The 66,927-nt window shown below is 41.0% G+C and overlaps 1 protein-coding gene across 2 annotated transcripts; it reads right to left on the reverse strand.

Moving 5' to 3' along the window:
• Window positions 1-18,013: 18,013 nt before the first annotated feature.
• On the reverse strand, window positions 18,014-59,681 carry tafa5l (TAFA chemokine like family member 5, like). 2 transcript variants are annotated; one of them, XM_029436659.1, is made up of 5 exons: window positions 58,511-59,681; window positions 46,052-46,201; window positions 32,453-32,580; window positions 21,974-22,020; window positions 18,014-19,856 (listed from the first exon to the last, which is right to left on the reverse strand). In XM_029436659.1, exons 1-4 carry the CDS (start codon window positions 58,605-58,607, stop codon window positions 21,997-21,999), a joined length of 399 nt encoding a protein of 132 aa, XP_029292519.1. In that variant the 5' UTR covers window positions 58,608-59,681; the 3' UTR covers window positions 18,014-19,856; window positions 21,974-21,996. The 2 variants fall into 2 exon arrangements, with proteins under 2 accessions (XP_029292519.1, XP_029292518.1); XM_029436658.1 differs by having other exon boundaries at window positions 21,978-22,020; window positions 58,511-59,680.
• Window positions 59,682-66,927: the final 7,246 nt, after the last annotated feature.

The raw sequence follows: 66,927 nt of genomic DNA on the forward strand, positions 1-66,927 counted from the left end.
ATATCGTATCATGCGGCCTCTGGTGATTCCCACACTTACAGTGTAATGGAGCAAAACGTACAATATTTGCCTTTAAAATATAAAAGAAGTGTGTATGAGCTTACATAACGTGGTAGAAGTACATCAAAACGTTACTTAAATATAGTATGTCACTAAATGTATTCCACCACTGTGTAAATTTGACAGTAAACTTAGTTGTAACTTAGTTACACGTTGCAACTCATCAAAGCACAGATCTGACTTTCATGCCAAGTGTCTTTGAGGCCTTCCTACCCTGAAACATTACTAGTCCCAGTAAATACCCAGACACCCTGCTGGCTCTGAAGCAGGGGGGAGAGAGCGAGAGAGAGCGAGAGAGCAAGAGCGAGAGCTGGCATTAGTCAACATTCTCATTGAGATTTCTCCCCACTGATGCACCACCCACTCCCATGAATGTCAAACAGTTCCTTTATTATCTCTGCATTTACATGATTTTAGGGCGCAGTATACGCTTTATTCCCCCCTTCCCTCTCCACCATCTCCCTTCTCTCCCCCTTTCCTTTCCCCCCTCCTTCTGCCTTCCCCCTTCTGCTCTGTCAAAGTGCTGTATCATTATTCTTGGCATAATCCTGATCCCCCCAACTCCTCCCTCCTCCTTCAAGTCTTGAGCCTCACCCTTCAAATTCTTCTGTTTTACAGGGTGTTTAGAGTGGGGTGGAGGACGTGGAGGCGAGGGGAGGTTGAGGGCTTGGGATGTCTTTTTTTCCTGTGCTACTGCAAAATGATGAAACCATATGGATGCTAGCTGTGGTGGGGTTTGCAAGGGGGGTTGGGGGGGGGCAAAGGGAGATGGGGGGAGGGGGGGTTATACACGGCGGCATAAATGACTTCTTAGCAGTGCAGCGAGATGTGAAGGACAGACTGACGTGAGACGGTGTGGTGAGCAAACTAATGAGCTACACATTTCACGCCGAGAAAGAAAAGGAAAGGAGAAGAGTAGGGGAGGGGAGGGAGGAGAGATGGAGCGGGAAGGGGCCAGATGATGACAGCGATAGAGAGATGAGGAGGAGGAAGAGAGGAGAAGAGGAGGCATGATGGAGGGAAAATGAGAGATGGTGAAGCCTTACATTTACAAAGTTGGGAAAGAGACAGGAAAGTAGGAAAAGAGGGGGCAAGAAGAATGAAATGAAAAATGACCCCTCTTTCCCAGCTATCCTTGCCATGACAATGAACAATAAAGTGAGCTTCGATGAGATATTACATGGGTACACAATCACACAGGCTGCTCCTGCCTCTCATCTTTTTTAATATAACCTTCAAAGATTTCTATTCATTTGACTGTGAAGGAAATACATATTTAATGCAAAAAGAAAGTTCCAATAGGATGGACAGTGTTAGTGTGGAGCTGATTCACGGCTCCCAGACGGACTGAAGAATGAATCACCACATATCAGTCACTGCACTCCACATCTGATATGATAAATTTAGTTTGATCACATATTCATTGTGGAATTAATCAATACAACACTTGTTGCATATTAAGCCCACTGTCACAGAGACGTTTTCTTTTTAGCATGAATGAAATTCTGCTGAAAAGACACTGAATTACTTTTTTGGTATGAGGATCAAGCAATCAAACTTTATTTATAACTACACTTCAAGTGCTTTACAAGCGATTGACAAAATTAGGATGTTAAAAATAATAAAATGTTAATAAAATAAATCACAAGGACAGAAAAATGTTGATAAAACAAAAGAGTAAATAAATAATGATAGATGGGTTTTTTAGAGAGATAGACGAATAGATGGATAGAACTTTGTTTATCCCGAGGGAAACTGTTGCAATACCCAGTAAGAAACGGTATAAGATTTACAAAACAAAAAATTACTAATAGTGCAAAATGTTTTATACAATATATATCTATAGAAAAATTAAAATGAGATGAGATGGGGTAAGGTGCAGTCTTTTATATATAGTAACAACATAAAATAACATAGAATCAAGCTCCACCCCCAGGACAGAGCCCGCCTTCCTGATGATCTTATTGTCCTCAACCTGCTTCCCCAGCACACGACCGCAAAGAATATGGCACTTGCTACCACAGACTGGTAGAACATCCACAGCATGATACTGCAGACATTGAAAGACCGGAGCCTCTGCAGGAAGTAGAGTCAGCTCCGGCCCTTCTTCTACACAGCTGTATTTCCAGTTTCTCTAGCCGTTTTGATTGACAAAATCCTAATTTTCCAAAATACGAGTGACAGCCTACATAACAGAATCCACATTGGTTAGATCAGGGGTGTCAAACTAATTTTAGTTCAGGGGCCACATGCAGCACAATTTGATGTCAAGTTGGCCGGACCAGTAACATCACAGCATAATAACCTATAAATAACCACAACTCCAAATGTTTCCCTTAGTTATAGTGCAAAAAAGTACAATAAAAAGTACATACTGAAGATATTCAAACTTAATCTTTTTACAAAACATTATGAACAATTTCAACAATAGTATTAGTTTATCATTTACACGTGTGTTACAACTTACTGATCACAGTGTGTCTACAAAGGCTTTTATTTTATGATCAAAACAACTAATTTTTATACTTTGCAAAGTCATCCCTTGGGCCGGATTGGTGCCTCTGGCGGGCCGGTTTTGGCCCGCGAGCCGCATGTTTGACTAGTATAAATATAACAATATATATAAAGTTTCTATTATCCACAAGCTGTACAATACTTCTCAACTATATTGTTTAATAGAATCAGATTGCATATGAGAAATATTGTGGCCTATGCTGTACCAGTAAATGTACTTAAAGATTCTCCTCATTAATACCCACACAGAGTTTTTAATAAACAACAATCTCCACAGCTCATCACCTGCAACTTCACAGTTTTCAAAGTGACACAAGTAGCAGCATGCTGCAGCTACATTTAGTTATTTTTGGCCTCACAGCCAGGACAAAACTTCCTCCTCTCATCCCTCCTCCCTGGCTTCCTGCAGCGCGAGCCTTTCAATACCTGGTGTGATGGTGTTGGAGGACGCCTGTGGTTCTCGGCTTGTTACAGAATTCAGGCTGCCATCCAACTCATCTGAGTCACTTCCAGTGCTTGTTCTGGTCCCACCCGCCCACCACTCCACAGTCCTCCAACACATCAAAATTTAAAGCACAACACACTGATCAAATGAAAAGAAAATACAGTGCTTTGCCTTCGAGAGTTAAGACAAGTTAGAGGGAAGTATCCCTACAATTTAAAATTAATAGCTCAACAAGTATTGATGGATTTCCATGAAGTTTCACACTGACACTCACTGACTCCTCTTGTTCCAGTAGGAGGTGAAATGTGAGGTTTCAAGTGAATTGTCTCAACTATTGGATGGATTGCCATGAAATCTGTTACCCATTCATGTCCTCCGGAGGATGAATTGTAATAACTTTGGTGATCGATCCTTTGACTTTTCATCTAGCGCCATCATGAGGTCAAACCTGCATAACTAACACAATTCCCATCAGCCTCAGCTGTACTTTGTCCTGCTTACACTGAACAAAAACATAAACGCAGCACTTTTGCTTCTGCACAGCATGATTATGACACAGGTGTGTCTTGGGATGGTCACAATTAAAAGCCGCTCTAAAATGTGCAGTTTTATCCTGAAAAGAGAAATGTATTAGGCACTGTAAACTGTGGATTTCACATGACTAGGGCTATAGATATGCATTTTATGTCACAAGAGATTCTTACGTGAAGGTAACACTTCTCAAAAGTGTTAGATGCCACTCAAGTCGTTCACAGCGATGGACTACAGTCAGGTCAAGACCCTGGTGAGGAACACGAGCACACAGATGAGCTTACCTGAGACGGTTTCTGACAGTTTGTGTGCAGAAATTCTTTAGATGTGTAAACCAACTGTAAATAGTAAATGGACTGCTTTTATATAGTGCTTTTCAATCACTCAAAGCGCTTTACAATGTCAGCATTCACCCATTCACACACACTCATACAGAGTCAGAGGCTACCAGCTCGTCAGTAGTGATAACCATTCACACACACACACACTCACTCACCGTTGTTCCAGGCCATCAGCAGCAATTTGGGGTTCAGTACATTTGACACTTTGACATTTAATAAAATATACATACATACATACATAAAGGACATTTCAACATGCTGACTGCAGGGGCCGGGATCTTCCGACTGGTGAATGACACTCTAGCTCCAGTTTTATTGTGAGCAGCCCAAGACACACCGGCGTGATAATCATGCCATTTGATCAGCATCTTGATATGCCAAACCTGTCAGCTGGATGGATTGTCTTGGCAAAGAAGTGCTCACTCACACGGATTTGAACTAATTTGAGAGAAATAATAATTTTGTGTGTATAGATTAAGGATTTTACTTGAACTCAAGTAAAATTGGAACGAAAACAAAAACAAAGGTGTGGCACTGGTACACACATTACCTGTCAGCATGTTAGCATTTTCATTGTAAGCATATTAGCATCCGGATGTTAGCTGTATGCCTCACCATTGTACCCACCAAGATAACAGCACAGAACTGTGACACCGTTAAGATAAAAGTTGTTATAATTTAAAATCTTTCTTCAAAGTTGAAACATATTGCACTCAAATGTAAAATCGGGAACCATTAATAATACATTTGAAAAGGTGACAGAGCACCCAGGGGTGTCCTCGATGTAGGCCAGTGCATGTTTTGATTCAGCAGTTGGTGACTTGTTAACATATTCTGTGGTTTGAATAAAATCTGACTCACATTTATCATCAGTGGAGCAGCTCTTCAATTGTCATAACATCACTTTTGCCCCATATAATAATATGTTTGACATCTTAAACATATATCATTTATTGTCAATGTAATAAAGAAATGTAATGTAAACATATTACTATAGGTGTTTATGCAGTGTAATTGCTTTATTCTTACCAGAGGTTAAAAAGGGCTAACGTGTGAATAATCAGCCTTTCCTCTCTCGCTGTCCCTATTTATCTCTCTCTCTCTCCCCCTCTGCGCTATGCTGATATATTATGCTATTTAAGTCTCCCTCTTTTCCTTTTTTAGTTGAGATAAGAGTTAATTTCCACTGCCTCTTCTGCTTCTCTCATTATTGCAAAAGTCCTTCTTTTCATGCCAAGGAGCCTGGCAATGAAGCAAATTGCTTGTCCTGCAAATACTTTATTAGAGGCTACTGGTGCGCACGTACTCCTTCAAACTCAGTCGGACTCACTCATTCTCTCAATCAATCACACGCACTCCCCTCAGCTCGCCTTATCTGGTGTAGAATGCACACACAGACACAAAATCACACACTGAGTGAAAACATGCAGCAAATACAGCCATCTTATCATGCAATTAAATATTTAATCTTGAAATGGCATTTTCTTCAACTGGCAATATGCAAGTTTGTCTTCATTCTAAAAAGCTCTTATTCCATTGATTACACTGTACTCTTTCTTTTCTTCTTTGCGTGAACCTGCAATCAGAGCCGCTGCATGGTGGTTGGTATTAGGTAACACCATAAAAACACTGCATTGCATATTAGCTGTTACTATCACCTCATCACTCAGGCTCGTTTAGGTACGTCCTTCCCGAGCAGCTCCCTGAGGTTTTGGCGGCACAGTTGCTGCTGAATTCTGGCAGCTGCATTCAGGGGGCCGTGACCTTCGCGTCTTGTTGAGCTAGAGAGAGATGGGTCACTTTGCGAGCTGTGTTTACAAGTTACACACTGCAGAAAATCCCCTCAGTAAGCATTGAAAACAAGAAACATGCCAACAAGATTTTTTCTACTGTGTTAAATGCTGAGACAAGGGTGTAAAAGAAACCACAATGACACGGAGTATACTGGTAGTATTGACAAAATGTGACATTCAAGGACATTTTTGAATGTTATAACACATTACGGAAAAAAGTGTTATGAAAAATGTAAAAGTGTATAACACATTACAGTCTGAAATTCGGGAGGGGGAATAGGCTTCTGGTACATCCAAAGCTGATGTATTTAAATGTTGTCTTGTATACTTCTCACAAGCTCAGAGAAGTTGCTGTGCACTGCTCTTTATTCATTTTGTTCAAGTAACTTTCCCAACCCTGATCGACAAACAGTATACACAGACTTCAATAGACTAACTTTTGTGCTCACACCTGAACATCTTGAATTACACACGCACATCACATAACCTCGTGTAGACACAAATACAGAGCAATAGGAAGCTTGTCTGAGTCTGGAGGAAGAGGAGGACCTGCCATGACTGCTGGAGGCTTTAACTAGCGTCTGACAGGAGGAGGTGAAGCAGCTCGTCTAATTGACTGTAGAGAGCGTCTCTGCATTCAGGGCTGCTGCTGCGGCCTCCAACACGCAGCATTGATCTGATGGAGAACATTGTCTGTCTCAAACTTGCCCTCTTTCTTCATCCATCTGTCCTCTATTTCTCTTGCTTAATTTCCCTTTCTCTCTCTTTCATCCAGTGCCCCTCCTCCTTCCCTCCTTTCACTCTGCTAATCACTCCTTCCTTCCATCTCCCTTGCTGCCATTCTTTTTCTTCCTCATCAACATATTCCACTACGAGGGATCCGAGCCAAGCCTTTAAGACAGATGGATGATGATGAATGGTGAGGCAAACCAGATCTCTCTCGCTCTCTGTCTTTTTCTTTCTCTCTTTCTTCCTTTCTTTCACATGCTCTTGACTTTGTTTTCTTTGATGCACTTTTGAAGCTAATGAGAATGCGCCTCCGGGACGGAGATTACGTGCTTTCAAATGATTAAGGCCAAAAGCTACTTCCTTAGCCATTGGACATCAATAGAACAAAGCCAGTTGGACGCAAACATGGTTGAGATTGAAAAAAGAAAAAAAACGTTCTACTCATAAGTCGGTTAGAACCCTCTTGTGAAAAACCAATGAAGGGCCGTCACCAACTTGTTAGAGCCTCCACCCCTCAAGTCTTCTTTACTTCCCTATGATGATGATGTGATCCTACTTGTATCTCTATTGGATTCAAGGGGTTGAGAAGGATAAAGATCTGTGAGCAGAGTGACATGTGGCTTTTGCCTTTGAAGAAGCCCCCCCGGACCCAAGATGGACTCCCTTTGGTCTCAATTATACCAGCCTCTGCTTGGTACTACAGCATTCCCTCTCTATAGTCTCTATCTCTCTCTGCATGACTGCCTTATGTTTCTTGTAGCACCGCAGGACAGTGCTGTCCTTCACCTTTTGATCCAGACCAGATCAAACACTAGCTGCTCTTTGATGATAGTGGAAATGGTGGTCGTGCCAAGGATCCCAGGGCACAGATCCTCTTAGGTTTATCTCTGGAAAACCCAAACAACCTGTAGCAGCATGCCTGCAGTTATGCTGTTGACAGCTCGTAGCGGGAGGCAACATAAATAATGACCGTCTAGCTGTGGTGATGCAAGACGTGGGTGTGCATTTTGCAGGCTGTTACACTTCCAGGGGTGTTTGAGGAGCTGCTCTGCCGGGGATCACTGTGATGTAGGTGGCGGAGTCAAGCAGTTCATGATTCATAATAAGTGACAGAGGTTTGGGCCAACCCACAAAGGCTCTCACAGTGAAGATCAGGCTAATGCAGCACTTCTGAAAAGTCCTGTCTGACAATTACTTCCATACACATGTACTCAATTGATGGTGTGATTTGTGTTTTAGTCTAATGGATTACAATGGAGAGAAGGGAGAGATTCTGAAGATAGCTGCAACTAACAATCATTTTCATTATCGTATATATATTTATGCATGGGTTTTGTTTTTAGCCACACTAGTGGCACATGGCTCAATGGATGGCAATGTTGGTTGGTCTGTTGACTAACTGCTTCGGTCCAGAGTTACATATTTAAACAACTTAAATGGATTGACAAGAAATTTGGTACAACAATCATGGTACCCATTGGATGAATCTGTATGACTTTGGTGATCCCCTTTGGTGAACAGCAGGTAAAATATTCACTTATCCAGTGAAATATCTCAACATCTACTAAATGTTGGACATTGATGGTTCCCAGATGCTATACCATAATGCATTTTGTGTTCCTCTCATTTTTGAGATACAGTAGGAGATCTTGAGTGAAATGTCTCAACAACTATTGGATTGATCGCCATGAAATTGGATACATACGTTCATGTCCTCCACACGATGAATTGTAATAATTTAATATGAATTAACAATAATTGTAATAATCATTTCTGCACTAGTTCAGAGAGGAGACTATAGCATGGAAATTCATTCAGAAATATCAGAAACATAGAGAGTTTAGTCATAGGTTTCAAAATTAAAGAAAGTGTTTTGCATGAAAATAGTAACAACAATCTAATTTTGTCGGTTCTTTGGGACCCCCATCTGATTAATAGCTGTCAAGTGAAATCACAATTACTTATATAGCCAATTACTGAATGGGCCATACAGGCAAATACAAACACAGCAATTTCTGACAAAAAAAGAAAGAGAAAATAACAGAAATGCACCACATCTAGAAAAAAAGTTTCTCTATTTTTGTTGGTAAAACGTTTGTGGATCCCGTATATAAAACATTTTTTAACCTCTAGACTATGAGAATCTTAGCAGGATGTATAATTTCCTTCCTTCTTTTCTCTCATTGTACTTTATCCATACCTGTACAATATTAAATCTTCTAGTTTAACTAGAAGTGATATTTTATATGCCTATATCTCCTTTAATACAGTTGAAAACTAACCATTAATCATCCAAATTACAGTATATTAAAGCCACGGACAAATTGAGAAAAAGATTAGAATGAGCAGTGCGGCTTTCTAACACAACACATTGGGAGATTTATGACTATTATCGCCACCTCATTCAGATCTTTCATCATCTCAGGTGCTTCCCTTCTGAAGTCCTGACTAATACAGCTCTGGACGGTGATATAAAATGATTACGGCTGATATGGACACTTACGGTGCCCACATTCATACACAGAAGAGACACAGTTACCTGAAGGTCAAGTGGAAGAAGGGGGGGGGGGGGGGGGGGCAGTCAATTTCAAAAGACCTTTTGTCAAATCCTTATTGAAATTCATCAATAAAAATGGGCTGCCCTAAGCCTTTTCAGAAATAAAATTGTCATGCTAATTCATTTTGATTGCCACATTGGAATGGCTAAACAAAATGAATGGCGGGGGCCAGATGCGCCTGCCGAAGTGTGACTGGATATTTCATAGTGAATTACCCTTGATCGACTTGCGCCGTGGATCTTGGTGCAAATTCCGATCAAACGCCCACATGTGTGGAATTCCAATCACTGCTTTGCTAACTCATCGATTTGCATGCCAAAGAGGTACGCATTAGAAACCCCAATGAAAAGCGGCAATGCTGACTGGGACTTTTTCTTTTTCAAATCGAAGAACGGAGAATATTTAAATTTGTGTGCACATCCTGAAAATTATTCAGCCATTTGTGAACCAAACGATAAATATTCCCTCTTATCATTTGCAGAGACTGGCAAACACTTGCACAGAGTAATATGTTTCATTAAGTTTTTATTAGGCCCGAGGTTTGTGCTCAAACATAAAATGTCACTTATCAACACACCAAAAGGAGCAGGGACTTAAAAATACAGAGACGGACACAAGTTCAAAGCAAAGTGCATCACATAGATTACGGACCACAGACCACAGTATGGAGGAACAGAGAGGAATAACATTCCCTCTGTCTTGCATGAGAGACATGACTCTTGTGGATGAGGGGGAGGATACTTTCCAATGAGCCATCTGGACACGGGCCCCCAGGGGACATAGAGCAAAAACATGCTTGATATGTCTGCCTCTCTCTCTCTACATCTATCTATCTATATCTATCTATCTATCTATCTATCTATCTATCTATCTATCTATCTATCTATCTATCTATCTATCTATCTATCTATCTATCATCCATCCATCCATCCAAACATTTATCTCAAGCCATTATGCACTAATTATTGTGTCATCCTATTTTATATGAACTTTTTTAAATCTTCAGTAGCTGTAGCACGGACTGACATTATTATGTTTGCACATATTGTCTAATATTTGTCCTAAATACCATTCAAACTGACTCTACATTGTTTTTTTTACAGATTGGTTGCTAACGTGTCTGTCTGCTGTTTGGTGCTAAGCAGGTAGTGTACAGCCCGTTTTTAGAGCTTTTGAGCTGTAAACAGTCCACCTGCTGACTCTTTATTCTGGCAAATTTGATCTGTTGTCTATTTCTGCATATATCTGTCTGCATTGTGTCTGTATTGTTTCTGCATTTGGATTCTATCCACCAGTCCAAGCAGAGTTGTGTTCAGATAAAATGGCTGATGAGCATTTTCCTGTAATTCATGTTGTACATGTGTTGCATTCTTCAGGTACAAATGATGGCATAGTATTTGGCATTCAGAAAATGACGCAAGTCAAATGTTAGGACATGAATGAGACACTTTTGCTGCAATGTGAACATAGCCTTGGACAAAATGCTCGTATCCATCAAGTCATTTCTCCATCACACTCTCTTTGTCTCCCCTTCTCCCCCTTTCTCAGTCACCCTTTGGTGTGTATGTCTCTCTCTGTGTCGTTCAGTTGCAGGGAGTGGAGGCCCTCAGGGTATTGATTGGGCTCTACTTAATGCTGTCAGACTGATGGTAGACATGTGATTCACAGACAAGAACTTGGCCCGGGTACACTCAGCCTCCAACCACACACACGCTCACATACATATAAGCAATAGCATGCACACACACTTGCAGTTTGTGGACACCAAGCATGTACACACAAATGAACACACGTTAGATCATGCACTGATACACAAAAGCAATGCATGTACACACACTTAAATGGGGATCGCACACATGCACAAGTGGGCAGACTCCCCCACAAGCACACACTCTTGGGAGTCCCTCCTGACACCCTCAATCTGTCACAGCTGAAACCCAGAGGACCTCGTCTTGGAGTCAGGAGGGCTGGGACAGGACAATGAGCTCAGCAGAGTTTGAGCTAATCAAGACTGACAATGACAGACTGCCTGCAATGACAGACATTTGTTTTCTTCACTTTTACATATTTCACAGTTGAGGATATCTGTTTTTCTTTGGTTGGAGGCATGGAAACGGGAGTTTTGTCCTGCTGGGTAAATATGGATCGTGTTTAATCACCCGTCATGGGTCTGAGGCGCAAGTGTGAATGGGTAGACAGCTTCAGGTTAATCAGCCATATTTACTGACAATAATTACATGAACAATAAATACTTTTTTAAATTAATTGCATTCAATCTGGTTCACAGAAAATATGTTATTCTCACAGCAGGTCAACGCTGTGAGCTATAATGGTTATTTAATGGTGGAAATGACTTATATAAAGTTCAGGAGGGTAAAGAACAGCAGGATGGAGGCCAAGCATAATATATTCAGAAAAGCATGATGACTCCTTGAGCTGGTACCGGGACACAACTGTGGTGTAGTTACAAAAAGCTGAGATGGAAGATGATCTATTTATAGAAGATACGCATGTTATAGGAAAACATCGATCGTCAGCTTTCAGAATCCGTAAACCAGCTGTATGTTTTCTAAACTACGTCTTATTACGAAGTATTTTAATAATAAAGTTGTAAATATAAGAGCAAGTTGTTATAATTGTATCATCATAACATGTTTGGTAATTGCTACACCTTGACTTGTAACACACAGCGCCCGTTAAATAACATTTTACTGTCGCACTGACTTAAATCTATGATCTTCTCAAAAATATTTTCGCCAAAAACAGAAGATTTCAATTCCTTACTCATTTTACTGTATTTTTTCAAATAAAATTTTCAGTCCATGGGATCTTGGTTATAATGGTGATATTAAAGAATAAAGATCTTATTTTTTCCTTTATTGCCTATATTACTCCACTGCTTTTTCCGCCCCTCTTACATGGGACTGAACTGAATATCTTTGAAAAGTTGTTCAGACAAAACAATAGTCGACTGATTAATAAAGAAGATAATCAGCAGTTGTAGCTCTATATGCAATCACAACGCTGCAGAAGTGTCTGGAATGGTAATAGAAATAGCTTCATTTACAATGGAATAATATTCCTTAACTACATACTGACGTTCCTACACTGTCTGCCATTTCTTACTGACATAAATCTTATAAAGAACAGGAACATAAATAGTTAAATTCCTTATATGATCAATTAATTGTTCAAGTTTTTTTTAGCCTTCCACTTATTCAATTAATAACACAATTACATAATCAATGACGTATCTCCAGTGCTGTTTTTTTCCTCATTCATAATACACCAATTGTGTTTAATGTATTCTAAAGAAATACATTTGATTGAATGCTGAGTGTTCTGTGTTTTCCGACATTTAATGAGGCTTTGCACTTGACTTGGAGCCTGTTATGTCTCTCTGTTGTTGCCCTAATAAAACGTACATTTGTCCTTTTCCTTACCCAGTACCCAGCGTCCTCTGTGACATCTGGATGTCCTAGTGTGGGTACCAGAGATGGGTAGTCGCTGTTGAGTCCAAAGGCAATAAGCATTCAAATAAACAACAGAGTGCTCAGCAGTGGGCCTGTTAATTGTTTGCATGCAGTGCTGGGGATCAGTGAGACAGATGTGGCAGGAAGCAATAATGTGATGAATTAACCCCGGTGTTAAATTGTGCCACTCAACCTTTTAAATTTGATAAACAAGTCAGTAGTCCTGCGTGGAGATCCATACCCTCATCACAGTGAATTTCCTGCTGCGTAAATGGATCAATGGAAAAGTGTGACCCCTGACTTTGCTTTTTCAGGACGGTATTGTCACTTAAAGACAATAAACCATTAGCTTTTGCCAGCTGCCCGAGTAACACCAATTCTTTCTCCAGTATGAAATTGAAAAATTAGCAACGTACATTGTTTAAAAACTAAATCCTTATCTTATAGTTGTGTTCGTCATTATTCTTTAAAAAATTGCACGAAAGGTAACTTTTGCGTTGCATTTACAGAGCTGTGAGGCTGTACTAAGACACAGCTGAGCTTTGACCTAAATGCTAACATCAACATGCTAGCATGCTCACAATAACAATGCTAACATGCTGAAGTAAAGCAGGTTATAATGTTGACTATGTTTACCATCTAAGTTTAGCCTGTTAGCATGCCGACATTTGCTAATTAGCACTAAACATAAAGTACAGCTGAGGTTGAATGTCATTACTTAAGGCCCTGTCACACATATTCATATGACAGAAACGTATGCTGGCGCATATGAAACATCGGCAATAGGTAGATATAAATTAAGGGTAAATTGTGATCGTTTGAAGGATGCAGACGACACGCCAGACACGCCAGACATACGGCCCTGTCACACAGTTCCGTATGACAGAAACATGTTGTATATGAAAATTAACTCAAAATTTGTCAGAGTCCAAATACGTCCAACTTTTCCACAGTGGTGTTGTAGCTGACGTATACATAACGAATTATTATACATATGTCAAACATTGATTGAAAACCAGCGTGTTGCCGATATTTTGTATATGCCATATTTTTGTATATGTTATGCGTCGTTGGACATTCGTCTGATACATTTTGTATTAGGAAGTGATGCGCTATCAATAGGTTAGACATGCGTATCTGTATATGTTCACTGATGAAAAGTTGGACGTATTTGGACTCTGACAAATTTATGTATGCACCGGCATACGTTTCTGCCATACGGATATGTGTGACAGGGCCTTCAAATCAAAGTTTTGGACAAATTGAACATTTTGACCTGATGACGGAAGTTAAAGGTTTGAAAAGGTTTTTACAGTTCATCCTGAGGGGGACATGGATGTCTGTACCAAGGTTCATGCCAATCCATTGTCGACTAAGAGCCAAAGGTTTCAATATCATGGTGGCTCTAGAGACAAAGTCAAGGGATCACCAAAGTCATGAAATGACAGTCTGTACAATATTTCTAGGCCTTTCATGCAGTTGTTTTTGAGATGGATGACAATGTCATTCAATGTCAATATCAGTTGGCATGGCTAAAAACAACAAGAGTAATAGTGCGTCAGATTTAGCCTAATTCTGATCATTCTAAGACAGTATATAGTGCTACATGTTACTGGTGGAAGATTACTTCTTCTGAGTAATTAGTATTATCTAGCATGCACAATCTGATAGTGCAGCATGGATCTTTAGAAAACATGTGAATAACCCCCGTAACCTATCCAATACCTTCAATATTTCACCTCACCGTATGCTATTAGTGTTAAAATGATGACTCCATTGGTTAAATTTGGCTCCGGCCCCTCTCTCCTTGACTCACTAAATGAGCCGAGTGAAGGATGTTGTGCTCTTCTGCATAAACGCTAGCAGCAAAATAGAGTTTATTAAGACCCATAAAAAGCAACATTAAAATTCACAACCAGGGGAGCGTCGCCTGACCCCTGGAGAATGATAAATTAGCTTGTGTTGCTCTAGCAAAACGACCATTTTATACCTTCATCTTACCCCCCGGAGCTGACTCCCCTTCAGTGTGGAAGCACTGCAAAGGGGCCATGGACTGAAAGCGTTTGGAAGCCAGGAAACATTTTCAGATGACACCGATATCATTCTGCCTGCTTCGCTCCTCATAGGAAATCACTCAGTGGTGTGAATTACATTTAATTTAGCTGCATGTCTGCTCTTCACATTCATCGGTGTCAAGTGGGTATGGCGTGGTGCCGCACTGCACATACCTTCACCTAAGCAGGTCTGAATTTGACATTGAAGTGTCTGTTGTAAAAATAGAGAGCAAGCGGCAAGAAAATAAAAGTGAGAAATCTCTCCAGAAATCTCTCGGTCGATACAAGCTGCTACTTAGGGCTAAGTCCATTGATACTTTTGATTGTATTCTACCTTTCACTTACCATGGATGAAGTGTTTTCTGCAGCCAGTGCTGCTCTGCTTATCTGGGGCGGCTTGTAATTGTTGAGTGCAGCCACCTCCTCATTGTTAGTTTGAAGGATAGAACAACAGATTTCATGTGACAGCAGCGCTTCCATTTCCCACAAGGCAAACATGCAGGTGTCCGGGCTGAATATGAGAAGAGATGAAAGAAAATGTAAAAACGTATAATTGAAAACAGAGGGGTTAATACCGAGGCCATGCACTCTTTACATGGAAGAAGCTGTTGCCCTGTAAGTGTCTACATTTAATCACGATCCGCTTGCTAACCAAAGTCCCTTGCGAGTCATCACCAGCAACTCATTAGCACTATGCTAAGCTAATGGATCAGTAAATGGATTTTTATGTGGGCATAAATGCTAATTCACTACACTGCGATGCTGTTCCACAACGCTGTGTTTAGCAAGCCATGCTGAGCCTCGGGGGCGTGTTTGTGTCCCATTAGGCTCGGCCAGGGATCTACTGTGGATGTGGAGGACTCAGTGGCAGAACAGATATACAATGACGAAGGCCTACAGTGCGGAAACACTTGTCCATCCTGCACCTGAAGGTTTTATTGAACAGGGGAAATATATCCCACAGGTGCAGACAGACACAATTACTTTTCAACAGTTACTTGAAAACAGAAGAGCAGCCTGTAAGACCGGAGCCGATCGAGTGTCAGGTGTTGTTATGTTGCATGATGGTAGCTACTATCCGGGATTGACACTAACACCAAGTGATACAACTGAGAATGTGTGTAGCTCAGAAATAAAGCTCTCATACAGACTTGGTAACTTTTAGTCACTCTGCTCCCACACCACCATTTACTGTATGTCTGTCCACAACGCAAGTACATATCCGCACACTTTTTACTGGACATGTTCCTAATTGAAAATGCTAATTGTTGATAGCTATATTTTCTCCTTTAGTTCTCTGGGCATAATCTGTAGTATGTGGACTATGGCTTTGAAGCCTTAAATTTTGCTTTTGGCCGTCGCTATCTTGTTTTTTTGGAACCAGATGTGACACGAGAAAGGATAATTTTCTCATAGACATCTATACAATCGGACTTTCCTTTTTGCAACTAGTGGAGTCGCCCTCTGTTGGAGATTAGAGAGAATGCAGGTTTAGGGCACTTCTGCATTGGCTTCAACTTTCAGAGCCAGAAGTTCCCGCTTGGTAGGGACATCATTTTCTGTAAAAGCATTATAATATGAAGTCCATATCTACAATTTCAGATACCTACACCCAAATAGATTATAACATGTATAATACATCACAAGACTTTCTATAAGCCTTTATATCTTAGTGCCTTAAGGTCTTAAGGCATTAAGAATGATCATAACAATAATGTCAAGTATCGTGACTGCTCATGCTAAATCACTGTGTTTGCATTAGAGGTAAGAAAAGAATATTATGCTTCGTCCTGAGTACAGAAAGTGTGGTTATCGCTTGCCATAACAGCTTCATGACAGCTCAGCTTTTTTAGCTCACACCACCTTCGTAACATTTGTTGATCCTGACAGCAGCCCACACTCAAAACCCTGAGACAGCAAGACAGACATTCGAAATGAAAGGGAGCAGCAGCTGGGTCTCGTAGAAAGAACATCTCTAGCTGAGTGGGAGTTGAGTGGGAATACTGACCCGGCAGCAACCACAGAAACCGCACGTCTCTGAGTTTCTACAGCCATGGATGCTACATGTTGGGGTATTACCCATTTAATTCACAGGTCTTTTGTTTCCTAAAAAAATCTTTAAGCTTCCCTGGAAAGAACTCTGTAACTTGGCACTAAATGCAGGAGAAAAGAGTTCTGAGAGTTTACAGTTGTGCTGCTTGTGGTAATCATCTGTTGTTAGTTTCTAGAGGGATTTCTTTGAAAGCTGATTCATTTAAAACCAAAGTACAAATGTATTCGGCCTGCTGTGCTCTGGGTAAAAGACTCAAGGCTATGCTAACTTAGAATTTAATTAGGATTCATTCATTAAAAGTGTTTCAATTAAACACTGTCTCTATTTCACCAGTGCTTTTAAATCAATAAAAACTTCCCAGAAAATCACAGACCTCTAAAATAAAGCATCAGAGAAAGCATGTTCATAAAACTTAAAAGTTTCAAGTGGGTCGATGTCCAATATTAAATAATCATAACACATTTTTTTAAATGGCATCAGACAACATTTAGGTCTAATTGGCTTGAGGGTGTATATTCATTTCTTATGACTGCCCAAGTCTGATGTAGCATGCTCATCACTTTTTTAAATAATGACTTATAGCTGGTGGGTTGCTGGTTTCAGTGATTACTACACACTGGCTTCTACTTCTTGTTGTAGCAGAATAACGTTTACTCCAAGATTATTTCAAGGTTGACCAAGATTGTGGCAATACTGTATATTTCTGTAAAGTTATATTTCCTTTCCCGGACTTTGTGTGTTCAATAACCGCACACCACATTGTGGATTATCCCTCACATGAAGGCATGTGGCAACTTTTTGCAATGTAATATGCTTCTGTTATAATACATTATGCAGTAGTCTACATTATAATAAATCATACACAGGGGCTTCACAGGAAGTGTTACCCAGTCTTATTTTAGTCTTCACAAGAAAACTTTGTGCTTTTGTTTTGTCTCTGATACTGTTGCTGTGTCCCTATTTGGGAAATAATTGGCCTGTGGAATTGTAGTTCTCAAGCAAAGCCTCTTTCAAAACAAGGACAATGTGAAATAAAAGGATAAAATATTTATATATAGCCATTTGAGGACCACAAAAGGCATTTATTGTCCTGACACTCCCTCAGCTTGGGGCCCTACATAGTCCCTCCACGCCGTGCACCAGAGCTTCAGACCCAGCAGCTCAGTGCTAGAACTTGCAGGACTTAGTTTGATGATACGTGCGGGTATAAATGGCCACCCGCTGTCAGATGCTGACTTTCTTTAAGACCACAAAGTAGAGGTCCAGATATTTGCTGCCCCGCTGAATGCAGCAGAAAGTTACTGTATTGACGTGACTCAAATCAAAGGGACAATTTATTTACGGTGAGTGCAAACCAGAGAAGCAATGAATAAAGACCACATTGGAAATTGGTATTTTCTTACTACACAGACCACTGTTGACCTGGAAAACACTCACACACACCAAATACACACACTGCAGCTCCCAGGAGCGGACGCTCTCTTTATATCCTTAAATGCATACATTAAGATGGAGATGTACAGGATTTTTTTAGTACAAAGAAATTAAAATAAATCATAGACAGAGACACATTAACAGGAACACCTGTACAATATAATGCATTCTATTGTAATGTGCAACAAACTGAAGGTCATTTTTTTTAGACTTTTGGCTGTTGTACTCATCTTCCAGACTTATTACGTTGTGGTATTTGGATTTATGTTGAAATATCTTACAGTGTTCGTGTTATTGTCTCCACCTCTTGCAGAAGAATGCCTCTTGTGCTCCTGGGATTAGACCCACAAAACATAAAATACATTAATTGAATATATATGTATATATATATACATATATATATGTATATATATATTTATATTTATATACAAAACACACACATCATTTCAAATATATCTAACATCTGAAATCAGCAAATAGCACATCCAGCTGGCCAAAACATTTCATATCAAAATATAGTCAATTTAGACAAGGATTCTGAATACATTTAATCACGCATGAATTAATTTTAATTACAGAATTCAACTTATGTGACAGCTCTGTCCCCAGTTTTAATAATATTTTCCCCTCCATTATAAATATCTCTATGTACTAAAGAAAACACACAAAATAAAATAAAAAAGGCAAACCCAGGATTCATCCGTCAACATTCAAATGAGATCCAACATCTGTAAAATCACACATTATTCTCTTGCCAGATGGTGAGCTCTGGACTGGGCGTGTCCCGAAAATATACATATAAGTACAAGAGTATGAATAATGCATTGGATATGACTTATTTCACAGTGTATTTCTAGGTGTGCATGCACACTCTCTCTCACACACACACACACACACACACACACACACACACACACACACACACACACACACGCACGCACGCACGCACACACACACACACACACACACACACACACATACACACACACCCACACACACACTCAAAAGTTTAGACCATTAAAATAAGCCAGGGGTCCACATCTGCTAAATGATCCCGTTGGTGTGTGTCTAAGATGTGTGAGTTTCATTGACAAAAACTACTCTTCTAGTCTATGTTGACACCACATAAAAAAACATAAGTTATAAGCTAAAGTCGTCTAAATTGTCCACATTTGGCTCGAATGACCGTCAGTAATTGAGTAAAGATAGTCAACTCATCTCTGTCGTCTCTTCTGGGACATTCCAATAGACTTTCATGCTTTTTCCACAATGTTCCGTCCTGTGTGTGTATGCGGTGTAAAGGTTCACGCAGCCAAATGAGAGAAAGAATCCAGAGCACAATACAGCCCGGCTCAATAATTAGTAAAGTCATGACTCTTCAGCAGCGAGCTGTCATTGAGGAAACTTGGCTGGAATATAACACTGGACGGCTTCATAGCGGGAATAGTGAAGAAGATGAAGGGGCCGACTTCTGAAAGACCTTCTGACAAGTTTAAATCACGGCAGAAAGGTACGAAAAACTTTCAAGGAGCCATCCCTGCAGATCTCACGTTGGATAACAAGGGCAAAAAAAAAAAAGGTAATGTACTTCAATGATTATTCCACTGCCCTGTTGATAAAGTTCCTCACAGGGGTTTTGTTCTATGATGTGTCCACAAATTTGTCTGCGGTAAAGATTCAATGCCGATGGTGTACTCTGCAGATCACTTGAGACTTTTTAGAGTTCTCAGAAATGTCTGCAGTTTTTTTTTTTTTTTTTTACTGGTAGGTCAAACCTGTTGTAAAGTTTGAGAGTCTCATTGGTGAATGGACACAATGTTCTGGTGTAGAGATTGGCCTCAGTTCATTTTGCAGCATGGATGCCAATGAACCTGCAGAGGAATGGAGACAAAAAAAAAAGGAATGAGATCAAAATTGTTTTATGAGCCTCTTTCAGACACACAACTTGTTATTTCTTTTGTAACTCTGAATTGAAAACCACCACATTGCTGTAACATGAAGGCCACTGCAACACAAAACAAGGTTAACTATGCACAGAGATCAAATGCACGATAGAAATCTAATACATTTATTAAATCATTTTATCAGCATTTCTTATACACAAAGAAAATAAACTCTATAATAAATGCTTTTCATGTGTTGTTTGGTAGACATGATTGCCTACTTATACACCTCTTTTGTTTTTGAAATCAAAAACAATTCAGTTAATAAACAACAAAACAATGAATGAGCCAATTTAAACTGTTGAGGATATTTTTTTTTTTTACCCTCACGGTGCAGGACAAGAAAAAAACAACATCAACGCAGTAATAATGAGAACAACCCCCCCTCCACCCCCCTTTTATTTTCATCTGAGCCAGCTCCAGCTAAACTCTGTACAGACACCATATGAGCCAATTAAGAATGAGATGAGAGCTCCAAATTAACACCTTGTCATTCTCTGCCTGTGCACTGTTGTAGATTATAAACAAGCAGAACTTTATCTAATAAACGAGGGAATTAATGATAAATACTATGAGGGGCTTCACTGTGAGCCATTATCACTCACGATGGTCATAAATTCAGGCTTCAGCCACAAAACTGTTTTTTAAATCCATCCGTGATGAGAACAAAAGACTATGTTCTTCCTTGATATGACTTCTTAACGCACCGCTGTTTGTTGGAGTGCCACTTTAAGTTGAGGTGCCAAAAATGGAGCTAGCATTGCGGTCCTTTCCATAAGGGTCTGAATAAACATTTCCCTGACAGACACATGTCTGATTGACAAACAGTCATTACTTTAACAGATATATTTGTACATATTCCATGAGTTAAGGGGCTTTATTTGAGCTTTATCCAAGCAAATGTTGTGAATGATTCTGCAAAGGGATCGGTCCATACGTGTACGTACTAAAGTATTCCTTTCCATGTGGAATTCATTTCACCTCCAATGAAATTCTGTAGCTAATGACTTAATTTAGCCAATCCACTGATCAAGAAACCCATTTGAATGATAATATAACTTTTCCATGAATATGTTATATGGATAAATCCATAAATGTTAATACATAAATGATTCACGGTGACAGTGGACAAATGTGACACCCAGGACTGCCCATATAAATCATTCAGACACTTAAATATGAGTTGGCAAATCCACACAGAATTGCACAAATTCCCAGGGTTGGCAAATAAATATTTATGATGCCCCCAATTCCCCCTTTCTCCCTGTCCTTGGTAATTGTGCGTGATTCATTTTGTTTTCTCGGTGGAAGAGGGAAAATCAATCTTAGAATATTGGCTAGGAGACATAAAGCATGCAGATTCCAAATGCCTGTGGTTCTGCAGAATATAAACGCTTCACAGATACTCAGTCAATGTTCTTGGGAGGGAAATTTAGTTTAATCTTTAGATTTCCTTGTTTTTGAAAGAAAAGAATGTTTGTGGAAGTTGCCGGCAGAGTCGGTCTTGCTCCGAGTTTTGCTGCCTAGTTTTAGTATCAACTTCTGCAGCCAAATCTAAAGAATCTGTTACCATGGCGTATAGAAAGGGATTTTCTTAAATGCTTTTTAAAATGCCTTTTCTTTTGGTTATTTCTTTGGTCAAGAACATCCTCCAATTAATATCAGTTTTTTACCTTTGTCGTAAAAGAAAGCCCGGACACTTGAAGTCGCCTCTCCATTTGATGTTCTCTTTTATTTCCGACCCTTATGCATTTCAAAACTTCTCTTTTTTCTTTGCATCATCAAAGTGACTGCCTCCTGAGAAATGGAGATTGTCATTGTTTCTCCTGGATGATCTTTATTTAAGCTCAGTGGTGAGAGCAGTACTGAAAAATACACGCTGAATAAACACAAATGGCCGATTCATTCCAGGTCTGAGCGGTCTCTTGGAATTAAGGCATGGCTTCTGAGAGCTATTATTTCTACGTTCTAAATGATGCAACAATCAAAATGTGTTATACACTCATTATGCAAATTAGAATAAAATACATCATAAAAAAACTCACATACTTGCTGTGTTCTCTGCACCCTACGACGGCTCCTTGGGCAAAGGCTGGAAAAGAGAAGAAGAAGGTCAGCATCGGAGGAACAGAGGGCCAGCCTTCACTAACATTTTATTCAACTTTTTCTCAGCATATTGGCCTTGGACGCAGAGCAGCATATGTCCATTTAAAAGCACAGATGGCATGTCTTCCAATTATATCTAAAGTGAGATGATTGAAGTTGAAGGTTATTTTGTTCTCTTCCCAGTTTTTATGACCTCTGAGGACGCCGCTCCTCTCCTCAACCTGAAAACACGAGCGAGTAATGGCCACCTCATCATCCACGTTAACGACTGAGAGACCATTTCTTTCTTCCATCAACGGCATCATACAGATAGAACATTTGTATCACATTAGCTGTAGGGCAGAGTGATAAACAGTGTTCCACTTTGTTTCTCAGTGAACAATAACTTCATGCCTCCTACATTCATCTGTACGAGAACACATGAGAACGCGTTGTTTTACCCTTGACCGGAGGAAGAAAACAGCTCCTTTGCCTTCTTAATATTGGTGAATGAGCCACTTTTGTGCAGATAATGACTCGGCTAATCATAATCAGGAAGCTAATGGCCTGTTTAGCCAATCAGAGGAGCCAAGGCGAGACGGCTGTCTGGGCAGTGCATTGGCATTCCCAGCAGCCACTGCTCTCCTCCCGGCTGTGCCAGGCTATGTGCAGCAGCGAGCTGGACTTGGTATTCTGCTGCCCGCCCGGCCTGTCGTCCTGCGATCTGTCGCTCTGTCTGGCTGACCGGCCCCTCCACTGCTGGAGAAATTCAGTCCTCTGAAGAGACGCTGATCCATCACACCTCTCCAGCAGCATGTCATTTATATGCTAAGTACTTCCACTGCATCTTTAAATCAAAACAAGAAAATAAATGAGCACGGGGGCGAGCGCTTGGAAGGGATAAAAGCTTATAAGGGCACAATAGAATCTGCCGAGCAAACCCTTAGCTTTTTGATTACATTCAGTTTTGAGGAGAGGAAATGTCGGAGAGAAGAAACTGTAGGAACCCAGAGACCTTGTTATCCCTTCAAATGTACAAGGGGATAAAAAGAGAAATAGATATTGATACACCCGCCCCGAAGGTTCCTTCAAAGAAAATAGCATGTTGTTTGATTTCTCTCCAAAAACCATCATGAATGTACCTGAGCTGCTCCCACAATAAGACCCCCTCCTCTCCCCTCGACTCCCTGTCTCAGTCGGACTCTTTGCTATCGATTGGAGGGCTTCTTGAAGTCGCAATAGAGTGCTGAGGCGGCAGAAGCGGTCTGCACTATTAACTGCTCCTACTAATTAAAAGGGTAACAAGGTGAGTTGGGCCCCACGGGACGAACCGTGCGGGAGAAGGAGCCGACTGTTTGCCTGCCATGCACACCGGTAAACAGTGCTCACCGCCTATGGTGTTTACAAGACAGGAAACCAAGGACATCGAATACATATTCATCTCCCGCTGGCACGAGGGATGAGGGAGATTCACAGCTAAGGAAAGAGAGAGAGAGAGAGAAAGCGGGGAGCACACCAATAAGCGTTTCGCTAATTGCTTACATTTGGACCTCGTCTGTGAGTTCGGGGCGCCTTCGTTTCATCGCCACTTGTAAACATTGAGCACTATAAATGATAAAGTTTGCACGGTTCAAATGAGGTGCGCAGCTTGGATCTTTGAGAGAGCGCCAGCGGAGATTGGCAAAGAATATTAAGGGATTCAATTAACTTCCTTCCTTATCATCAACACAGCATATTTTAGGATCAAAGTATTTCTAAGATACAGTATGCCTCAAATTACACAAATGAAATCCTCAGCCAAGGTAGCATTACAGACATCCTGGTAGCCGGGAGGGACAGCCACTGCGGGTACAGCAGACAGCATGTTTACTCGGTGCTCAGGGGGAAACAAAGAAGAGACTGCATATTTGGTGTCATTTTAAGCCGCAAAATTCTCACCAGCAGCCCACCCAACCATAATGGAGACAGGCGCGGTGCCATCACTGCAGTAACTAAACATCTTTCCCCCCAGGTCGCTCCTAACAACTGGACTCCCTGCACTGGGTTTTGTTGGTTTCATCAACGGGAGACTCATCGAAATCTCAGTCATTACCAGCCACTGTTGTTATTAGGCTAACAAGCACAGCTCGAGCCTGCTGAAGACCCTGAGGGGTGTGCTTCATGCCCGGAGTATGAGTCTGATGTACAAAAGCATCAGTGCATCACACCCAAAACTATTTCAGAGGAACAAAAACAACTTTAGTTACAAAGCAATGGAAGGAGACAGCTACAGAAAAGCTCTACTGCATCTGTTGCCCAACATGCCGATCCTTTACTGAAGTCAAAGTACAAACATAACAATGTAGCAATAGTTGATTGCAACAAAAAAGTAATGATTAAAAAAATATACCCTGCAGTTTCATATATATATACAGTATATAGAAAGTGATTGAAGTGGTTATTTCAAATATTTAGACACTGCTGTGTGGTGTGATACATATTTTTATAAGTTAATCATATTTTTTTGTTCATACTTTAAGTAACAGACAACTATTGCTCTGAAATAAAGATTTTGGAGTTAAGCCTGTGAAATCTGATGTAGGGTATGTATACAGTGGCATAAAAAATATTTTTGACTTTATACCACTGGAAACAGGTGATGTTTTTAGGGTGACAACTACATCTTAAAATGGGACACAAACTGTGTCTTGCTGCATCAAAGGTCGCATCACTAAACAATGAAAAGGGATGTTGTTCAGCATGCTTGAATGAGTCCAGTGCGTTGACAGGCTTTCTGCATTATACGTGGTACAAAAACCCTGTGTTGAAATGTGGCCTATGGCTCTCACTATTTCACACCAGGCGAAGCTCTGGAGACAAGCACTGTGCAGGGGGAAACTCACATGGCACTTCAAAGCCTGGCAATGACAGAACTTCAAATAGGGGAGCAGGGTAAAGTGTGCTGAAAGTGACAGCAGAAGGGACCACGTTCACTGGGTTTCAGACAAAGAGAAGAAGGGGGGGGGGGGGGGCAAGCTGAAAAAATTACTATTTTAATAGATGACGGCAATACAAGAGGAAACAAAAACAAAACAACAACATGTTGCTTATGTATGCCCTGCGAATGAACACCAGTGGAAACACCGTAAATGTAATCATAGGGCTTCGTGCATTATGTTTCATAACGCAACACCTATGATATACAAATGACAATATGGGAATGGGGTTGTCTTTCTTTTCTGAACATCTCTATCAATCCAATCTATTTCAATACATTTTCTGCATCAGTCCACAAGCTATCTGCTGAAGACTGATGATCACGCCACAGCATCCGACAAACAGATGAGTCGAAACCAAACGAGAGCATCTTTCTTTTTCCGCATGATAAATTGAAGACCTGTAAATTAAACTGAAATAAAGAGTACATTTGCTTATCGAGCGTAACCTCTGTGTACTCCGGGGGCTCGCATTTTGTTCGAACGTCAGTCATTTTTTAAATGTACATCCAAAGGCGAAGCTACAATATGTTATCCCCGAGGACCCAGAGAGAGGCTGTCACATACAATATGACAGGAGTACCATCTGTGAGTGGAAGCCTGGAGGTGAGCCAGTAAAACATAAACGCTGGACTTGTGCTCTTTTGTCTGATGTATGTATCAAAGAATGCATGGTGGTGCAGTCTAGTCGTTGGATTCAGAATGAATTAAGAATCTCAGTTAATTGCAGATTTGCAAAAGAACTTCTGAAATAGATTCTATTGTAAGAATTTACGTGCAGAATTAAATAACAATATAAATAAAATAAAATAACACATCTCTAATTTCCAGTTTGGATTTCCTCGCTTATATTTTCTTATTATTCTTCTTATTTTAATGAGGGTCATGTATGTGTCAGAGCCTTACTATTCAAGAAACAACCTTCTTTATGTCTCTCATTATGCATTTTATTTAGTTTGCTAAAGAGACAGAACAGGAATTCAAGCATGTAGCCTTAGTAAAACGTCTAAGGAATATTCTTCAGTTTTACAGATACAGTGTGTTTTCCTGATGCTTACTCTCTGTGACTGACTTGGATCTGAAATAGGCTTAACTGTAAATTACACACACAGACACACAGACACACACACACACACGCATCGAAAGCATCAATGGGTTAATCCAGTCTCGATAAAAGTGAAATGACCATCTATCTCTATGATGAGGTAGATGACATGCTGTGGGAGATTTTTGGCAGTGCGGCCGAGACTTTAAACCTTATTGCTTTCTGTGTATTCTTACTTGGACAGCACATCCTTTTTCCATCCTTTACACTAATGATACAAAGCCAACCAGAAATCTGTCATCTCCACTGTCCAACTAATCTATTCATTTCAAGGATTCGCACACAAACAGTTGCGTTGCTGACAGAGCCTGCGAGTGTGTTGCGTTTGCCTTTGAGTCGCGAGCTCATTAGAAGTCTGTCTCTGGTCAGATGGGTTGCCAGCACGGCAGTGACCATGGTGACACATGACTTGGCTGCCTGCTTGTTTGTTGTAGACATTGAAGCCTTTATAACTGAGGTGCTGGCAAGTGTTACATAACAGCACTGCGGAGCTTTCTCACCTCTTTCACAAGAGGTGATAATAATTTCATAACTCCTTCATAACTGCACAGGAACATTTGTGTTGATGTGCTGCCATACATCTATTCAAACACCTTTTCCCTTTTCTCTATGTCTCATAAAAAGGTACACCTTTCATATCTTTTTTCATTTTTTACAACTCAAGATTTTGTGTCATATGGCATCCTTTCAAAGGGCCTGCAGAGCTCACTGGTTATGATGTCTTCATGTTTACAGCAGCACTGGCAGGACTACACACACACACACACACACACACACACACCACTAGCTACTCGCTCTGGCTGATGCTGGAACAAAGAGCACATAGCTGGAGGAGAGCCAAAGAAAGAAAAAAAGAAAATGCTAAAGAAACACATGATGCAAGCCTCTCTGACCTACTGGGTCCGATGTGTGTATACGTCTGTGCGGTTTATTTTGCAACTCTCCGTCATTTCACAAAAACGCACAACTGTTCTGTTTTCTCTCCGGGCCACACACTAGCTGAGCAGTGGCATTTGTTGTGTGGGTGTAGGGAGATTTCTCTTCCCTGCTACAACTGTCGAGTATTGTCCGAGGGACGGAGTCCACATGAAACCGCAGTCTGTAAATAATGAAATCAGGGTTTCAAGTGCTCACATTTCATACTGAAGTAACATTTGAAACCCAGACAATAATATTTGGGAGAAGAGTCTGGTTTTTGTAGAAGCATTTATATGCATAGTTTCAATTTGAGCCCACTACTTGATTAGCAAAGGCTGATAATAGAGCTGAGAAGTGCTCTCGACAGAGCTCTCACCAAGCGGGGAGCAAGAGATGCAATCTCACATTCCTCTTGCTCGCCTCAAAGTAGAGAAAACATTTTACTGTCCTGAATTCAGTCTGTCTGTCAATTTTCCACCTGACGGCCATTTCCACCCACCATACATTCACACTTGCACACCCAACACCCAACTGTGCGCTTGTGTAACCTAAAAATTCACATCCACACCCCCTCCTGTCAAGTGTATGAAACCAACCTCATAACACCCCGCCCCTCCCGAATTGCGCTTTCCACCTCGGAGAATATCATATGTAGACCTTTCAGCAGCTCACTAGTGAAGACAAATTGCCAGCTTGTTTCGGGGGGCCTCCAGAGAGTGATTCATATTAATGGCTGGCTGGCATCGGAGAGCGGGCTTCATATGCAAACTCCATTAGCAGGTTAGGCTGGAGTGTGTGACCTGGCAGTGCCACCATGAGCTGCACACACAGGAGGGCGGGCTGCTGAGAGGAGGCGGAGGGCGCCGTGTTTAGAAAGAGAAGCAGGTGCAGGGGAATGTGACTACAGTATATATGTGTGTTTGTGTGTGTGTGTGTCTGTGTGTGTGTCTGTGTCTGTCTGTGTTTGTGTTGTGCAGTTAGACTGGTATATCTACTGGTTCGTGTTTTTATTAATACATTTATTATAATATTAGCAGTTTCAGGCGAGAGACAGATATTTTGCTTTCAGAGTAGTGGAAAGAAAACATCCAAAATACACATTTAGGGGTTTATTTTACTATCAATGTCTGTAGATTTCTTCTAAATTCCCCAAAAGTTAGCATTAGATAATGCTTTTCAGTAAAATGCAATACAAAAAACAATTGTGTTAATGTAAGTAATCAACCAGGGAAGTTACATGGTTGTATCTATTAAAAATCCCTGTTCACCTGTAGTGTCTTGAAAAGTGTACGGACTTTTACAATACATATCTTTAATGGCTCAATATTAGTTTTTGCTCAGACTCTGGGCCAGAGATCTCCACTTCAGCAGTTCTGACATACACCACACTTTCCAGTTTAATTCTTATCTATATTGTGAAGGTTTTTACTGAGAGGTGTGTTCATATATCATTCATAGCCTGACTTATAGAACATTTTATTCCTAAAAACATGGGGAAAATGGATTTCCTTTTTAATGGTTGTTGACAGTATTTTCTAAATTTATGGAGTGATATAAAGAGATATCCAAAATTCCCTGTGAAACAAACATTTTGAACCTGGCTTTATACCTTGTTCTGTTCTGGAAATGTTTTCATTTGTGTATTTAAACACAACATTTCAGAAAACTTTCATGGTGATATCTCTTAGTATTTAACCTGAACTGATGACAAGTTTGTATTATACTTTTGTATTATTAGTACCTTTCATGGTTTTCAAGGAATTAATCAATAGATTGATAGCCAGAGTGCTTTGAAGTTTGGATTTATTTTTTACGACAGGGCCTTCCTGACCACAATGAGCTATTACCACTAACTCCATGTTCATATTCATGCTTTCCTTGTACCAGCAGCCTGCGAAAGTTACACATAGTGCTAATGGCCAGCGGGTGGAGCAGCGGGCAGTTAAAGGTTAAAAGTCATAAATATTGGTCCACTACATATGCAATAAGCAGCTAATATTGATCAAGATAAGAAAAGTGAAGCACTTCTAGCAACAAGTATTGGACAAACTGAACAACAATTTATTTTGAGTCCAACTTACTTACAGCAAGTTGGACTCAAAATAAATAGTTTGTTATGAACGGGGTTATTTATCCCATTGGGAGCATGACTGTGCTTCATCAAAATCATGGAAATCTGCCTATTTGATTGCAAGATTCCTGGTGTGCAAAGTTTGTGTGTTTGGCCTGAGGGTGGCTCATAGTGTGTCAGAAATGCAAAGACTTCCTCCTCTGAGGAGAAGAAATGCGCTCCGTAAATCTCATAGCAACTCGCCTTTTATACTTCTACATTTTGAACTGACATACAAATAATCATCCTAAAAAGGTTTGTGAATATTCACAGCAAATGTCATGGAAACTCAGATATTAGTTTGAAAGATGTAGAGAAGTGTTAGTCGAAGAGACATTTTAGAGGGAAGATTTGTGGTTTATTGAAATTAGGAGTTATCCCCTGGGGGCCATTGGTGTCACATGTTACAAGGTAATCTGTCCAATAATGTTGTCCCAAGATGTCCTTCTCTGGACTAAAGTGATGGGCAGATAGATATCTCTATTCCCAGGGCTCCACCACTATCAGGGCACAATTATCCACTTTTTTAGACAACATGGCTGCTCAATTAAGAAATGCTGTTTTAAAATGTACAAGCAAATCTTGTCATCTCCCTTCCAATCTTACATGAAATATAAATATGTTCTTTATCAAAGTTTTAACTGCTGCTGCTGTCATCTTCCCAGCTAAACTTTCAAACATACATCATTTTTAATGATTTAATAATACAAATTTTGTCGATCTGCATTAGCTTGTGAAAATAAGGTGTGAACATGAGTAGGCGACCTCTCATTCTTTCAATGTGTCACATTCATTTATTCAACGTTTCACGTCCTCTGCTGCATATCTCATTGTCAGGTTGTAGCTGCAGGTTGTGAGCATTAATAAGGCTGCCACTCAAAACTGAAGACAACATACAGATCTAATTTAATAGTTATTTTTACCTTTAGCTACCTTACAATATTCTCACCCCGTGTTACCATGAACTCTTGAAGAAAACATTGTGTTTTCCTCACGCCTTCACGGTGAACGAAGAATCAAAAAGAAGCAAAGTGAAGTGAAGGAAGGGGAGGCCGCGTTCAACAACAGCAACAAACGATCATTGTGTCGGTGAAATATTCCTTTAAATAGATTTGATGAGCGATAATTCAACACTGGATTTAGATTTGATTAAAAGCTATCGAACGTATGTTTAATTGACATTAGCAGGGTTTCATTTTTTTATTAGATGCATGATCTGCCACCATCAGGTACATTTGTCACTTTATTTCACCGGCAAACTCCACCTACGTCAAGCCTACGCACCGCAGCGTGAATAATGAGTGCAACCATTATCAGCTTTCAGAAACCCACATTGTCACGCTGAGTGCTCCTATGTAATGTGATTATGAACATGTGAAGACAAATTCTCTCAAAATTAAAACTCCCTCTCTACGCTCACACGCAGATGTGGACAGACAGAGCTTGCCCAGTGGCCAACAGGCAGCCTGGCCCTCTATCCCGCTCCTTTCCTTCTCGCCACGCTCCAGCCTCATCAATCCTCTTTATAGATTTCTCATTTTCATTTATCTTCCAGTATGTGCTTTCCTCCCATTTAAGGTCTTACAACAAATACCTTTGGATCCCTCTTCTCTTCAGCTGCCAAATCCTCCCTATCCCTGCCCCCTCAACAAAAAGAAAAAGAAAACACCAGCATCCCTTGTGATTACCATCTGCAATTAAACTACTCTCAGAAACAACTAATTAAGAATACGCAGGGGAACAAAGTAATCTGCATTTGTTTGTAAATGTATGTACAAAAGCAAAAAGCTAACCTAAGCGAGCTGTCAGGGTAGATTACAGCACGAAGGGAATGCGTGCATGAAATCTGACGCAGCTGCCCAGGGCTGCTGGACAGTGGAGGCGGAGGAGCGAGAGAGATCAGCAAGTGAGGGAGATAAAAGAATGAGAGTGAAAATCAAGAGATCCAGTCACTGTTTGACCTTTGGCCTTGTGTACCTGACGATAAGGACAGCAGACTCTCCTGCTCTGTTTGTCCTGTCATCTCTAGCTGACATCAACATGCTGTATTGTGCTGTTTCACTCGCCCTGCCTCTGTAAGTTACCTTGCTCAAAAGAGAAAATGAAAGAATTGAAAAAGGCTGAACTTGTGCAGTGCCAACTACTGATCACAAACACAAAGTACGGTATACATACACATACTGGTGGAGCTAGTTAAAGGAGCAATGTGTAATGCCTTACCACCTGCTCCAAAGACATAGGGAGCAGCATTTCACCTCTACTGTTGTCCATCAATCTAGAATTACAGTCATCCATTTAAAAAGAGAAAAAAGGGTAAGAATACGCACATTTGAACAAACTGCTGAAACTCTGAGAGCTGGTCAAAATAACAATGCTATCTTATTATCCTCATATAAATTAAAATCATTTAAACAGAAATTCTGTCAAAATTGGTGGAAGACAGTCACCCGGTGAGAAAACTATCTTGAAGAGAACATAAAGTCGTACGGTGTTAAATTCAGACCATAGCTCTCAAACATTCATAATGGTACCTACTATGTAACGTCAGAGAAAAACTAAAAGATCAAGCTAACTCTCACTCAGAGTGATAAGCGATGCTGACTTTGTGCTTATTGTGAATCAAATAAGAGTTAAGCACAGAGCAAATCAGGATCACAGAATCACAGGGCGGATACACGCATTATTTTTCACTTTTGCTAAGATTGCTTGAAAGGGCATTTGGCCTTGGTGGAGGTCTGCGCTCCCTGAGTGCCCTTCTATTTGTTTATGTGATCCCCATTAGCACTAAGTATAGTTGCTAGTCTTCTTGGGGTCCATAAATAGACACACTGAATGTAAAATACAGCAACAAATGATTCATAACCAAGATGATTACAAAGTTATATAACATCTGACCATAGTGCGTAAAACACAGTATGTATCATGTGCAGTTTTAAGCTTTTTGTACAGTGTTAGAAATGTATTTGATGTGAGTTGGCTCAAATCTGAAGAGGTTTCGCAATGAGTTAGAACCAATGATGATAGGACGCTCATAATATCTTCAGAACACTTTGTAGTACTGAAGAAGTGAAAACCAGAAGTTTGGTTTGCTTAATTTGTCCCAAAAGGATGTCCCACAGTTAAATTGTGGATTTTAATTAGTAATTCCAACCCTCAGGGAGCATAGTTTTCTACACTTTGAGGTTCAGTGTTGATGCAGTCTTTGAAACCTGCTGCGTCTCTCCCTGACTTCACATATCGCTCAGCTCGCGGGGGTTACCCATACTGAAAATGTCGGCGTGACGCTGTTAAGTGCATATGGCATATATTAATGTCATGTCTTGTAAATTACCGTGACCGTCTTGATGCGACCGCTGCCCCTGGTGCAGGTCCAGCCGGATCGGTTGAACAGGAGGCTGCAGACCTCCCCCTCCAGGCAGGGAGCCATCTCACACCACTGACGGCTCCGCACGATTCGTGCTGAGAGGGCGAAAGACAAGAGGGCAAAGAGGCAAATTAGACAGACAGATTCACAGACCCAGAGAGAGAATGTTGAGACTTCATGTCAACATTTTCTGGCACAAACAACAAAACTGTACATTTTATGCTCACCAGACAGAAAAGCATCTTTATATGTTGATTTGTCTACAAGCCTGTAGTATTTTAATGAAGTTCTTGTTGGCCCACCGTGTCTGAATTGCCTGTGGTAGTAACCTTTACAGACCAGCTGGCGGTCCATAAATTACTCTCTTGCTAATGTTAGCATGTTCTGCAGCTGCACAGAAAGATTGTTTTTCCCTTTTGACATTTTGTTACACTTCATATTTCTCCTGAAAATGTTTTTATTCAGATTAATATATGTAAAGGGTTAACATAACTTGTACCATTTTACTAGATAATGTTTGATTTCTTTTCATTAAGCGTCACAGCACAATTTGTTTTCAAAGCTGCACTCAATGAACAATTGGCCAAATCGTTTGATGCTGCCTGTCTTTTCACCATCGAGGCCACACATAGTGTGCAGTGTATCTAAAGAATCTTGAGCATCTTCCCTCTTGATACACCAGAAGTGAATACAGCAAGAGCGCAGGTTCATTGTTGGTTGCAACAATTGCTGTAAAAGCCCCGAGCCACTTCATTGTGTACGTGTAACATTTGAAAAGGAAGAGCAGTATTGTATTTGGAGATTGCACTGAATTATTTTGTGGACACATAACAATAGCATGAAATGATAAATTCCTTGCTAATGTTCAGGTTTTTATATTTTCCTTTGTATATGCATTCTAAATAAATATATTGTTTAAATATAACTAAATAAATAATAGGTGTTGCAGGAGACATTTACTTTTATTTCTTTACATTTTTGTACCTTTTTTTAAATTAACCAATGTCAGTAGAGAGGTGAGAGGAAATGAGGGAAGAGAGCAAGAGATGGGAATGCAACAAAGGTCCCTGATGGGATGCAAAACGAGGACGTGGCAGGTCATTTATGGTTTGGACCTGAACCTGTACAGAACACGGCAGGTGTCAATCTCTCTGCACAAACTAGCTAAATGTGTTATTTGATACATATTCTTACTAATTTTTTTGCTCTCAAATTAATGTCAAGTCACTGCGTAAGTAGGAATTTAAGTTACAGGTTGTATCAATATTGGGAAATGAGTTTTGTTTAGATTATGGATTACTATACCGTGGGTGGATGTTATATATGATATCACTTAAACATGTTATTATTATTGATTAAACTTATGTTCTGCAAAAATGATCATAGCAGCAATCACTAATATTGAAATTTGCAGATTAGAGAGGCGGATCACGGATTAGAAAGGCAATAAGAAGACAACAAACTTCAGTCTTCTGAAACGTGTGTGTCTGCTGGAGACACCCCCGCTGACAGTGAAAGCCAGTGATGCTCTCATTCTCCCTCTGTAGAGTCTGCAGTCTGCCTGCATGACATTGAATTAGCGTTCGCCTGTAGTCAATGCTGATAAGCTCTGATTGTTCTTTACACAGTGTGCTAAAGCAACACTGAAAGGTTATCAGCTCTCTGCGGACCTGGCCGAGGCCGCTGCTCCTGCCTTGGTGCGATTCCCCTGGGGCAGCACATTGTGGACCGAAGCGACACTGTCGGAAAATTGAAAGAGAGGAACTACAATTCGTTGAATGTCCACTGGAGAGCTGAAGGAGAGTGGGGAGGTGTGGGAAGGGAGACCTTTTGACATTTTGCTGTGAGGTATTCCTGGGCCAGGCCTTGTTAACAGTCTGAAATTGGTCTTCGGAGTGTCATACCCCGACTGCTGCTATGCAATACAGATCTGTCATCTTGTGATATTTAACAAGCCACCCTCATATACACAACACATGCACAATTACCTCCCTGTAGATATAAAGCCATTCTCTCAGCAAATAATAGATATTGTTGACACATCGCAAGAGGAGCCATGTTTTTTTTGTGTATTCACAGTGTAGTCAGGCAGCAGGAGAGTCACAATCCAGAAACCTGTCATCTCATTCAACCGAACGAGTTTAAGAAAATACCCAAACTGAGACAAAATGGTAATTTCGGCTTCACCCTGAGCTTCCTCGGTGAGCAAGAGAAAAGTGAAGTGACCTTTCTTCTTGACACAGCAACATGCCTTGGTAAATGTTCACTTTCACAGCCATACGCGGCAAAGCGTAGATTTATCAGTCAGTTGCAGATGCAGTTTTGAGTACATTACAGAGCCAGCAAAACTCAATTTCCAGGGCACGGAATAAAAGCTGAGCTGGCAAAGCGGCGGTAGTGCTGACTAACCGCGGAGTGCATCAGCCCAGCCAGAACAGAGTCACGGAGGTTGGCTCAAATAAATGCATTTTCCAGCTGCTGCCACAGTATCCAGGCATTCGATCGCTTGCCCTTGTTACTTCTTCAATGCCATCCATGACAGTGTGATTTGATCTATGATGACTTGATGTATTTCCTAGTAAACCGGGCAGCGGGCCTCGCAGCGTTGTTTGGGATTAGAGCGCCGTGATAACTTCATCAACAACAACATCGTGAATAACACAAGCAGCTACAAAACAGCATCGCTGCAGTTTGGCCTCAGCCTGTCTCTATCCATCAGACATGTCCAATATGCCGGCACGCGTAATCCTGGACGCATTTAAAAAGCTTATATGGTACAACCGCCCACGCACTTTAACAGTCTCTTGAGCAGATTTATAGCCTCTGAACGGAAGCCGTCTGCTTTTATATTTCATTTTACAGTATCTATTACATGCTGCTATTATGCAAATTGATGACAATTATTGCGGTTTTATTATATTCTGTGTTTGATTTCAGGCCCGTTGTGTAATGTTTTGCTGTTTGTGATGGTGGCAGTGTGCAGCAGCAGCAGAGGTGAAACAGCTGGCAGTGGTGGTTGAAAGAGAGCAAGAGTCTGTCTGCCTGGTTTGACACCTGGGTGGTCCGTCCTGTTGCCGGCACCGTTGGAGTCCCACCCAGGGACCGCAACGTCGGGCCAGGGTCGTCAGCTGCCAGTTTCCCTGCCGGGGTACTGTTCTGGACCTCCAACTAGATCACATGTAAGACCATCTGTCCCCCTGTGCACAGTGCCAAGCCCTGCCCAGCACAACACAGCACTGCCAGACGAGACTCAGAGCAAGGCAGGAGGCACACTAGTGAGTGCTAATACAGACACACTGTTATTCTGATGTAACTCTGCCTCTGCAGAAGTAAAAAAAATAGCATCACATTTTTACTAAAGCCACAGGCACAAAATGCATATAGATGAGGTTCAACAAGCAAAAAGAAACACCATGAGAAGTGAAGCACCGAAACAATAAGTTGTCTCTTCTGGTAATTTAATAATTGTACTAATACTTCTTTTTGCTAAGTATCCAACCAGATTAGCTAACTATCTTAGCAGGGCACCAACAACACTAGCATATTTTTTACAGGCTTTCAGCTGATCTTAATTAAGCTTCAACAATGGATGAAATTGTAGCGGCCAGATTTTCAGCCCTCTGTCCTGCTACGCAGCGCAACGTGTTACCAGAGGCTTGATGGTCGTTCAGTTGTAATTATGACAACAGAAAAATCCAACAATAAACACATTTCAAACACAGCCAGCAGCAAAGCTACAAATTACTTTATGACAAATTGTGTTTTGTTGAGCAAGCTGTTGCTGAGAATTGCTGAGATGTTTATGATGCATTTCTTTTGGGCTTGTTTTCAAAGAAGCTTTCCTTTTTCTGTATTTCTGTTTGGTTTATCAAGATGTCATCAAACCAGGAAGTTAGATATAATGAAACCCATCTGGCAGCACCTTCATATTAACAAGCTAAATGTAGAACTGATTATCTAACATTAGATTCAGTTATACAGTAGTAGGATTTGCCAGTAATGATGAAATCCTAACAAGGTATTTCAGTTTCATTTTGCAGCTGTCTTTTAAATGTTGCTGTGGAAAACACCACAATGTTGTCAAACAACTCCCACCTACACCTGAGCTTTTACTGCTCATCGTTCAAGTCAGAGAGTAACAAAAGTCTATCGTGGCCTTCAGAGCAGCAACCTACAAGAAATATTAAATGTTTGTTGATTTACAGAATATTAAGTACTAACTTTGTTGTGTGTTGTGATACATTTTGAGATATTCTATACTTTTCTTACTGTCAACAAGTCCTATGAAAAGACCATAACCAACAATGTATTAGCCCTACTAACAAGTCTGTGTGGCCTTATTCCCCTTATTCCCCTGTGTCATAGAGCTCAATGTTGTTCAAAAACTATCCTGGCCGTAGACTGTTTGGCTGTTCTCTGTGACGTCACCCATAGGGTTCAGGATAACCAACTGTGAAGCACAATGTGGGTGGCTCCGTCCGTCGCCATATTGACTGTGCCAACTCTTGGCTAATGCAAAAATGGGCATCGTCAGTGGATCTGATACGGGCCGGGGCGACACTGAAGAGCAGAAATTGCCAAACATTTTCTGGTTCAAGCTTTTAGTTCATATATATATTACAATTTCTGCTTTTCTAGTGCTCTGGGAAAATTGTGATTCGCAAACCGAATGGGTCACACACACACACACAAACACACACACACACACACACACACACACACACACACACACACACACACACACACACACACACACACACACACACACACACACACACACTCACACACACACACACACAGATACAGATTTTTCAGATGTTTCAAATTTATTTATTTGTCTGGGGCTAGAAAACACTCATTTCATCTGAAATCAAAAATTGCTTAGTTCTGCTGTTGTTGACTTGGATGGAAAATTTAGGCGCCATTGATTAGAAACTGACAAGCTGTTTTGTGGTACTGTATATTCACTTTGTACTTATTCCTATGAAACATAATGCACTATAATCTGTATACTACTCACGTGCAAGGCTGCCTCTAAGAAGTGATGAAGTCTGTGTCGGCCAGGGCTATTTTAACTTACTTTTGTTTTGCGTAACTTCTGCACGTAAATAACGACGCGAATGTAGGATACAGATCAAACGTATCAAACATACTTATTTTTACCCAAACCACAATCTTTTTTTCAAAACGGATCAGTTGCGCTGATGGACATATGTAGAAAGACGCACAAAAAATCCCTTTTCGTAAGATTTCTGTGAAGTTAATAACGGATGATCATTAATTGTTGTTGTCAATGACAGTAGCTAAACAGCATTGCAGATAATCATGAATGAAAAAGGTATTTGTGTTACTTAGTGAGTATGACATGAATTGTGAAATGTATAATACACTGAATTTGTCAAGACAACATGTAAACATGGAGGGAGTGTTGAGTTTGCATTAACAGCAAACAGCATCAGCAACAAATTCAAATGTGAGTAGATCCAGAAAAAAGGGGAAATATAATTTTTATCTAATATAAGCTACTTTCAAATAAAGGTCTGCTTCTCTTTGCAGCTGAGGTAAATAACAAGTTCAACAAATCCTCTCATTGTGTGTCTGCATTATAAATCTGAAGAAAGCTTAATCTCCTTCCTTCATCACATTATGGCTCATTTAGTGTCAATAATCACTGTGTGGAAGTGTGAAAGCAGAAGCTCGCAGCCAGCATATAAACAGTCTCCCTGCAGCCTGCACACTCTTATCATGGTGGCCATCAAGCTTCATACGATTACAGTGTGATGTGGTGGCATGGCAACAACAGGCCAAGCAGAGAGAAGGGGAGAGGGAGCGGGAGAGCGTCGGGGAGCAGATTAGAGTAAGAGCAGGGAGACAAGCAACGAAAAGCACATAATCCTCCTGTGTACAGTGTGCAGACTAAACCTGCCCGACAGTGACACACAGCAGCACAAAAAGAGGGCAAAAAAGCTTGAAATATGTCCTGAAAAAGACGAACAAAGAAGTCTTTTTGTTGAAAAATACACCACACTTGTCGCACGGTGAGGAATTGTTCAGTGAGTTAAGACAAAGAAGGAAGAACAGAGTAAACACGTCACGCTGCATGAACGACGCAGCCGCCATCTGTGCCAATCAGTCGATCAATTCTTAGGTAAGTCACATATACCAAACTAGCCGTGGGGCTTATAAGCTTGTTGGTATGTCATTATGGAAGTATGAAAAGTAGCAGGATGGCAAGGGCGATAAAAAATATTTGGCCAATTGTTCCCTTTAAGCCACCAGCTGCAGACGGATGTCCCAAAGGCTACATCAGGGTTTTAGTTTCTATTCAACACAGGAAATAGCAAAGAGATTTAAATCCACAAGCTTTAGCTGGTGATTGTAATTATATTCAATAATACAATATTTAATAATTGGCTGGATACACTCTGAAAGGTCAACTGCACACATGATCAAACATCAGTGACGCAGAAAACAAAGAACGTGATCATGCACATAGCCTCTGTTCCTCGCTCGTCTCAAAATGGTGCAAAATCCAAGGTGACATACAGTACACTGATGGTCTTTGAAGTAAGTTTGTGTTGCAGGAATTGCTTTGCACTAAATTCCACATCAGTCAAACCTGCAGGGTATAGGAGAGGATGTTTATCAAAGTTTGAGTTCTGACTTGTAATCCCTCAAGCCACCAACATGCCAATCAATATAACTGGCAGTGGGAATGCTTGAAAACCGTGTTAAGATGAGTAATTTCTGTGAATTTCATAAAAAATCCAGGCTGTGGCACCTGAGATACGGCACGTGACGAATTAATACACAGACGCACAAACAGGCAGATCCATTACTGCCCACTCGTTTAATTAAGAATTCAGAAGAGTCAACTAGGAGCCAAATGATTAGCTGTGTCCCTGAACACAATACTAGTACCATAGAGAATAGACTACATGCTAACCTACTTAGTAGATTGCAGTTAGTATATAACACATTAATGTACTGTTTCACACTAACAGGACATTATAGAATCGTGTTGAATGAAATGTAACATTTGGAAAACTAACAAAGACAAAATTACATGTGCAACCATGTTACAGGATCAGATTCATTTAGAGAGGCCTGGCAGAAGGAATTGGGAGCAGAAATCACAGATGAGACGAGGCAGCCTTTTTAGAGAATATTCATGATTCCAGGTCGTACACGGACTACACTTTTGTCCTTCCTGACGACAGAAAATATTCCCAGAAATGTCCCGCCTCTGTGTGAAATGTTTAAAGGATGAAGGAACATTGTCTCATCAATTCTTGCTATGTTGTAAATTTTAGAGTTCACTGTTTGACTTTGTTGCTAAGGCTTTTAAAAGGGAACTTAATTCAGCGCCACTTACTGTGCAGTTTGGGACTGTAGAACAAGTATAGGTATGAGGCTCAGGCTCCCTCCCTTTCACTGCCGTTACCCAGGAAGCTTCTGCTGCAATTTGAAAAGGCCCTTGAAATGTGTCTAAGGGAGCTAGATAACGTGTTACACCTGGAGAAAATAAAGTACATTATGCCAACTAAAAATGTAATCTTTGGGAAAGATTTGGCAACCATAACTGACCTAAAGTTAGCTGTCAGGATATGAACACAAAACACAAACAAATGTTTGTGCAACAATTTGAAGCAAGACTGACTTTTGAAATAAGATGTAGAACATTGATTCTCTTACAGATGAAGCGTTAAATTCATGAAGCATTGCTTCTCAGTCCAGTTCATTGCTGCTACAGCCTGACTTTGCCTGGTATGACCAGCAACTTTATGGTGGATAAATATTGCTTAACAAACATTCACTGCGTAACTGAAGTGACAGAAAGTCAGTTTGCTGACTTTATGACTCGTCCCTGCTTGTGCTCCAGTTGCACTACATTTGTTTATTTGCATTTGTTATTATCCTGTAACTGACAGGCTCACTTTATATGTTTTACGAGATGATCCTGGAGCTGTCTGGACACCATCCACAATCTGTTGTAATTCTTTCCTTTGAACAAACATTTTGGGACAAGAGACATCAGTACTGCGCTCAAAAACCAAGTGATTTTAGAATGCATACTGACACCTTAAAGTATACTCAATTGAGTCACTTTTTCCAGTGTGAACTTACAACATAATTAAACCATAGTTAGAGCATGTAATATGGAACTGGGACACATTTAAGAAAATGAATAAATCTGTCTTGACCGCTGTCCAAGGTGCTGATTCTGGAGCTGTCTTGGGTGTTCTTCAGCCTTTGTGCAGACAGGCCGCAATCCCACTAGTGGGGAGTGATGGGCAATATCTTATCTGATCAGCATCAGCATATTGCCTCACCTGTTAAGATCACCATATTTATCTTGATCAGGATCCTGAGGCTTTGATCCGGAACGCCAAGCGGCCTTTGTTCCTGTCAGTCTTGTCGTGTATAAGAAGGTTTTCAGTTACTATAAGCTTGATCTTGGTCAGTCCAGCAGAAGCTCCTTTGTTTGTGTGTTTGCTTCATCCTCTCTTTCCTTGGGTCCTTCTTAGCAATGTTACAGTTACAGTATATCTCTGTGATGTCACATCCATAACAAGATCTGACGTCATTACCAGCCTTTATCCCACAACTGCAAACAAAGATGGACGATGCAGAACAGATTTAGAGCTTTATTGTCTCTAGCATCTCAGCTGTGAAGCACTTTATTATTATTGTCAAGAACACACAAGTGTTCTTCCAACAACATTACTTTCCAAGATTACTTTGCTGTTTCTGGGTCTTTTCTATGCAAATGCAGACTCCTAAAAATCTTAAGAAATACACTGAAGTGCCAAGAAATCAGGCTGACAACCACCAACACTTTCCCCAGCCTCACAGCTCTGACACATAGTCGCTCCGGCGACTCTATCTTATTTGTTTTATAGATTATTTTTGCCTTTATTAAATGGTGACAATGTAAATACTGCCAGGACATATGGAGAGGGAGAAACTCCCGGAGCTGTACAACGGACGCTGCTGCGGTTATATGCATAGGAATGGGATTTAAAAATGTTTTATTGATACTAATGCTATTATCAATTCTTATCGGCCCAATTCTTTATCCATTCCTGATTAATGTTCTGTGTAGAAAAAAGGCCTACAGAAAGGTGTACAGTCAATGCAGCTGTTTTATTATCTCTGATGTCTGCCTAATAACATCCCAACATGTTACAATACATTACAATGCTTCTTTTCTTAAAAGGAATATAACTTTGAAAACAAATATAAAACATACTGATAAAACAAACAATTATCTTTTAGATTAAATCGGCATGTATGCCTAGTATCATTTGAATAAATTACAATACTCCTTGTCAAAAGGGAATAAGCTAATATAAAAATCTCCCTTCCTCTCCACCGAGACTTCTTGTTGCAAGTTTCCAGCTGCACAGATGCAGAGTTTGACGTCATGACACAGGAGACACGCAACTGTCAGAAAAACATGCCGGCATCGATAAAAAGGAATTAATATCCTCGGAGGGATACAGACCAGATGGAACCGGTTCTCAACTGGAACTGGTTCTCGATTCCCATCTCTATACTTGCATTGATCTTTCTACGTCTTTTCAAAACACTCCAAACAAGAGTTACGTATGAAACTACGTATGAATTACCATGTTTCCCACTGTTTCTGGCAGTCAGAAACTGCTGAGAGATTTCTCTTTTCATGTGACTTGATAGGGGGCATTGCCCACATCAGAGTGAATGTACATTATTTTGTACTTTCTTGATGTGCAGTACAAGGCAACACCAGGTAGCTTTTCACAGATTCTTTGGGTTTTTTTGTCTGCGAGGACAGAAAGAACTTGATATTCTCTAAGAAAAGCTGAAGCACTGAAATGGCAAAGAACGCTATAAGCTTTGACTAGAATAAGATGATAGTATGATTACGTGTACATATGACTCACTAACTCAAAAAAGAGGAATTAATATCAACGTACTGAAAAGCAAACCATGTTTTACGTCTACTTCTATATTCAAAAAGCTGATATGCTGAAAGTGAGAAACAAGTGAGTTCAATCTCAGGACAGAGTGCCTGACCTTTTATTACGCACTACAGTCAGTCAGCGATGGGGCAACTTTCATTAAAGGTTACCATTCTACCACCACACGTCTCAAAAAGGCAGTGATCCATTCCTGCTGCTGCTGCTGTGGATGAGCTATATTAAATTGACCCAGAGGACAGTAAGCCCTTGCTGTGTTAATAACAACTCAGTAAAAAAAGTATGCCAAAGCCTCAGTGAGAGATACAAATGAATAAACATGTCAGTAAATTGGTTTATGTGCTTAGAAGGGCAAAGAGGCATTTATAGGAATTCACATCAAAAGCAAGTGTAACTGAATATATCCTGAGCTAAAGGTCAGAGAGGATATCTGAATAGTGGCAGCAGCATTACACCCATTGTGTTTCATGGGATATGCAGGAACTCCACTTTAAAGCCTTCTGATGATGGACACCATTTTCGGTTGTCAGCAGAAAGCCTTTAAACGAGCCTGGCGAGCAACAGGTTGCATCTTTAATGCACTGGCTATTAATGGAGTGTAGGGTGTGGTGCGGCAGGGAGCCCGTAATAATCAATTTCCTGCTGCTGTAATCATAGCTCTCTGTAAGTTAATTAGCATCTGTTGAGTGTTACCGAGAGGCGTCTGCAGAGAGGGAGTGCTGGTTAAAGGCAGTGTGGGGAGCGTGACACCGGCTGTGGGACTGCGCTCTCATGTCAGGGCTATTAGATTAAGGCTAACATGAGTCATTGCGTGATGGAACTAATAGTGCATCTGATTAACGCGATCGTGATATCCAATCAGCATCGCAGATGGACTGTGTCTCATCTGTCTTATCACCCTCCTCTAGATATTGTCCAATAACACAGAGGGGTTTCTAAAGTAGAACATCTTATCTTAGAGACTGGATGAACACCACACTACTCCATTACAAGAGATCCTTATTTAGCTGGGGTATATTAAACACACCAAAGGAAGAGGAAATTTCAACACGAAGACAACGAAAGAGGCACAAAGCGATAACCAATTTGCTGATGCCACACCGGCTGACTGGAGGAGTGCTAATGCAGACACCCAAACACATAGTTGGGAGTCAAACAGTCTAAAGGGCATCAAAAAGGGAGACACGCAAAGTGATTATCGATTGGCTGGTTAAACAACCAAATGACATCGGCAGTTGCTTTTAATGGAGAAAGAAGGAAGCCCATACTTTCAGTTCTATTGGACCTTTTTTTCTGGTTGATGACTTTTATTCAATGTCTCGGATGGGGATTGGCGATATGTCCTTAACTAAGGGTATTTCTTCGATAACAATCTGATACATTGTGACAAATACTTCATTACCTCCGCCAAGGAGGTTATGTTTGAGGTTCAGTTTGTTTGTTGTCTTTTTGTCAGCGGGATAACGAAAAATCTGCCGGCCCGATTTTCATTAAACTTGGTGGAAGGGTGAAGCATGAGCCGAGGGAGAACTCATTCAATTTTGGAGCATATCCAAATTACTGGCTGGATATACTTATTATTTTTTGCTTTGTAAGATTGAAGTGCCCTTCTAGTTACTTATTTTATTGTTTATTTACTATCTCGTTAAAGCAGCGTGTCAGTGGTTTGGCAGTGCCAGTGTTTGGTTGGAGGGTTAGAGTCACATGAGGTCTGGCTCTCGTTATACTCAATCTGATGCGTGAGATGTTAAATTAAGTTTGTTATGTTGACCCCTTTCACTGATATCATGATGGGACACATGTTCAACCACCTAACTATATTGTATAAACAGAAACAAGGTCCAGTTACAATAGATATTTTAGAGGAGGTTATGTTTTTTGGTCAGTTTGTCCGTAGGATTACAGAAAAACTACTGGCGCGATTTTCATGAAACTTTGTGGAAGGGTGTAGTTATAGGCCACAGAAGAACCCGTTACATTTAGGAATGGATCTGAATCACGGGGCAGATACACGAATCATTTTACAATGATGGTGACGGCCTTGGCGGAGGTCTGAGCTCTGTGAGTGCCCTTCTAGTTTATGAAATTGTGACATGTGACATTTTAATATGTCAGCATGAAAAGCACAGAGGTAATTAATGAGGCCTAGCGTTACTTCAGGCAGAATGCTGAAGTTGTGCTTGTAATAGCTGATTCTAAAGTATACTGCAAACAGCTGAGGCCAAAGATTGGCTGTGTGGCTAGTTACATCCGATCATATTCATGCAGATGTGTAGCGCAGACATTATAACGTGACACTTATCACCGTTATCCTTGACGATCATGCCAACGAATTTGTTGCTGTAGCTCCATCCACCACGCTAATCTCCTCCTGATGTGGTATTTCATGTTGTTAATTTAAATGAGATTTAATGATCATGTATACTATAACTAGTCAATTCAAACGCAAGTGTCTCGGACTGAAATAACATTTATAACCACTGCATTGCGTCCAGGTTTGCCAGATGTAGGGCCCTCGTATTATGCACAGTGGTTCACTGGAATGGGAAACATTATGCAATGGACCTATCAATAATGTTAATAGTTACTCCTGTGCTTTTCCTGTAATGATTTTTCATAATGTTCCTGTTATGTCAAAATGTTTGCAGAAAAAAAGGTCTTTGGATCCTATTGTAAATGATTCCACATGACATTACATGTCATTATCACTATTTATTTCATGTATTTTTAGTCACTGCTGTTTTTTACTCTAATGTTATGTAATATAATACATTATAAACAAGATTAACACAAATCAAATGGTAGTTTCCCACTGGGTTTGGAGTTGGTTTGAGTTGGTAAATGTGTTCATATGTCATACGTTAAAGAGCTTCCGATTACCACTCTCATACCTGTAGGTTAAATATGAAGCTAGCAGCAGAAACAAGGGGAAACAGTTCATCTAGCTGTGTCTCATGGTAATACAATCTGCCCACAAGCACCTAAAGCTCACTTTTTAACGTGTAATATATAATTTGTTTAATTCATACAAAAACAGTTTGGAGTGTAAAAAAGACAAATTACTTTTTTATGGGGAGTTATGTGCCGAACTAGGTCTTGTCTAAATATTTATAAACTTTAGAGTAGATCATCAACTTTATATTCACCGCTGCTTTAAAATACAGCCATATTTATCCAACGGTGCAAATTAAAGGCAAATCTTGCCTCAAACTAAATAAATGAACAGAGTAAATGTAGTTTAATCAAAACACTGCTGTGCAGGTAATAAAGTGGTCTGAGGCAGGGATTCCCGCAGAGGACCTCGTATAGACAAACATTCTGACCCACTGCAGTACTATAAATGATATGGTTACTACAGGTGAGACGATCTTGGGAATAGTAATGGTTGTACTTCAATAAATGGAATAACTTTCAGTGAAATAAATTACAGTCAAGATTAAACTTAAACCTTTTTTAATTTATTTATCCGCAGAATGTTGCTCCCTTCCAGCGCACCCTGCTTCACATTCATACCATCTCTTGTTTCCATTCAATCCAACTAAAATCTGTGAAATCTGCCCTGGACAATTTCCCTCCCTTGGGCTAGAAAGGTCATTCAACTCACCTTCTACACATGCCGGCCTTGCCCGGGTGGTCCCGGCGATCTGGCCTCTCCGGCAGGCGCAACGGGCCGTCTGCCTCGCGATGGTCCGTCTGGGAACGCTGCTGTCTCTGTTGAGCATCACAATCTCACAGGTTCCCACCGCCAACTGGCCTGCCAAACACAACAGCAAGTACATCACATTAGCATAATGAGACTGTAATGAGCATATTAGAGAAGAGAAACTGGTCTTCCAAGGTACAAACAGGCAGTCTGTTGCAGGGCCCTGTTTTTGGTCTGTGTACCACTGTAACAGTTTGATACTCTCATTTAAAGTCTCAAATAGAAAAATGAGAAACTGATTTCAAAGCTTTAAAAGCAGCAGGCTAGAGTGCTTCTTCAGTCTTAATACATTATAGCTGGCTGCTGTGTTGATAGCATGTCTTACAGTGATCATGTGGAAAACAAAGAGCCTTCCAAGAATCTGTTAAAAGCACATTTTCTATGTAGTTAGTCATAACTGCAGACTTAACAAGCTTACAAGTCTAAAGCTCCAACATATGCAAGTGCCAAAGGAAGGAGAAACATACCGACTGCGTTAGGAATACAATCAAAAGGGATTTTCTGGGAACATAAATGTGCTCAAATTTCATAGCAATCAGACCATTTCATTTTGAGATATAGAAAATGTCCTCGACAGAAAAACAACAGCATTGGGCATTTAATTTAAAAAGCTATGTTGTGATGTGAATAACGGCAGAGTACAAAAATAATTCACACAACATTTTCTAATGTCATGTGCATTTTGGAAGGCTTGCCAAACCATGTTGTCCTGTCAATGCTAGCGGTTTGTTTGAGCCTCAACAGCTTTTTAATTTGTCACAAAGTCTGGTACAGATAATCACGTCCCCCCCGAGGTGATGAAGCCCTGACACGTAATCTTTAGCGCCACAATCAGGTCTAAATTTATATCCAACCAATACTTTGGTTTACAACCAATATCTGATTAGCAAATGTTAGCATGCTAACACGCTAACACGCTAAACTGGTGAACATGGTAAATATTATACTGGCACATCAGCACGTCATTGTAAGCATGTTTCCATGCTGACGTAATCATTTTGCTGATCATTAAATGGTAATATCTTGCCAATCTTATAGTATAATATTATACTTCTATATTATAAATATATATTCATTATAATTCATTCATATTTAGTCAAAGTCAAAACCCTACATCGTACTAGTTAGTACCTCAACAGTGTACGAGATCAGTATGTTCAAAATCTCAATTTTACATTTGTCCCAGGGGCCACACAATTCTATTTTAATATATTGAAAGTTACGTTTTTTTGGATTTTAGATTTTACAATTGAACTAGTTAATAAAACCTTAACTGCTGGCTGAAATAATGTGCGATCAATTGACATGGCAGTGGCTGCTGGGCGCTGTGGTCCTTCAACAGACCATTTTTCAAGCCAAGTTAAGCTCTACCAAAACGACAAATGGACAGAATGTCTTAAAGCGATGATTACCTTGCTCAGAAATCTCACTGGTGTGTGTGTGTGTGTGTGTGTGTGTGTGTGTGTGTGTGTGTGTGTGTGTGTGTGTGTGTGTGGGTGTGTGTGTGTGTGTGCTATTCTCACACTTGTATCCAAGCACAGAGAATGACTTCAGAGTTCTCCAGGCATTACACTTTGATGGATGACTCCCCGGCCAGAGAGCTGTGGCTAAGCAGGTTTTTTGAGTTTCAAGTTTGTCAGAATGTGATCTCTAAATTAATTACACAAACTGGAGAAACTTACAATTCACATGGGTGTTTCAGCTGCAAATGGACTAGTTGGGAGGGGAAAACATTAATAAGTAAATGTTCTTCATCATCTTGGCTTTCTCATGTCAGGGGAGTTTAGAGTTGATACATAAAACACTTTTTACTTGCTATGAAATGAGTCAAATGTGCCCGTTTTAAAAAAATATTTAGTGAGTGTAAGACTTTGTAAAGCCAAGGGATGAGTCTCTAACAGCAAGAGCCGCTCAGCATTTCAACAGACGGTACACCTGTGTCGAGCTATTGTGAAGGTGCAGAGTTGAGCTTTGTGCCCAGAAGCGCAGCTGTAGCTCATGCATGTCTACGGTGATCGTTGTTAATGAGTAACACTGAAACCTTTCCAACAGCCATGGGAAAACAAAAGAGCTGCAACAATGATGTTTTCAATGTCGAGATTTATAAAACAAACCCTCTGTGTGGCCTATTGTAACTGACAGTCTCATTGAACACTTAATGTTGAGGCAGTAGTTTTGTTTGGGTAAATTATTTGGGAACCGGAGGGAACATATTTAATTGTCTTTTATTGAAGCCTTCTAGGTGCGTTTGAGGGAATTATTAACAGTTAATAGTCTTGTGTTTTATAGATAAACAAGCTTTAATTACAGTGAATTGCTCGAGGGTGTCTGCTTATTTCAAAAACCCATTTGGAAAAACTAATTCAATATATGTAGATGAGACATTTTTCATTGCACCTTTGTCATTTGAAATCAAAAGGGAGGTTTGCTGCAGCCTCCAATGAGAAATTAAAAATGAATCAATAGGCTGCTGAACAATATTAATGTGTGAAATCAGTGCAATATAAATGCATGTGAAGTTACAAAACTATATCAACGTATCTGCTTGAGCAGTAAAGCTCAGACAAAGTTGGGAAAAGCACTTCACCTTTGTAATGATCTGAAATTCAAAGGAAAGCTGCCAGTGAAAGCCACTCAGGCCGACACTGAAAAGCAGCTCAGCGAAGGAAGAGTCTGTGCTTCTGTTCGTGCAAGGTCAATCCCTGGCATTCACCAACCATCACTGCTTTACACTGCTGTCTCTAGTCGCTTCCTAACACCCTCAAAGGTCCATTGAGTGAGACGTTAACTGCTCTGTAGCATGAAATGAGTGTAATAATGGCAAAGGTTGAAAAGAGTTGTTGATGAACACAAATTACTGGCAGGCGCCGAGACGTTTCAGAAGCTACTTAGTTTCACAGCAGAAGACATCTTGGAGCTATGCCAGATGAGGATTGTGGTTTTGTTTCATTACGGTGACAATGTGACCTTTCTTTTAGCAACACCATAAAAGGTCAAAATGTCTCCTGGCTATGACTGCACAGTGGAAAATGGAGATAATGGATCCCACTCATTTTTGTAATCCAGTGGACTTTTTACTTGAGTGTTTACTTGAAATGAGGTTAAATTGAGCCTGAACTTCATGGTCCCCAGAACATGGAGTTAAAGGAGGGGGTGCAAGATTAGTGTCAGGCAAGGGGACATATGGCAGGAAAATGGTCATTTAATTAACACCTAAAAGTACAATTTTCCTGCAAAATAGAGCCCTAAATCATGACCAATAAAGCTGCTCTTTCCATAAAGCTCAGTTTATGTTGCACTATATATTAAACTATTCCTTTTTCATTGTGTTGTGTACTTTCAGCAGTGAGCCGTCTTAGAGTTTATAATCATTATGCACACAGAAATATATGCATTAATGCATATATTTCATAGATTGTCAAGACGCATTGTAAAGCTACGTAATTCATCCGGGCATATTTTGAATCAAAACCACATTTTCTTTGCGTTTGTGACCTGATTCCACCTCATGTACATTTCACTTAGTCTTAGTTTCTGACATCAATGTTAATTAAAATAAAGAGACAATGAGAAAGAGAAACATGTCATACTGTATATCTGAATGTTATTGTAGGACAATAATTGTGAGGCAAAAATAGAATAATCGTCTCAACCTATAGGCGCCGGTAAAATTAATTAGAAAATTAAGATGACACTTAACAATATTTTTTTGCAAATGGTTTATAAAAAATGGCAACAAGGAAAAATAACAGAGCCTTCAAAGATTGCTGTTTTTAAACTAGTTTGTATCAAAAAAAGTTACATTGGGGGGGTGCAGCTGCTCCACTTGCTCCATTGCTCGATGCCCCAAAGGACAAATCCCAATGAATCCTTGACCTCTCTTCTAGCACCACAATTTTCCATTTGCACACAAGAACTAAATGAAATCAAGAGATCAGATTGGCATGAATGGCACCTTCAAGTTCTCCAGAAGATGGACCCTTTTCATTTTCAACGCTCCACGACCGTTCCTTCAGCTCCACCGCCTCAACATTACAAGGACCAGCTCGCCAGGCTGAAGACTGAATACTGTTTCTGTCTTCAGTAGCAGCTGCACTTTGTGATTTAGGCTGATAAGATTGGTGTATTTTTACATCAAAATATTACCTAGACCAATCTTGGGAGTCATAAAACACCATCTCCTCTAAGAAGAACATTTCATACCATCAGCCATGCTGCCCACCCTCCACTCTTCACTTTGCTGAAGTGGGACCCTGTATACTTGGTGGGAGCTTGGAGGTCAGAGGTGCCATCAGATATCAGTGCTCGCTGCCATATTGCAACACTGAACAGATGAATGGGACTCATGCAATAAGCCTGAAGGAGGTGAATAGAAAGGCGAAGGAGGGAGTGGGGGCTTTGTGAAGTGCCCTTAGCCACAGCAAGAGCTTCATCATATGTACAGGAGTTAATTCATATGACAGGGAGTTTCTCTCACTCAGCAGCAAGAAGACACTTGGCCTCGTCTCTATTTCACATGATGGAACGTGCATACGGCTGCGGCGACGGCGAGCTTGCCGCCACGTTGCCGTCCGCGCTCTGGATCCTGTCAGACATCCTGTATCGGCTACAGAAAGCCGATACAGAGCATACACACTGGATCTGAGCACCGACTGGCAGTCTGATGACCTTATCACTGAATCACAACACTATGAGTGCAAAGTGGAAGCGAAAGACGCACAGGGGTTCAAACGCACACAGTTTAGAGCGGAGACGTGGGTCTGTGCTCTACATACCTGTATCTGTATCTAAGTACAGAAGCACAAATATCTTAGTATCTCCGCCTGACATAGGCTGCCAGGAATCCACACTCACTTTAACAATGTTCCCCCGATTCAACGCCATTGTATGACTGAGAACTGGCGGGCATGATGAGGTTATTAATCTCTAGATACATAACATTGAAACAGAAAGAATTCCAAATTATTTTTCCTGTTAACATCGCAATCTGTTCCTTATTTAGACAGATGTACTTATTAATTAAACATTTCCATCACTCTAGATTATCTTCTCTTTTCTTGTTTCTCTTTAATTAAGACTGTGCAGATACATCAGTAGTTAGTGCTAACTGATAAAACACTGTTATCAGATTTAACAGACAAACACATGAGGCTCATTCAACTCTATACAGATTGGGAGCTGCGAGAAAGGCTCGGCTTCTCCTCCGGGAATTTGCCATAAAATTATATGACAGGCAGCACTGAATGAACTATGACAAGAATTCCATTTCCATATTAAACCAATCGTCCTTTATAGATTGTAATTACTTGCAGGCTGCTTAATATGGAAGTGAGGTTTTACAATGTTTTATTGCAAAGTGCCTCTGCAAACTACAGTTTCGAACCATATTTATTAAAAAAACGCCACTTCTTGTAAAGCTAGTTTGGTTAATTATTCATGACAATATGTATTGTATTTGGTAATGTTCCCATTAAAGACACCGCTCAAACGTCTTGCCATTGAATCTAACCAGTTTTCCCTGAGCGAGTTAATCAGACTCTAATCACTAAACTGGCACACAATAATAAGTCCCAGTGATTATCTTCATGCCACTGTATCTTCCTTTCTTGATAGAAGCGTCATTCACAAGGATAAAAATTGGGCTGCCAACAAAGTACCAAATGAGGGAGCATGACAATCATATTAACATGAATCACATCGGATATGAGTTCAACTGATCTTTTATGGAAGATTTAAAGCGTTATGTGAGACTTTATAAATATTAATGGCGCAGGTAATCAGTCAAAATTGATTTTGTGGTGGCTGCAGTTATCACATTTTGAATTGTAATGACACTGACTAAACCTCCAGACCACCACAAATCTTAAATCCATACAGCTACTGTACCTCATACTGCTTCGAGTTATGCTTTTCTCTTGAAAGTCTTGTGTTCGCGGCTGCAAATATAACTAATTTTTTATCATTATAGATTATTATTATAGTTGAACTTTCATAATGGACTGCTTATATATAGTGCTTTCCAACATGAGCAGGACAAAGGGACAACAACTCATTCAAACACACACAAACACACTAATGGTGTCTTGCTCTAAGATACTTCCAAATGTGGACAGGAGGAGCCGAAATCGGACCACAAAGCCCTTCGATTAACCGTTGACCTTCCACCACAGGCAGGTGAGAGAGCAGCAAATGTTTCAAAAAGCAAACACATACAGTATATTCAATTTGCATTTAAAAAAGTAGCAAATCCTCACATCTGACAAACTGAAACTGGGCCTCATGTAAGAAAGTGATGTTATAAGAATGTGTTGCATTCACCAATATTCTCTCTCTTTTATTATTCACAAGTTCCTTTCTCTGCAGGTTGATGACACTTGTTTGATTAATTTTGAGTGTAAATATGTCAAATAAAATAAATAAACTAAATGTAAAAAGAACAGTCTGTTCACCGCTGTGATGTGCATGCTTGTGAATTGGCTGAGAGTGGGTGTCGAAGAAGTTAAGCGTTACAAATGTGCACATGAACAGAGGTATTCATCAAGTTTTAATTTAAGACAGGTTTGAATCTGATTGAAACACTTATATGCAAACCTCACAGATAAAAGTATGAGATTTAACTGCAACTGATGGTTATTCGCATTATTGATTAATCTGCTGATCTCTCCATTAATTGCTAATCGTTAAAAATGGTCATCACGATTACGAAAAGCCCAAGGTGATGATATCAAATAGCTTGTTTGGTCCCACCGACCCTCCAAACAACAAAACAATTTATTTTCTGACTATCAACTAATTGATTAACTGAATACATGTTTCAGACCCACTTCCCACTTCTCACCCACATTAATCACCACAAACCTTGACATACACTGTTACTCACAGTGTCCAAAGGGACCTCATCTTGATTTCAACTTCAGTGCGAACACTTGACCTTCCCTTTGTGCCCGTTCTGTTCGCACAGCTCTGTTTGACATTAACAGCTCAGGACGACATCAAACAACAATCTTATTCGATGAGCATATGCTTGTCAAGGCAGCCACAGCCAAGTGCATCTCATTACCTTTACACTATTTGGTAATGAGATGGACTGTAGGTAGCATGTAATGGGACACCAGCTGAGAGGCAGATGTTTGACTGACCCCGTGCTTCGAGACACCGCCGTGATCTTCTGCTGCTAAACAAGTAGGGCAGCGGAGCAGTGGAGCAAAACATGTGCTTTATATTAATGTGCTTGGTTTAAAGGGAATACCGCCGCTTGATTTCACATGCCACTCGAATACTCTACAGCAAGTCCGATCAATATTTATGCAAGTGAACAACTCTCTGCTGAAGTCGGAGGACCTGTAATGGTACCTAAGTATGCAATTTAATCTGAAGTTGACAGAAATGAATCAGGAACGATGGCAAAGGGAAGTGTGGGAGCAGCCGGGGTGACTTCTGGAGATGAGGGGTGTGTTATGCTATTACAGCATGAAGCTCATTTATCCGCAAGCAGTAAAATAAGCACGGCGTTGGCCCGCAGTCAGTCCACCATTTAATGTCCTGAGGTCCAGCTCTCACACTCTGATGACATTGGTTGGAGTGTTCTGCTCTAAAAAAAAAAAACCTTATATCCACAAATGCGTAACTGCATTGTATTAAAATAGGGGATTTATTTTTAAAGCTGCACCAAGCATGGTTTGTGACACATTCACAAAGCACTGAACAAGGCTGCAGGAAGAGAGAGAAAAGCACTCCCACCAACTGAGAAGCCGTAGATGTGCTCCATTTGCCCAAATTTAATTCTTGTGTCAGGTGTGTACATTACTCCACCCCTGGGGAATGACAAATTGAAACTTCTCGTAGCAGCGGTAGGATGGCGCTCCCTCGGGAGAAAGCCGGACTCAACAGTGTTAGATTGCTTCTTTCGTCACTGGAAAGCAGGAGCGTGCTGCTTAGTTTCCTAACGTCCCTTTTACTGGACTTCCAGGTCTTTGCAGTTCAAATTTTTTTCTAAACAGTTACCTCTCTCTAACATCCAGCGCTGCCATTGTGTGACATTGCCGAGGGCTGCTTTAAAATAGAAAATATTCCCCTTGCACACGTGCAGTGCTAAGACTGACACTGTAATTTAGGTTTGGGCTGCGACATGTCTTGTACCGAACACATGATGGAAGTGGCTTCTGATAGGCTTCTGTTGCAGCGATGCAGCAGTCTGGGCTGCAGAGATATTACAATGTAGAGTACACTCAGACAATTGGTTGTGGATGAAAACAGGCTTGAGGCATAAAGAGTGAATGTACAATATGCCTCACGAAAGCAGTTAAAGTAAACAGTAGCTCTGCTGAAAGTATTGCAGAGAGGACTTTAAAGCTACAGTGTGTCACGTCACATTTCAGGTGATAGAGCAGTCTTCAATGAGAAGGCTATTGCGACCCTCTATGCACTGTACAGTAATGCGTGATTGCGGCATTAATATTCAAGAACAGCCCTCTCACAAAATATGTTCATGGCATCAGGTAGAAAACAGAACGGGACACTAGAATGAAGGAACATAACTCAAATCATTTGCACCACTCTGCCAATGATGGAGCAGTTTCAAGCCCAGAGCTTTCGGCAGAGAAAATAACAATGCAGAAAAACACAGAGCGGTGCACTACAGTCAACCACAAGGGAGGTCAAAGCTGAAGGCTAGAAAGAATTCATATTCAGGGGGCTATGAAATATGAGCTTTGTGTGCTGTCAAATTGATTTAGCTGTAAAAATTCTTTTCATTTTGTTCCACAAAGATGCTCATACTATTATAGCTCCACCGCCTATAGAAGAAGGCCTCGATGATTTGCTTAAAATTTACAGCCAAGGTCATAATCAAAGCGGGTCTCCTTTTGCATGCTTAATGCCGCCTTGAAGAAGACTGGAATTGAAATCATCTTTTTCACTTCAAAAAGTCGGTAATTCTCTGCTCCTCTGATTAGTTTAATGCTTGGATGGATAGGCCCTGCTCCCTGAGTTAAAAGAGAATAGCAAGCAAAGATTTTCTAAATTCATCATTCTGGTGCCGCGTGAAGACTTGCTGTCTCCCACACAGGTGCTGATTTGTTGAAAATGTAAAACGATGATAGAGTCCAGAATAATTTGCCAGGACAAAATCAATCTGGTTTGTGAATGCCATTTGGACAGGAGTGCACAACGCAAAGAGTGGACCGACTGTGTGAATCCCTAATCAATGGAGCTCTGTACTGATTGTAAAGCCACAGTGACACAGCCTGTGGACGTATCTCATAAAATGTGTGCCGTCATTCCCATTGACAGTTTGTACTGCGGAGCAGGAAGAATGGATGGAGTGTTGTCTCCGTTTCAGAACACTGGTATTTGTATTCACCAGCACTGACTGAATTATTCAAACAAATAAAAGTGACACGTTAATTATGGCATGTGACCTGTGCTGTAAAAGCAGCATTGTTGTCTGTTGCAGAACATATGACAGTTCTGGGGCTGGCTCTGTAGATATATTCACGGAATTTGGTTCATCCAACGTTTCATGTTATATTAATGATATTTGCACATTGTAAATCATATTCTGTTTTGCTGAACAGGAAGTAATGTTCAACATTTCTAGATTATTTGGGAAAATCAGAGAAAGGGCTAGGTAGTTAGCACAATAACTGATAGCTTAGCAGACAACCACTACAAACTTAAAGCTGCACTAATTGAATATTTTGGACACATGGGGGAAGCAGAAAATGCCGAAAAATAACAACTCACGTTATAACGCATGTGTTAGCAAACAATTTACACATCCAGCAGACATTCAGCAACATTAGCATTCATTTGGAGTAGTTGTTCTGGCTACCTGATGAATGTAATGCTACATTTCCACTGCATGGTACGGCACAGCTCGATTCATCTCACAGTTCTTTGGTTTTTCCATTAGCAAAAGTTGTGGATAGTATCTGGTACTTTTTTGCTACAACCTCGGCCGGGGTTCTAAGTGAGCTGAGCCAATACTAGAGGGACACTGCACACCACTGATTTGTCAGAGAGTATTGTCACGAGAAACGTCACTTGCGAGACATCCTGGACAATTAAACAATTTTTAAATAGCCAAGCGACCATCAATAGCGACCGCAATTTTTACTCTTAAAAAGTGGCAGCCCCCAAAACTACGCCGTACACTATGTCCCATAGTGCTGCGTTGAAGATGATGTCACAGCAGTTTCACGCGACGCGACAGGAAATCAGGAAATACACATTTTATACATCTGTACAAGCTGTTTCATTGACAGGTGATATTTTGAAAGAGTGCGGTATAGAAACACCACGGTAATGAGTGCTTACATTAGCATAAAAAATACTCAAAGATCTCGACGATCGCCACTTTAAGATGCCTCGCGCCTCGTTTGATCACAACAATTTAGAAGTGAGAATTTGTATTTTCCCACTTGAAGTTTAAATTATTCTTGGCATTTGTGTTCCTTGAGCTGAGTTGGCACAAAGGCCAACTGTCTGTCCACCTCCAACTTACAAATGTGGATAAAAATGCTCCATCCCCTCCTCCTATTCACACACTTCCACTAACCCAACGCAATGTGGTTGACAAAGCAAGGAGGAGTTGCCACTGCTCTCTGACTGCACCACTGAACCGGAATGTTGTCCAGTGTGGAAATCCAGACATTTCCAAATTTATCGTTGAATAAACTGGAAACATTGAGAGCGCCTGACAGGCCATTCATCGTGGCGGGCGCTGGCCCAATGGTGTGTGCGGACAGGGCTGCTGCGCTTTGATTTCCTGTCCTGGTCGCCATGACTGATGAGCTACAGAGAGGGTGGAGGTGACGCAGCCTCTCACCACCACAAGGCTTCACCTCTCTGCCCACCAGTTTAACTCGTCGTTGCTTCCGGGGCCGTAAGGGGCCATTAAGATGGAAGTGGTAGAGAGCTAGTCATGGAAAGTAATGAGTACTTTGACTCCATCAGTGGTGAGCAGTCATAAAATATATCGTAAGGTAGCTGATGAAATTATAATTTTTTAAAAGCAGTGGTGGTCGGAACTACTTTTACAACAGCACTGACTTGGCACAGCTGCAAGGTTCAAAGGAAGTTAGTAGGATTTGAAGATTACAAGTACGGATTAAAAAATACAACATGCTTCATTCTTAAAATTCAGCTCAGAGCTGGATAAGGAGTCAGCGACATACAGAGAATGCCAAAGCTCAAACATATCCAGAGGTTTTAACAAGGCCAAATCCAGCAGGATCTATTTGCTCAAAGAATATCAAGGGGAGTAAAGTTCACAAGAGATTGATTGAACAATTTTGTACAATAACACTCTAATGAGATCATTTTCAGATGAAATTGAGTCAATGATAAATGGCTGAGGGGAAGAGGAGGTTTGCTGTTACTCCTCAGAAAATATGCAAAGGCTTGGAAAACGGTTCAGAGGCGGCAATAAGAGGCTGGTGAAAACAGCATTTAGAGAGAAAACACTGCAAATTAGAGGCAAAGGGAGCACATTTCAGTGCACAGGCAGTTCATTTTTCACATCAGTGTCTACTTTTGTTCCCGGCAAGCTGCCAAAGACATTGATGTAGGCACTATCCCTCCTCCACAGTGGTAATTATGCTGCTGGCCAATGCTTGATTAAAAGATCTAATCTGAAAACTTAGTGTTCAACATCTCCCAACAAGTTCCGATGCTTTAAGCCTGCTGTCTGTGTCTTTGACTGCGCTTGAATCCAAAATGTTTTGTCATGGACAGCAGCCAATGAAGTGCAGGGAAGACATCCTTTTGCTTTCTATTTTGTGTCAGGGTGAAGGTGTAATTGCACCAGCGGATGTATTATTCAAGAGCAAAGCATGGCAAGGATGGATATAGCCTTAACCCGAGTGAAATTATAAAAGCTTTTGAAGGCAGAAGTCAGGCCTTCTCCTGTCTGCACCGGGTATTAAAACAAGCAAACTGTGATGCTTTTTAACCCGGAGCTCAATTATGGCTTCACTAAATTCTGTCACTCTAAAGACATTTCACAAGGTTGCAAAGAGTCTGCATCAGAATAAGGAAAACCATGAGGTTTAACAACAAGGTTAAATAATATATTATTGTGAGAATAGGACAGCATATTGACTGCAATAAATTACAAGCTCCTATAATGCTCCCATACGAAATAAAAACAGTTACAGCCATTATGTCACTATGCACTGGCTTATGGAATATCATGGTAGAGCTACCAAACCAGATTACAGAAAACACCATAAGGTACAACAAGGTCACCAGGAATTGACTGGTGATGAGCACAGACACATTACAAGTCCCTGCAGGGGTGTTTCATTGCACATTATCGGGATTTCTTTTAAAGTAATACACAGCTAGAAGTGTCCTTACCCTCTCTGAGCAGATGGGAGTAAATTAGCCACAGGAGCAGCAGGCAGCAGAGTGACGCACCTCCACCTGCGGAGAGCGTCTTCACTCCAGACTGCATCCTACACCTTCAGCCTTTTTTCTTTTCTTTTTTTTTTGATTATCCAAACTTTGAAAGCTCGTGCCGCTCAGATGTCAAGCAGATCAGCGGGAGAGTGGCTAATCCAGTGGCGTCTCCACAGCCTGTCGTCGGCATCCATTTTGAGGTTATAATAGGAGAGGGACTGATAGTAATCCCCCGTGCTTTTCAAATTCCCTCAGTGAGCCACATATCCATCCAGGCTGCTCGGCAAGCACACGCACGCACGCACACGCACGCACGCACGCACACACACACACACACACACACACACACAGTGTACAATGTCACCAGATCTGGCGAAGTTTACGCAGCTGTGGTTGCAGGAGCTGACATTCACTGGCTTCTGCAAAAACTGTTAGTATGTAGATGAAGAGCAACAGTCCCACGCAGTTTTGATCCTCATGCTGATAATTATGGTAGTAGCTTTAAAAAGATTCAGCAGCTCATCATCCCCTGTACGCCGCTGTCACCTCTTTTTTCCTTCCTGCCCTGCGCTCCGCACTGTTATTATTCCCAACCAACTTCTGCACCGAGCGCCGCTCTGTGTGACTCTACAGAGAAAACGCGCAAGTTAACCCAAGCGGACATGACGAACATACCAATCAGTGAGGAAACTTGTCCGAAAAAGGCAACACTCCCGCTTCCAACAAACCGGCGTTTTGCAAAAACAGCTGAAGGCGCAAATGCGTCATATGTGGCCACATATGCACTGCAGCTCAAGCGAAATGTCACGTCAAAAACAAGAGCCGCGGGTCTCACGCACTGCCGCTGGACAATCTCAGCGCGTCAATGCAGTGAAGTTGGACACTTGTCACCTGTATGAGCCTTTGTGGAGGCAGTGGGTTGCTGCCCTGCACCCCGGACTCGAGGAAAAGCTCCCCCTACTCGCAAAGTCAAGTGTTGGATACAGATGAGTGTGTTAACCCAGCCTTATTCTGTCCCGGTCGGCTCCATTTGCATGCAGGCGACGCCGAAGAAGAGGATTTCCTCTCTTCAATCCATGGAAGGAAACGCTGCTGCTGCACCCTGAGTTGCCTTGAGTTACAATGTTTCCATCTGCTCTCTCTCTCTCTCTCTCTCTCTCTCTCTCTCTCTCTCTCTCTCTCTCTCTCTCTCTCTCTCTCTCTCTCCCCACACACACACATACACACAGTGCCCCAATTCCTTCCGCAAAAAAACTTGAGCTCCCAGGCTATAAATCCTAAACTGTAGATGATGTTGCTTATTTATACACAGTAAGATGTCCCGTCTCAGCCCAAAGGGAGACACAAAGCAGTACCAGCCTCCCACACATTCTGACATGTTACTTTTCTCCACGTCTTTATGCCCTCTTTCATAGGTGGAACACGCCCTTGAGGGCTGCACGGTCTGAGGACTACAACATTTAGCACACTGGCTTTCTCGAAAAATGTGAGAGGTCTGTTCCTTCTGAGGGCTGGCTGTGGAACATGTGCAGTGCCTCAGAGCTCTTTAAAGCAGAAGTTGCATTTTGATGTACTGTCTAATATCACATCAAGTCTCAAGTGTGCACAGGCAGGGGCACGTCTCCTCAGAGTGTGTGTGTGTGTGTGTGTTTGTGTTTGTGTGTGTGTGTGTGTGTGTGTGTGTGTGTGTGTGTGTGTGTGTGTGTGTGTGTGTGTGTGTGTGTGTGTGTGCTAAAGTCTTACAGATGCCAGTCTATCTTCTGAAAGAGCACCATTTAGGACTCCCTTGCCACTCGAAGACCATTACTATAACTCACCCCCCTCAGACACACACACCAAATTCCAAGACCAGCTATTGTGCACTTTATTAGCAGATGGAGAAGTTCCCCTGCTGTACCATCAGCCTTTCACTGAATAGCTTTTATGATGATGTAAAAATCTGATAAAACCTGCTGATGTCTTCTGCATTACTGTAAAACAGCCGCAGCAGCTTACTTTAGTGGGGAAATTGTTGGAAGATCTACAGAGAGGGTTCGGCTACTTAGATGAGATTTGTTTCTCCTCTCGTCTACAGCTCGGCTTAGCCAGCTATCGGAGTGGAGAGAACCACGTTTCAGTCTGTCAGAGTAATGTCTCAGCAGGGGTTGCAGTGTAATTAATCATAATCTATGATTGTGACTGACAGCCCATTTTAGCCATCATATTTATTTTCATGTCCACCAATAATCGACTATAATCAATTTTGTCATATTAACATTGGATCACGTGATTTACCCACAGAGAATCATCGCGGCACGGAGCTTAGTATCATCTTTCCTACTTGGGCTCATTGTTCACCACCAAAGAGCAGACAAAAACAGTTAGCAACTAGCTGGAGAACTGCAGCATTTAGCCAAAAGGTGGGTGAATATTGACCTTACATTCATCAGAAAGCCAGAAGCAAACTCCACATTATTGCTAATGTTGCTCCTGAACTATTGGATGTGTAATAAGCAACTTTTTGCTAGCAAGTTCACCTTATCAATTAAGAGGTGATAATATGTCAGTGTTTGTGCCTGCCCCCAATTGGCCAAAAAATAGTTACTGGAGGTCTAAGTAAGATTATTTTTACACTGATATGTTGTTATTCTACTAAGTACAATATGTTTGTCCGTGTGCTATGCTCTTTTATTGTAGCTGTATGCACTATGCTGGTAACTGTGTGATTGGCTGCCTGTACAGTTGTTCAGTCCCAGCGCTCAACATGAAGCTGGACAGCTTAAATTTCACAAATACATATTGACTTGCTTGTGTGGTTTAGCAGCTGTGAAGATGCTTATTAACTCCTGCCGTGCCATTGTGTCAGTGTGCTTGTTTGCAGCAGAATTGTCGGCTTTAATATAATTCAGTTATGCCACAGTAGGAAAGGCACAGGTAAAAAAAAAAATAACAAAACAAAATAGCACGGAAACTTGCATTTGGACCCTGGATATCCACATACAAAATCAATGCACAGATTGCAGAACAATAGCATACAGGCAAAACAGTATCTGGCAACTCAGATGTACCAATGTAAGTGCAACATTGTCACCTTCTTAAACTAATGGCCTATGTCACATTTTAAGGTTATGACAATATATAACTATTGACATACAAATAACACTGGCAATTATGTAACGTAAGAGGATTAAATTACTTTACTAATGCCAATTTAAGAACATACTGTTGTGACTTAGGCAATTTTAAACCTGAATTAGGTCTAATTACTTCTGGAGAAAGTGCCCTTCTTTTATTCCCACTACTGTGACAGACCATGGGGAAGGCTCAGCCACAAACAGTTTAAAATGCTAGTGGAGCACACAGTCTGGATGGTCTTTAATCACACCTTCAAAATGACGATATTGAAGGTGTGCGAATACCTCGCTACTGAGATCGCCCTCCGAATCTTCCCAAATATAGCAGAACCCTTCCTTTCCGCCTGGATCCCTGAGCAACTTTCTTTTGCTTTATGGAAACCTTTGTGACCAAAGTGGTGACATTTAACCTGATATTCTTCCCAGTTGTCCATTGACCAAACTTTCTGAAATATCCACTGCCTCTGCTCTTCTGTAATGGATTGGCAGTCTCGAGTCCTGACTCAGTTGACAGAACTTCGAATTGCAGGGAGGACCCATAGCCTTCGCAGCTATTTCGTTGCCACCTTTGGGCTTGTATGCCATTCCTTTGAGACGTTTCACCTTGGATTAATTTTGCTTCCATGTTTCTGGGCTGAGGTATTTATGATGTTTCCTTTTGACCGTATTGTTTTCATCTACATCCTCCAGAAGAGGACCATGCTGTTCTAGAGTTGCTGCCAGGCTGTCTTCATTTTCAGGGACAGAGGACTCATCAGAGGATGGGTTATAGTCTGGATCTATGATAACATCATCATCATCTGTGTCTTCTTCATGGTACGGACGCGTCTGCTTGGCATCTTCAGTAACACTCTCTTCTTCAATGGGGGTGTAAGGTATTGTCTGAAACAGGGTCTTGTCCTGGTACATGCTGCTCCACCTCTTTAACGACTGTCTCATTGTCATTTTCATTGGATAACGCCTGATCTGTGTCGGAATAGTCATGTGCATCTTCTACCAAAAAGGAATAGGCGTACGCTTACAAATGTGTGAGCATTCTGAAAAACATTTTTGTAATTCCCTTGTGGTCACTTGTATTAATTCATTATAGATATTTTGATTAATATTCTTGGCCAATTTAGATGGAAATGTAATGTGGAAAAAAGGAGACAATAAGTGTAGATGAAATATTGTTTGAAGAGACAAAATATTAGGAATTGAAGCTGACAAACACAAAACTTACTTTTCCTAGTAGCTAATTACTTTTTATAATTATGCAGTAATTGTAAAGTAACTGTTACTTTTGAAAGATTATATTAGTTTTTAGATTAGTCTTTATTGTCCCAGAGGGAAATGTGTTCATGCTTCATGGAGCTACAGTAGCTATTTTGTATCTGTAACCCAATGGGAGGCTTCATAATTAAACTAGAACTTGTGAAAGTAAAACACAAAATAACTACAAAACATTTATAGCCTAGCCTACAGGTATATTACAGTAAACATTATCACTTACCAATAGGGGACGAACTCTGAACCATGGAAATAACTTAATTTATCTGGTAGTTTTTCTTTCTGTCATCTTGTAAAGCTTGTAAAATGTGACAATATGACTTAGGCCATTTTTGTATTGCCTAAGTCACTCTTGAGATTAACCCATTATACTACCAGGGTAGGAACAGCATTATCTTTTTAGTAAGGATCTAGGCAATTTTACCAGAGGTGGCCAGCATCATGAGATGATTTAGGCAAAGAAATATGACTTAGGCCATTAGTTTAAGAAGGTGACGACATACAGAAATAAGATTTATTTATTTATTCAGTTTTTTTATTGGCCAAGGTGCTGTCGAAACAGTTGGGTTTTCAGACGGAAGGTGTGGAGACGTTCTGCTGACCTGATATCAATGGGGTGCTTGCTCCACAATTTTGGAGCCAGGATAGCAAACAGGTGGGTTTTATTTGAGGGGTATCTAGGTCCCACTCGCACTAGCGAGCCGATTGGCCGATGCAGAGTGAAGTGAGCAAGCTGGGATGTATGGTTTGACCATAGGCCTGGATGTAGGAAGAGCCTGATCTATTCACAGCACGATAGCCAGTACCAGAGTCTTGAAGTAGATTCGGGCCGCCACTGGTAAGCAGTGAAGTAATACAGTCTTGGATGGGAGAGCCCTTCCCCGGGAGGAAAAGCAGTTGGTATTATCGAGGTTGAAATGGTTATTCGGACATCCACTGAGAGATGTCAGCCAGACAAGCAGTGATTTGGGTTTTTGACCTGAGAAAACACAGAATCAGTTGAGTGTCATCTGCATAGTTGTGGTAGGAGAAGACATGACAGAGCCAAGTGAGTTGGTGTAAAGAGAAAAGAGGAGGTGACTCAGGACGGAGCCCCAGTGGTAAGTTGACAGGGGTCAGTCAGAGATCCTCTCCAAGTTACCCTGTCGGTGCGGCCTTTGAGGTAGGATTCGAGCAGGGAGAGTGCAGAGCCTGAGACTCCCAGTTCTTGGAGGGTGTGAAGGAGGATCTGGTGATTCACTGTGTCGAACGCAGTCGAAAGGTCCAGAAGGATGACAACAGAGTGAAGTTCCTCAGTGACAGCAAGGAGGGCAGTCTCAGTTGAGTGGCCTGCCTTGAAACCAGATTGGTGCAGATCAAGAAGGTTGGTCTAGTGAAGGTAGTTGAGGAGAGTTGATTGAAGACCTTACTCTCAAGTATTTTGGAAAGAAATGGAAGAAGACAGACAGGTCTGTAGTTGTTCACTTCAGAATGGTCGAGTGTGGGTTTTGAGTGTTTTGAAAGAAACCAGTTGTTAGGGAAGTGTTGATGAGATTGGTGAGAAAAGGAAGAAGGTCAGGAGTAATAGAAGGTGAGAGGGGATAGGGTCTCTCTAGAGGTCAAGTGAGAGGGGGGGAAGAGGTAACAAGGGTTATAACTTTATTCGGAGAGAGGGGGGAGAAAGAAGTTAGAGTGGATGGTGATCAGCCGATGTCAGTTGGTAAGTTGGAAAATGAAGAACGAATGGCATCTATTACTTTTACGAAGTATTTGACCAAGTGGCTTGGTAGAAGGGAGGAGGGAGATGGGGGACTGGGGGGATCAAGGAGGTTGGAGAAGTTCGTGAAGAGTTTTTTTAGTTGAAAATTGATTGAAAGAAAGAAGGCGCTTTTTGCTTCAGAAACAGAGGAAGAGAAAGAGAGAAGAGATTGATAGGCAAAGAGATTGTCAGGGTGTTTTGATTTAAACCATTTTCTTTCAGCTGCCCGTAGGATGGTTCTGTCAGCACTGAGTCATCCAACCAGGGAGCTGGAGGGGACATGCGAACCTGTCGTGAAGTGAGAGGACAGACAGAGTCCAGAGAGGAGGACAGAGTAGAGAGGAGAGTGTCTGTGGCAGAGTTGGCAAGCATGAGTGAGAAGGAGTCAGTAGAAGGGAGGGCTGAGAGGAAGCTGAGGCAAGAGAGAAGGGAGAGAGGGAGCGAAGGTTACGGCGTACAGGTAGAGTATAGGTGGAGTTAGGTTTGTGAGATTAAGAGAGGGGGAGAGAGTAGGATATGAAAAAGTGATCAGAGATGTGAAGCAGGGTTAAAGAGAGGTTCGAGGTCGAGCAGTTTTTGGTGGTTTTCACCTAATGCCATGAGTTATCTACCATTAGGAAAATCCACTAGTCATATCAACAAAACAGATTATCCAGTCAACAGTGTGTGGGCCACAGGTTGCTTAAAGGTTCTCAATTCTATTTAGAGCAGAGGGATTGGCTCCACACGGTTCTCACCATGGCTACGGCTGAGATGGCAGTTAGCAGCTAACATTGCTAACAGCACAAACAACAGAGCGAATCAGAGCTAACAGTGTTTGGTCCCAGGAGGTGGGACCGTAGGGTGGGCGTTACACTTCCACGACACCGCTGTCGGTCGGGAAAGTATTAACAGCGGTAACTGCCGTATGAGTGGTGGACATTAGCTAGCCACACACGCATTAAAATGCATGCACGGCCCAACCAGGTAAACAATGCAGAGAGGAAAGTGTGACTGCATTCTCTGCTCAGGACGACATGACTCCTCTATATCTTTACATATAAAATAGCTATTTGCTGCTATATTAATGTTTTGATATCGAATTGAGAGTCTTGAAAGTGCCTGTAGTAAAGACGTACATTTTCAAAATTGTTAAAAGGTTAACACAAGGACAGCTTTAAAACATACCTTCTCTTCACTACCCTATTCCCTAGCCACACTGGACAGCATGCAACAAGAGTGAGATCCTGAGTGCTACCTATTAGCTGTTAATGACACAATAGTCTCCAGGTGTGTGCCTGCCAGTAAGAGGCAAAGGGCAGAGCCTCCTTAGAGAGAAAAACCTAGCTGCGGTTGAACAATGCAGTGTTTTTGCTTAGTAAGGTTCCAAACTGATTGAAATGACCCGAAAGTATTAAGTGGCAGCCATGATAAAGGCTTGTCAAATTTTGTAATAGCTCAAGAAAGGTGCTTTGATGATTCCTTTTTTATCTCCTTAAGCATCTTTATGAAAAGAAAGCAGAGCTACTGTCCCCCAATTCCTTGAGGCAGCAACCCAGCCCCAGGTTACTCACGAGTACAAACTGGAGTCTAAAAGTGGCTGTTCGGCTGGCCAGGTGGACTAGGCCCTGCCCCCCCCCCCCCCTCCTTGTGGCATCCTCTCAGTTGGGACGCCACAAGGTTGTTTAAAACCAAAACCCTGCCTTTAAAAGACATCTGAGGGAGCAGCCATTTCCATTTGGAAATACTTCCCTCAATATTTTTAGTGACATTCTCCCAGTTCTTCTGGACTATATTTTCTTTTCCTAAAAACACACCTAGATATTTTATTCCATCTATTTTCCAGGTGAGGCTCTGGGGAAGAACTAGGAGACTGCCACGCCACTCCCCGACAGCGAAGGCTTCACTTTTCTTCCTCGACACACTCTAAAAGGAGCACACAGACTATCAATGAACTTCAGCACACTCTCAACTTCACTGTACAACACCTTAATCTTAGCTATGAATCCAGGGCTGAAACCAAACTTCTCCATCACTTTCCAGAGGAAGTTGTGCTCAACCCGGTCAAAAGCCTTTTCCTGATCTAGATCTTAATGCCCAATGAGCTGGCAACCTCCAAAACATCCCGAATTAGGTGGACATTGTCGATCATGGACCTGCCGGGCACACTGTAGGTCTGATCCTGGTATATGACCTGCTCCATAGCCCCCAGCCTGGTGGCCAGGGCTTTGGACAGAAGCTGCAGGTTTCCCTTCTTAGGCAGAAGTATTATTACG

This window comes from Cottoperca gobio, chromosome 7 (assembly GCF_900634415.1).
Source record: "Cottoperca gobio chromosome 7, fCotGob3.1, whole genome shotgun sequence".
Classification (NCBI taxonomy): Eukaryota; Metazoa; Chordata; class Actinopteri; order Perciformes; family Bovichtidae; genus Cottoperca; species Cottoperca gobio.

What these genes read in the sequence shown, in the direction of transcription:
- tafa5l (XM_029436659.1), bottom strand. Translation starts at nt 58,607, where the DNA reads ATGCAGTCTGGAGTGAAGACGCTCTCCGCAGGTGGAGGTGCGTCACTC. An exon ending in CTCCCATCTGCTCAGAGAGG is followed by an intron (nt 46,202 to 58,510) that starts GTAAGGACACTT and finishes TGTGTTTGGCAG; the next exon opens with GCCAGTTGGCGGTGGGAACC. An exon ending in AAGGCCGGCATGTGTAGAAG is followed by an intron (nt 32,581 to 46,051) that starts GTGAGTTGAATG and finishes TCGCCCTCTCAG; the next exon opens with CACGAATCGTGCGGAGCCGT.